Genomic DNA, 71,675 nt, shown 5'->3' on the forward strand with positions numbered 1-71,675 from the left:
TTAATCCTAAATACGCCAAAAATAATTTATTCGAATTTGATCTAGTTTTTTGGCGATCTTGAATTTCACGATCTCTAAATGACCTGAAATTTGGTAGGATCATCGAAAATGATCAGTTAAGAAGACCTCACTGCTTTGCAGTGAATCACATCGTATTTTGACGATTCGGGATCGTTTAGATGAGTTTTCTTGGAGGCTTGGTGGATTAAAATGTGATTTACATACGAAAAGTCATTCTTTCTGTCATTTTATATATGTCTAATATGGAACATGATAACACATGTTGATTTGATATATATTGGTATATGATAGGAATGTAAGTCATATTTTAAATTCTTAAAAAAATGCTTAAAATGGTAATTTTCCAAATTTGGTTGCAGTTTTGGAGATTATGATTTTAACGGTCTCCGATTGATTTGAAATTTGGTAGGTCTATCAAAACCAGCCCAGTGATCAATACTCAATGCGATGCAGTGAAAAAGGTTAATTTTAGCGTTTTAAGACTGTTTAAATGGGGTTTTGAGCATTTTTGTTTTAATTATGGAACTTAATCCTCATAGAAAAGTTTGTGGTTGTGATCAAGTGGTGATAGGAATTAACCCCTATGGTCTCCATTTTTTATTTATAGTAAGATAATAAATTTACGCGTTGACTTTAGGTCTTCCTCCATATCGGATAAATTTATTATGAGCTCACTGGGTATATTTACTAGTTATTGATAACCTGTAGTAACTCTCTATCTGAGTTTAAGGGTTGAATCAATTTTATAATTAAAATACAATCATGATTAAGTAGTGATAGAAATATATTTCTATGGTCTTCAACTATTAATTTCAAGTGAGTAATAAATTTACGCATTGACATTAGGTCTTCCTCCATATCAGATAAATTTATTGTAAGTTCACTAGGTGAAATACTAGTAATTGATATCGTGTACTTACTCTCCATCTGAGTATACATGTTGGATCAATGGAACTAGAGCTATTAATTATGATGTTCACTTGACTTAAATTAATAGTATACTCTCCATTTGAGTTAGGTGTGTTTTAATTTATTTGAGTGAATAATCTGGAATTACATATGTATGTTCCATGAGTAGTTCTTTTCCCATCAAAATTTTCTATTCAAGATGCATGAATACATATATGTGTAGTGTGTTTGAATTTTTAGTATTAAATGATTATATACAATTGTCTGAAAATAACAGTATGCTCTCCATCTGAGCTGGTTCTGTTTCTTTCTGGATTGTATAATTTTTTGTATTATATAATATACTTTGCATGAATGATTCTTTTCCCATCAAAATTTGTTATTCAAGATGCATGTATAAAAAAAATTTGAATGCAGTTTGAATTTTTTTATTAAGTGTTTTGACTTATTATGATTTATTTAATGTTTTATCTCAACTCCACAATGACTTCATACAATTTGTTGTATTACTTATTATTATTTTATTTTTTTATAGTGATAAGACATTAATTTAAAGGATGCAATATATGTACCTTTTGTTAGGAGTTTAATTCCGATTTCTGGGCAAAATAAGAGATGGATATTTATTTTATTTTTGAATAACTCTTGAGTTATTGAGCTTGATAAACATTTTATCTCTTGTGGTACATGAATGCATGACCTTGTTATTGTATATTAATGTCTCTCCTGAACAGAATAATATTAATCTACCTCATAAGAGAATATGTTCTTCAAAATTGAGTAAAACTTATCTGTGCACTTTTGTCTAAGTCATATTAATCTGGATAGGATTTCAAGTTGATCAAGGATGGACCTTAAGGTTCATTGAAAGTAGAGGCACTACTAACTTGTGGATCCTGTTTGGAAGGAAATTTGACTAAAGGATGTTTTCCTTCAAAAGGAAATAAAGCTAGTGATAAGCTAGAATGAATCCCTTCTGATTTGTATAGTTAATTAAACATACTGGTAAGAGATAGTTTTGAGTATTTTTGTGACGTTCATAAATGATTACTCAAAATATTAATATATTTATTTGATGCACCGTAAGTCTTAATGATTTAAGTAATTCAAGGTTTTTAAGACTTGAAATGGAGAAGCACCAAAGAAATATATTAAGTAACTGCAATTTGATTGTAGTGGGAGCACCTCTCTAAAGAGTTCTTTTGTTACTTATCAGAATAAGGGATTATATCTCAATTGTCTACACCGTAAACTCCATAATAGAGTGGTGTGGTAGAAAGAAGAAATAAGTCTCTTTTGGACATGGATAGATTAATGAAGTGTTTTTCAGATTTGCCTTATTCGTATTAGAATATTTCCTAAAACTACAAATTACATTCTGAATTTAGTTTCTTTTAAGTTAGTACCTGTGACATCTATAGAACTGTGGACTAAATATAAGCTCAGTCTGCGGCATGTTATATATAGAATTGTCGAGCATATGTGTTGAGAGGGAAAGCAGATATATAATTTAGAACTAAGAATGGATAGGTGCATGTTTATTGAATATCCAAGAAAACGAAGGGATGTTTATTTTATTGTCCTAAAGAAAATAAGGCAATTGTTAAACAAATGCAGTTTTCTAGATAAGGTGTGATGACCCAAAATATCATCTTTAAATTTAATAATTAATTCTGTGTTCTAAGAACTCAAAAAGAATTATTTATTATTCTTCGACTTACGTGCGCAGTCCGTAAAATTTTTCAAAAAGTTTTTATGTGAAAAATAGATTAAAATGTGAATTAGAGCTTTAAAATTCAACTGAGTTGACTTTGGTCAACATTTTGAGAAAACGAACCCGGGTCAGTGTTTTGACAGTTTCAGTAGGTCTGTATTGTGATTTTGGACTTAGGAGCGTGATCGAAATTTTATTTGGAAGTCCGTAGTGAAATTAGGCTTGAAATTGTTAAAATAAGAATTTAAGTTTGGAAGTTTAACCGGGGAGTTGACTTTTTGATACCAGAGTCGGAATACAATTTCAAAACTTTTCATAGCTCCGTTATGTCATTTATGACTTGTGTGCAAAGTTTGAGGTCAATCGAACTTGATTTGATAGGTTTCGACATCGAATGTAGAAGTTAAAAATTTAAGTTTTATTAAGCTTGAATTGGAGCATAATTCGTAGTTTTAGCGTTGTTTTATGTGATTTGAGGTTTCAAATAAGTTTGTATGATATTTTAGGACTTGTTGGTATATTTGGTTGAGGTCCCGAAGGTCTCGGGTGAGTTTCAGATGGTTAACGGATCAAAAGTTGGACTTAAAAAGTTGCTGCAATTTTTCCTCTTCTGTTGGATATTCTGGGCTGTGATCGACCCCAGGTATCGAGCCCAGGTATCGATCCCAGGGTTGACGAGGCTCAGGTTCGAGCTTGTGATCGAAGCCACGATCGAAGGTCCAGCTCGAGGGCTATGATCGAAGGCAAGGCTCGAAGGCCAGGATCGAGATCCAAGATCGAGGGTCACAATCGAAGGCACATGCTCGATGCCATTATCGAGCCCATGACCGAGTCCCAGGCTCGAGGTCATGATCGAGGACATGACCGAAGCCCAGGCTCGAGGGCCACGATCGAAGTCACGATCGAGGCCCAATTTCGAAGGCTGTCTAGGCAAATTTATAAAAGAGGGCATTCGTCCCATTTGCCATTTTTGACAAACTTGAGCTTGAGCAAAGATGACTTTTGGCAGATTTTCAAACAAATACATTTGGATAAGTGATTCTAACTCGGATTTGGTCTATATACATAAATATATCATTGTTTTCACCATTTAATTAGTGTTTTGAGATTGAAATTTGGGAAATTTTTAGAAATCTCATAGAAATGAATTTTTGAGATTTCGGTATCGATTCGGAGTTGAATTTGAGTGAAACTGGTATGGTTGAACTCGTAATTGAATGGGTTATCGGATTTCGTAACTTTCGCCGGATTCCGAGATGTGGGTCCCACAGACAAATTTTTAGTTAATTTCGGGATTTTTATCGAAAATGTAGTATTTCCTTATAGAATGGATTCCTATAAATTTTAGTGATTGTATCGAATTATTTTTTGGTTAGATTCGAGCCAATTGAGGTTTGATAATCGAGGAAAAGGCCTACTAGTGGATTAAATTGGAGCAAGACGAGGTAAGTCTCTTATCTAATCTTGTGAGAGGAAAATTACCTCATAGGTGATTACAATTAAATAATTATTGCTAATTGTGGGGGCCACGAGGTGATGAGAGTCCGTGCGTAGCTACTATAAATAATATATATATATATATATATACTGTGAATTGTTAGATAGAAATATTAAAGGATGGAAATCTCATATACTTGATTTTCTGTTTAAATTAATTAATTGTTAAGAGAAATTGTTCTTCCTCCTGAATTTATCTTATAATAAATATACTCTCAATCCAGAGGTACATAAGAAAATATCCCCCTTCTTGTGGAGCGGGCCGAACGCCTCGGCAGGATAGATACACCTATGGATCGTGTCGCACGTCCCTCGGCAGTGTACACGAAACTCTGGATCGGGCCGTACGACCTCGGCAGAAATTGTACTGGATAATAATAATTACACGATACTTGGACAGTTTATTGTAGCTTGTAAAGCTATTTGATAAATTATAAATTTATTGAAATTGAATTGCGTCTTGCATAGCTATTTGATAAATTGAAAAATTTATTGAAATGGAAGGATTTAATTAATAGATTGGAAATTGTTGCATTTGAAGGATTTTTATTATTTCTGCTAATTGAATAAAATTATTGTTAACTCTATGAATTATGCTGATTTGAATAATTATAATGTATTCCATTTATTTTTGTTGACCCTTAGTGAGTGTCAAAGTCGGCCATCTCGTCTCTACCACTTTGAGATTAGGCTTGATACTTACTGGGTACACGTTGTTTACGTACTCATGCTACACTTGCTGCACTTTTTGTGTAGGATCTGAGATAGATACTAGTGGAGGATCTATCATCGCACATCCTCGTTATCCAGGGGCGTAGTGGTGAGCTGCCTTTCTGAGCCGTCCTGCAGCTACCAGTGCCTCTTCTTGTATTTTTAATTCTGTCTATTTTCATTTCAGACAGTATTTGGAGTTTTGTATAATCTACTAGATACTCATACACTTGTGACACCAGGTCTTAGCACACACATTGGTAGAATTTGGTGTCTTATTATTTTTCTTGGATTTAAATATTATCGATATATGTTTAATATATTGGTTGGCTTGCCTAGCTGTAGTGTTTGGGTGCCATCACGACCTATAGGTAAATTTGGGTCGTGACAACATGGTATCAGAGCACTAGGTTCACGTAGGTCTCACAAGTTATGAGCAGACCTAATAGAGTCTTGCGGATCGGTACGGAGACGTCTGTACTTATCTTCGAGAGGCTATAGGGTGTTAGGAAATTACCTTTCTTCATATTCCATTGTGCAATTAATGTAGTACTAAATATCCTTCTCTTATCCTCTCACAGATGGTGAGAATGCCCTCTAATGAGGTTTCAGACCAGGGAAAAGCTACTCCCCCAGTTGCTAGAGGCCGAGGCAGAGGCCGAGGGAGGGCTCCAGCCCGTGGTAGAGGGCGAGGACGTCCTAGGACTATTCCAGTTATGCCTCCAATGGGTCCAGCAGAGAATCCCATTATTGAGGAGCAGGGTGAGGTGCCTGTGGTAGAGCCAGCTCCGGTGGATTTCACATCTGCACCGGGATTTCAGGATGTCATTGGTCGTATGTTGCGGTTCATGGACAATATGACTCAGGCCGATTTATTTTCGGCAGACCCAGCCATATCTCAGGCGGGCGGGGGGAGCACAGACCCCTACCGCACAGGCTCATAGACAGGCAGCTACTGTATATCAGACCCAGGGTGCACTACCCGTGGGTGGAGCCCAGCCAATAGCAGCAGCTACACCTGAGCCCAGGCCAGCTGTAGCCGCTGATCCTCATAAACTATTGGACAAATGGACTAGACTACATCCTCCTGTCTTTGGAGGTGAGCGACATGAGGATCCCCAGGATTTCATTGATCGATGTAAGGATAGACTGTACAACATGGGGATATTTGAGTCTTATGAGGTAGACTTTACTACTTTTCAGCTAGAGGGCAGAGCCCGTAGATGATGGCAGTCTTATGTTCTTAGCAGACCAGCAGATTCTCCTCCCATGACTTGGGACAGGTTCACCCGTATCTTCCTGGACAGGTATATTCCACCCTCTCAAAGGGAAGAGTTGCGGTTCCAGTTTGAGCAGCTCCAACAGGGTCAGATGTCAGTGACCAATTATGAGGCGAGGTTCTCTGAATTATCTCGCCATGCACTTATGATACTCCCTACTGAGGCGGAGAAAGTGCGGAGGTTTGTTGCTAGTTTACATACTGGCATTCAGGAAACTATGGCTCGAGAGGTTGAGATGGGTACTTCTTATGAGCTAGTCGTGGAGATAGCCCAGAGGATTGAGGGTGTACGTCAGCGTAGTCGAGAGCAGGTTACTAGAGATAAGTAGTTTAGGTATTCTAGAGAGTTCAGAGGTGCTCCGTCTAGGGGCAGAGGTCAGTTCGTGAGAGGGCAGTCCAGCAGGCCCCCATATCCAGCACCACCGCCTCCTCGAGGTGCTCAAGTGCGACCCTATCTCAGTGCTATATCAAAGAGTTCTTATCGCCCACCAGCTATTCAAGGTTCTTCTAGTGGGTATTCAGGTCACTAGGGCCAGACTTCTAGTCAGCAGCTTATTGTACCGAAAAGTTATTACGAGTGCGGGGATCCCAGTCATATACGGAGATTCTGCCCCAGACTGCGAGGTAGACCAGTGCAGCAGGGTCAGTAGCCTATGATTACCGCACCAATTGCTCCACCAGTAGTCCGACCACTAAGAGGTGGAGGACAGGAGGGTAGGGGTCGTCCTAGAGGTGGAGGTCAGCCAGTCGGAGGCCAGCCAGTTGGCGCTCCAGCTCAGTTCTATGCTTTTTCGGCCAGACCAGATACAGAGACCTCAAATGCTGTGATTACATGTATTATTTCTATTTGTGGCAAATATGCCTCAGTATTATTTGATCCAGGATCTACGTATTCATATGTGTCATCTATTTGCTCCATTCCTGGGTGTTTCTCATGAGTCCTTGAGTACTCCTGTTTATGTGTCCACTCCTGTGGGCGATTATGTCATTGTGAACCGTATTTACCGGTCCTATTGCTTGAGATGACCGATTTTGAAATTATTCTAGGCATGGACTGGTTATCTCCATATCATGCTATTCTAGATTGTTATGCCAAGACTGTTACCTTGGCTATTCGAGCATTGCCTAAGCTGGAGTGGAAGGGTTCGTCTGTTAGTTCATTAATCGAGTTATTTATTTTATATAGGCTCAACACATGGTTGAGAAGGGTTGTTTGGCTTATCTAGCCTATGTTCGGGATACTACTGCAGAGACTCCGACTATTGATTCAGTGCCTGTAGTTCGGGAGTTCTCCGATGTATTTCCTTCAGATCTTTCAGGTATGCCACCTGATCGTGATATTGATTTCTGTATTGACTTGGCTCTAGATACCTAGCCTATATCTATCCCACCGTATTGCATGGCTCCGAAAGAATTGAATGAATTGAAAGAACAGCTCGAAGAGTTACTAGCCAAAGGGTTCGTCAGACCGAGTGTATCGCCTTGGGGTGCACCGGTATTATTTTTGAAAAAGAAGGATGGAACAATGCGGATGTGTATTGATTATCGCCAATTGAACAAAGTCACTATTAAGAACAAGTACCCGTTGCCGCGTATTGATGATCTATTTGACCAGTTGCAGGGTGCTAGGGTATTCTCTAAGATCGACATGAGGTCGGGGTACCATCAGTTAAAGATTCGGGATCCGGATGTTCCGAAGACTGCTTTTCGGACTAGATATGGTCATTATGAGTTTCTGGTGATGTCCTTAGGTTTAACTAACGCCCCGGCAGCGTTTATAGATTTGATGAACAGGGTATTCAGGCCATATATTGATTCGTTTGTCATTGTCTTCATTGATGACATTTTGATCTACTCGCGCAGTAAGGAGGAGCATGAGCAGCATATGAGAGTAGTGCTTCAAACGTTGCGGGAACAAAAGCTATATGCTAAGTTCTCTAATTATGAGTTCTGGCTTGAGTCTGTAGCATTTTGGGGGCATATTGTATCGGGCGAGGGCATTAAAGTTGATCCCAAAAGATTGAGGCAGTTCAAAATTGCCATCGTCCCACTTCGGCGACTGAGATCAGGAGTTTTCTAGGTTTAGCAGGTTATTATCGTCGGTTCGTGGAGGGTTTTTTGTCTATTGCATCACCCTTGACCAAATTAACCCAGAAGGTTGCTCCATTCTGATGGTCCGATGATTGTGAGATGAGATTTCAGAAGCTCAAGACAGTATTGACTACAGCACCAGTGATAGTGTTGCCTTCTGGTTCGGGGATGTATACAGTGTATTGTGACGCTTCACGCGTTGGCTTGGGTTGTGTATTGATGCAGGAAGGGCGAGTTATTGCATATGCTTCACGTCAACTGAAGCCCCACAAGAAGAATTATCCAGTACATGATTTGGAGTTAGCTGCGATTGTTCACGCTCTTAAGATTTAGAGGCATTATCTTTATGGGGTGTCTTGTGAAGTTTACACTGATCATCGCAGTTTGCAACATTTTTTCAAGAAAATTGACGTAAATTTGAGACAACGCAGATGGCATAAGTTACTAAAAGATTATGATATTACTATCCTGTATCATCCGGGCAAAGCAAATGTGGTTGCAAACGCCTTTAGTAGAAAGGCGAAAAGTATGGGTAGTTTGGATTTCATTTCAGCAGAGGAGAGGCTATTGGCTTCAGATATTCAGTCCTTGGCCAACAGACTTATGCGGCTGGATATTTCAGAGCCCAGTCGAGTTCTTGTATGTGTTGTAGCTCAGTCTTCACTATTTGAACAGATCAAGGCTCGCCAGTATGATGATCCACACTTAATGGTTCTTCGAGAAATGGTACTACAGGGTGGTGCCAAGGAAGTTACTATTGGAGCGGATGGCGTTATGCGACTCCAGGATCGTCTATGTGTCTCTAATGTGGATGGACTGAGGAAAAAGATCCTAGAGGAGGCACACAGTTCTCGGTATTCTATTCATCCAGGTAGTACCAAGATGTATCGTGACCTGAGGCAGCATTATTGGTGGCGACGAATGAAAAAGGACATTGTTGAGCATGTAGCTAGGTGCCTAAATTGTCAGCAAGTTAAATATGAGCACCAGAGGCCAGGTGGCCTACTTCAGCAGATGACTATACCGGAGTGGAAATGGGAATGCATCACTATGGACTTTGTAGTTGGGTTGTCGTGGACCTTGCGGAAGTTTGATGCAGTTTGGGTCATTGTTGACAGGTTGACCAAGTCGGCACATTTCATTCTAGTTGTGACTACGTATACTTCAGAGAGGTTGGCCCAAATTTATATTCAAGAGATAGTTCGGTTGCACGGTGTGCCAATTTCAATCATATCAGATAGAGGTCCTCAGTTTACTTCACATTTATGGAGAGCAGTACAGAGTGAGTTGGGGACCCGTGTAGAGCCCAACACAACCTTTTATCCGCAGACCGACGGGCAGTCAGAGCGGACAATTCAGATTTTAGAGGATATGCTCAGGGCATATGTGATTGACTTTGGAGGTCAGTGGGATCATTTCTTGACTTTAGCCGAGTTCGCTTATAATAACAGTTACCAATCCAGCATCGAGATGGCTCCATTTGAGGCTTTATATGGCCGGCGATGCCGTTCGCCCATCGGATGGTTTGGGCCCGGTGAGGCTAAATTATATGGTACTGATTTGGTGAAAGATGCCTTGAAAAAGGTAAAGTTGATTCAGGAGCAACTTCGTACAGCACAGTCCAGACAGAAGAGTTACGCAGATTAGAAAGCGCGAGATTTATCATTTATGATGAGTGAAAAAGTTCTCTTGAAGATTTCACCGATGAAGGGAATAATGAGATTCAGGAAGAAGGGCAAGTTGAGCCCAAGGTTTATAGGCCCATTTGAGGTGTTGAGACGAGTTGGGAAGGTTGCTTATGAGCTTGCATTGCCACCCAGTCTATCAGGAGTTCATCCGGTTTTCCATGTATCTATGCTCCGGAAGTATCATGCCGACCTATCACATGTGTTAGACTTCAGCACAATTCAGCTAGATAATAACTTAGGTTATGAAGAGGAGCTAGTTGCCATTGTTGATAAACATGTTCGCCAGTTGAGGTCCAAGAGGATTTCTGCAGTAAACGTCCAGTGGAGGGGCCAACCAGTCGAGGAAGCGACTTGGGAGGCTGAGAAAAACATGCAGAGTAGATATCCACACTTATTCAGCACTTCAGGTATAATTCTAAACTCGTTCGAGGACGAACGTTTGTTTTAAAGGTGGAGAATGTGATGACCCAAAATATCATCTTTAAATTTAATAATTAATTCTGTGTTCTAAGACCTCGAAAAGCACTATTTATTATTTTTCGATTTACGTGCGCAGTCCGTAAAATTTTATGAAAAGTTTTTATGTGGAAAATAGATTAAAATGTGAATTAGAGCTTTAAAACTCAACTGAGTTGACTTTGGTCAACATTTTGAGCAAACGGACTCGGATCAGTATTTTGACAGTTCCAGTAGGTCCATATTGTGATTTTGGATTTAGGAGTGTGATCGAAATTTTATTTGGAAGTTCGTAGTGAAATTATGCTTGAAATGGCTAAAATAAGAATTTAAGTTTGGAAGTTTGACCGGGGAGTTGACTTTTTGATACCGGAGTCAGAATACAGTTCCAAAAATTTTCATAGCTCCGTTATATTATTTATGACTTGTGTGCAAAATTTGAAGTCAATCGAACTTGATTTGATAGGTTTTGACATCGAATGTAGAAGTTGGAAATTTTAAGTTTTATTAAGCTTGAATTGGAGCATAATTCGTGGTTTTAGCGTCGTTTTATGTGATTTGAAGTTTCAAATAAGTTTGTATGATGTTTTAGGACTTATTGGTATATTTGGTTGAGGTCCCGAGGGTCTCATGTGAGTTTCGGATGGTTAACGGATCAAAAGTTGGACTTAAAAAGCTGCTGCAATTTTTCCTCTTCTGTTGGATATTCTGGGCTGTGATCGAGCCTAGGTATCGAGCCCAGGTATCGAGCCCAGGGTTGACGAGGCTCAAGCTCGAGCTTGTGATCGAAGCCACGATCGAAGTTCCAGCTCGAGGGCTATGATCGAAGGCAAGGCTCGAAGGTCAAGATCGAGATCCAAGATCGAGGGTCACAATCGAAGGCACATGCTCGATGCCATGATCGAGCCCATGACCGAGTCCCAGGCTCGAGGTCATGATCGAGGACATGACCGAAGCCCAGGCTCGAGGGCCACGATCGAAGTCACGATCGAGGCCCAATTTCGAAGGCTGTCTAGGCAAATTTATAAAAGAGGGCATTCGTCCTATTTGCCATTTTTGACGAACTTGAGCTTGAGCAAAGATGACTTTTGGCAGATTTTCAAACAAATACATTTGGGTAAGTGATTCTAACTCGGATTTGGTCTATATACATAAATATATCATTATTTTCACCATTTAATTAGTGTTTTGAGATTGAAATTTGGGAAATTTTTAGAAATCTCATAGAAATGAATTTTTGAGATTTCGGTATCGATTCGGAGTTGAATTTGAGTGAAACTGGTATGGTTGAACTCGTAATTGAATGGGTTATCGGATTTCGTAACTTTCGCCGGATTCCGAGATGTGGGTCCCACAGACAAATTTTTAGTTAATTTCGGGATTTTTATCGAAAATGTAGTATTTCCTTATAGAATGGATTCCTATAAATTTTAGTGATTGTATCGAATTATTTTTTGGTTAGATTCGAGCCAATTGAGGTTTGATAATCGAGGAAAAGGCCTACTAGTGGATTAAATTGGAGCAAGACGAGGTAAGTCTCTTATCTAATCTTGTGAGAGGAAGATTACCTCATAGGTGATTACAATTAAATAATTATTGCTAATTGTGGGGGCCACGAGGTGATGAGAGTCCGTGCGTAGCTACTATAAATAATATATATATATATATATATACTGTGAATTGTTAGATAGAAATATTAAAGGATGGAAATCTCATATACTTGATTTTCTGTTTAAATTAATTAATTGTTAAGAGAAATTGTTCTTCCTCCTGAATTTATCTTATAATAAATATACTCTCAATCCAGAGGTACATAAGAAAATATCCCCCTTCTTGTGGAGCGGGCCGAACACCTCGGCAGGATAGATACACCTATGGATCGTGTCGCACGTCCCTCGGCAGTGTACACGAAACTCTGGATCGGGCCGTACGACCTCGGCAGAAATTGTACTGGATAATAATAATTACACGATACTTGGACAGTTTATTGTAGCTTGTAAAGCTATTTGATAAATTATAAATTTATTGAAATTGAATTGCGTCTTGCATAGCTATTTGATAAATTGAAAAATTTATTGAAATGGAAGGATTTAATTAATAGATTGGAAATTGTTGCATTTGAAGGATTTTTATTATTTCTGCTAATTGAATAAAATTATTGTTAACTCTATGAATTATGCTGATTTGAATAATTATAATGTATTCCATTTATTTTTGTTGACCCTTAGTGAGTGTCAAAGTCGGCCATCTCGTCTCTACCACTTTGAGATTAGGCTTGATACTTACTGGGTACACGTTGTTTACGTACTCATGCTACACTTGCTGCACTTTTTGTGTAGGATCTGAGATAGATACTAGTGGAGGATCTATCATCGCACATCCTCGTTATCCAGGGGCGTAGTGGTGAGCTGCCTTTCTGAGCCGTCCTGCAGCTACCAGTGCCTCTTCTTGTATTTTTAATTCTGTCTATTTTCATTTCAGACAGTATTTGGAGTTTTGTATAATCTACTAGATACTCATACACTTGTGACACCAGGTCTTAGCACACACATTGGTAGAATTTGGTGTCTTATTATTTTTCTTGGATTTAAATATTATCGATATATGTTTAATTTATTGGTTGGCTTGCCTAGCTATAGTGTTGGGAGACATCACGACCTATAAATGAAATTGGGTCGTGACAACATGGTATCAGAGCACTAGGTTCACGTAGGTCTCACAAGTTATGAGCAGACCTAATAGAGTCTTGCGGATCGGTACGGAGACGTCTGTACTTATCTTCGAGAGGCTATAGGGTGTTAGGAAACTACCTTTCTTCATATTCCATTGTGCAATTAATGTAGTACTAAATATCCTTCTCTTATCCTCTCACAGATGGTGAGAATGCCCTCTAATGAGGTTTCAGACCAGGGAAAAGCTACTCCCCCAGTTGCTAGAGGCCGAGGCAGAGGCCGAGGGAGGGCTCCAGCCCGTGGTAGAGGGCGAGGACGTCCTAGGACTATTCCAGTTATGCCTCCAATGGGTCCAGCAGAGAATCCCATTATTGAGGAGCAGGGTGAGGTGCCTGTGGTAGAGCCAGCTCCGGTGGATTTCACATCTGCACCGGGATTTCAGGATGTCATTGGTCGTATGTTGCGGTTCATGGACAATATGACTCAGGCCGGTTTATTTTCGGCAGACCCAGCCATATCTCAGGCGGGCGGGGGGAGCACAGACCCCTACCGCACAGGCTCATAGACAGGCAGCTACTGTATATCAGACCCAGGGTGCACTACCCGTGGGTGGAGCCCAGCCAATGGCAGCAGCTACACCTGAGCCCAGGCCAGCTGTAGCCGCTGATCCTCAGAAACTATTGGACAAATGGACTAGACTACATCCTCCTGTCTTTGGAGGTGAGCGACATGAGGATCCCCAGGATTTCATTGATCGATGTAAGGATAGACTGTACAACATGGGGATATTTGAGTCTTATGAGGTAGACTTTACTACTTTTCAGCTAGAGGGCAGAGCCCGTAGATGATGGCAGTCTTATGTTCTTAGCAGACCAGCAGATTCTCCTCCCATGACTTGGGACAGGTTCACCCGTATCTTCCTGGACAGGTATATTCCACCCTCTCAAAGGGAAGAGTTGCGGTTCCAGTTTGAGCAGCTCCAACAGGGTCAGATGTCAGTGACCAATTATGAGGCGAGGTTCTCTGAATTATCTCGCCATGCACTTATGATACTCCCTACTGAGGCGGAGAAAGTGCGGAGGTTTGTTGCTGGTTTACATACTGGCATTCAGGAAACTATGGCTCGAGAGGTTGAGATGGGTACTTCTTATGAGCTAGTCGTGGAGATAGCCCGGAGGATTGAGGGTGTACGTCAGCGTAGTCGAGAGCAGGTTACTAGAGATATGTAGTTTAGGTATTCTAGAGAGTTCAGAGGTGCTCCGTCTAGGGGCAGAGGTCAGTTCGTGAGAGGGCAGTCCAGCAGGCCCCCATATCCAGCACCACCGCCTCCTCGAGGTGCTCAAGTGCGACCCTATCTCAGTGCTATATCAAAGAGTTCTTATCGCCCACCAGCTATTCAAGGTTCTTCTAGTGGGTATTCAGGTCACTAGGGCCAGACTTCTAGTCAGCAGCTTATTGTACCGAAAAGTTATTACGAGTGCGGGGATCCCAGTCACATACGGAGATTCTGCCCCAGACTGCGAGGTAGACCAGTGCAGCAGGGTCAGTAGCCTATGATTACCGCACCAATTGCTCCACCAGTAGTCCGACCACTAAGAGGTGGAGGACAGGAGGGTAGGGGTCATCCTAGAGGTGGAGGTCAGCCAGTCGGAGGCCAGCCAGTTGGCGCTCCAGCTCAGTTCTATGCTTTTTCGGCCAGACCAGATACAGAGACCTCAAATGCTGTGATTACATGTATTATTTCTATTTGTGGCAAATATGCCTCAGTATTATTTGATCCAGGATCTACGTATTCATATGTGTCATCTATTTGCTCCATTCCTGGGTGTTTCTCATGAGTCCTTGAGTACTCCTGTTTATGTGTCCACTCCTGTGGGCGATTATGTCATTGTGAACTGTATTTACCGGTCCTATTGCTTGAGATGACCGATTTTGAAATTATTCTAGGCATGGACTGGTTATCTCCATATCATGCTATTCTAGATTGTTATGCCAAGACTGTTACCTTGGCTATTCGAGCATTGCCTAAGCTGGAGTGGAAGGGTTCGTATGTTAGTTCATTAATCGAGTTATTTATTTTATATAGGCTGAACACATGGTTGAGAAGGGTTGTTTGGCTTATCTAGCCTATGTTCGGGATACTACTGCAGAGACTCCGACTATTGATTCAGTGCCTGTAGTTCGGGAGTTCTCCGATGTATTTCCTTCAGATCTTTCAGGTATGCCACCTGATCGTGATATTGATTTCTGTATTGACTTGGCTCTAGATACCTAGCCTATATCTATCCCACCGTATTGCATGGCTCCGAAAGAATTGAATTTATTGAAAGAACAGCTCGAAGAGTTACTAGCCAAAGGGTTCGTCAGACCGAGTGTAACGCCTTGGGGTGCACCGGTATTATTTTTGAAAAAGAAGGATGGAACAATGCGGATGTGTATTGATTATCGCCAATTGAACAAAGTCACTATTAAGAACAAGTACCCGTTGCCGCGTATTGATGATCTATTTGACCAGTTGCAGGGTGCTAGGGTATTCTCTAAGATCGACATGAGGTCGGGGTACCATCAGTTAAAGATTCGGGATCCGGATGTTCCGAAGACTGCTTTTCGGACTAGATATGGTCATTATGAGTTTCTGGTGATGTCCTTAGGTTTAACTAACGCCCCGGCAGCGTTTATAGATTTGATGAACAGGGTATTCAGGCCATATATTGATTCGTTTGTCATTGTCTTCATTGATGACATTTTGATCTACTCGCGCAGTAAGGAGGAGCATGAGCAGCATATGAGAGTAGTGCTTCAAACGTTGCGGGAACAAAAGCTATATGCTAAGTTCTCTAATTATGAGTTCTGGCTTGAGTCTGTAGCATTTTGGGGGCATATTGTATCGGGCGAGGGCATTAAAGTTGATCCCAAAAGATTGAGGCAGTTCAAAATTGCCATCGTCCCACTTCGGCGACTGAGATCAGGAGTTTTCTGGGTTTAGCAGGTTATTATCGTCGGTTCGTGGAGGGTTTTTTGTCTATTGCATCACCCTTGACCAAATTAACCCAGAAGGTTGCTCCGTTCTGATGGTCCGATGATTGTGAGATGAGATTTCAGAAGCTCAAGACAGTATTGACTACAGCACCAGTGATAGTGTTGCCTTCTGGTTCGGGGATGTATACAGTGTATTGTGACGCTTCACGCGTTGGCTTGGGTTGTGTATTGATGCAGGAAGGGCGAGTTATTGCATATGCTTCACGTCAACTGAAGCCCCACAAGAAGAATTATCCAGTACATGATTTGGAGTTAGCTGCGATTGTTCACGCTCTTAAGATTTAGAGGCATTATCTTTATGGGGTGTCTTGTGAAGTTTACACTGATCATCGCAGTTTGCAACATTTTTTCAAGAAAATTGACGTAAATTTGAGACAACGCAGATGGCATAAGTTACTAAAAGATTATGATATTACTATCCTGTATCATCCGGGCAAAGCAAATGTGGTTGCAAACGCCTTTAGTAGAAAGGCGAAAAGTATGGGTAGTTTGGATTTCATTTCAGCAGAGGAGAGGCCATTGGCTTCAGATATTCAGTCCTTGGCCAACAGACTTATGCGGCTGGATATTTCAGAGCCCAGTCGAGTTCTTGTATGTGTTGTAGCTCAGTCTTCACTATTTGAACAGATCAAGGCTCGCCAGTATGATGATCCACACTTAATGGTTCTTCGAGAAACGGTACTACAGGGTGGTGCCAAGGAAGTTACTATTGGAGCGGATGGCGTTATGCGACTCCAGGATCGTCTATGTGTCTCTAATGTGGATGGACTGAGGAAAAAGATCCTAGAGGAGGCACACAGTTCTCGGTATTCTATTCATCCAGGTAGTACCAAGATGTATCGTGACCTGAGGCAGCATTATTGGTGGCGACGAATGAAAAAGGACATTGTTGAGCATGTAGCTAGGTGCCTAAATTGTCAGCAAGTTAAATATGAGCACCAGAGGCCAGGTGGCCTACTTCAGCATATGACTATACCGGAGTGGAAATGGGAATGCATCACTATGGACTTTGTAGTTGGGTTGTCGTGGACCTTGCGGAAGTTTGATGCAGTTTGGGTCATTGTTGACAGGTTGACCAAGTCGGCACATTTCATTCTAGTTGTGACTACGTATACTTCAGAGAGGTTGGCCCAAATTTATATTCAAGAGATAGTTTGGTTGCACGGTGTGCCAATTTCAATCATATCAGATAGAGGTCCTCAGTTTACTTCACATTTATGGAGAGCAGTACAGAGTGAGTTGGGGACCCGTGTAGAGCCCAACACAACCTTTTATCCGCAGACCGACGGGCAGTCAGAGCGGACAATTCAGATTTTAGAGGATATGCTCAGGGCATATGTGATTGACTTTGGAGGTCAGTGGGATCATTTCTTGACTTTAGCCGAGTTCGCTTATAATAACAGTTACCAATCCAGCATCGAGATGGCTCCATTTGAGGCTTTATATGGCCGGCGATGCCGTTCGCCCATCGGATGGTTTGGGCCCGGTGAGGCTAAATTATATGGTACTGATTTGGTGAAAGATGCCTTGAAAAAGGTAAAGTTGATTCAGGAGCAACTTCGTACAGCACAGTCCAGACAGAAGAGTTACGCAGATTAGAAAGCGCGAGATTTATCATTTATGATGAGTGAAAAAGTTCTCTTGAAGATTTCACCGATGAAGGGAATAATGAGATTCAGGAAGAAGGGCAAGTTGAGCCCAAGGTTTATAGGCCCATTTGAGGTGTTGAGACGAGTTGGGAAGGTTGCTTATGAGCTTGCATTGCCACCCAGTCTATCAGGAGTTCATCCGGTTTTCCATGTATCTATGCTCCGGAAGTATCATGCCGACCTATCACATGTGTTAGACTTCAGCACAATTCAGCTAGATAATAACTTGGGTTATGAAGAGGAGCTAGTTGCCATTGTTGATAAACATGTTCGCCAGTTGAGGTCCAAGAGGATTTCTGCAGTAAAAGTCCAGTGGAGGGGCCAACCAGTCAAGGAAGCGACTTGGGAGGCTGAGAAAAACATGCAGAGTAGATATCCACACTTATTCAGCACTTCAGGTATAATTCTAAACTCGTTCGAGGACGAACGTTTGTTTTAAAGGTGGAGAATGTGATGACCCAAAATATCATCTTTAAATTTAATAATTAATTCTGTGTTCTAAGACCTCGAAAAGCACTATTTATTATTTCTCGATTTACGTGCGCAGTCCGTAAAATTTTATGAAAAGTTTTTATGTGGAAAATAGATTAAAATGTGAATTAGAGCTTTAAAACTCAACTGAGTTGACTTTGGTCAACATTTTGAGCAAACGGACTCGGATCAGTGTTTTGACAGTTCCAGTAGGTCCATATTGTGATTTTGGATTTAGGAGTGTGATCGAAATTTTATTTGGAAGTCCGTAGTGAAATTATGCTTGAAATGGCTAAAATAAGAATTTAAGTTTGGAAGTTTGACCGGGGAGTTGACTTTTTGATACCGGAGTCAGAATACAGTTCCAAAAATTTTCATAGCTCCGTTATATTATTTATGACTTGTGTGCAAAATTTGAAGTCAATCAAACTTGATTTGATAGGTTTTGACATCGAATGTAGAAGTTGGAAATTTTAAGTTTTATTAAGCTTGAATTGGAGCATAATTCGTGGTTTTAGCGTCGTTTTATGTGATTTGAAGTTTCAAATAAGTTTGTATGATGTTTTAGGACTTATTGGTATATTTGGTTGAGGTCCCGAGGGTCTCACGTGAGTTTCGGATGGTTAACGGATCAAAAGTTGGACTTAAAAAGCTGCTGCAATTTTTCCTCTTCTGTTGGATATTCTGGGCTGTGATCGAGCCTAGGTATCGAGCCCAGGTATCGAGCCCAGGGTTGACGAGGCTCAAGCTCGAGCTTGTGATCGAAGCCACGATCGAAGTTCCAGCTCGAGGGCTATGATCGAAGGCAAGGCTCGAAGGTCAAGATCGAGATCCAAGATCGAGGGTCACAATCGAAGGCACATGCTCGATGCCATGATCGAGCCCATGACCGAGTCCCAGGCTCGAGGTCATGATCGAGGACATGACCCAAGCCCAGGCTCGAGGGCCACGATCGAGGCCCAATTCCGAAGGCTGTTTAGGCAGATTTATAAAAGAGGGCATTCGTCCCATTTGTCATTTTTGAAAACTTGAGCTTGAGCAGAGGCGACTTTTGGCAGATTTTCAAGGAAATACATTGGGGTAAGTGATTATAACTTGGATTTGGTCTATATACACAAATATATCATTATTTTCACCATTTAATTAGTGTTTTGAGATTGAAATTTGGGAAATTTTTAGAAATCTCATAGAAATGAATTTTTGAGATTTCGGTATCGATTCGGAGTCGAATTTGAGTGAAACTGGTATGGTTGGACTCGTAATTGAATGTGGTCCCCACGGACGAATATAATTAATTTCAGGATTTTTATCGAAAATGTAGTATTTCCTTAAAGAATTGATTCCTATAAATTTTAGTGATTGTATCGAATTATTTGTTGGTTAGATTCGAGCCAATCGAGGTTGGATAATCGAGGAAAAGGCCTACTAGTGGATTAAATTGGAGCAAGACGAGGTAAGTCTTTTGTCTAATCTTGTGAGGGGAAAATTACCTCATAGGTGATTAAAATTAAATAATTATTGCTAATTGTGGGGGCTACGTACGCACGAGGTGATGAGAGTCCGTGCGTAGCTACTATTAATGCTAAAGTCCGGGTAGTTTAGAACTCAAAGCATGAATTACTTGTGCAAATTGTATTCTTTGTTTAATTAATATTATTTGATATATATATATATATATATATATATATATATATATATATATATATATATATTGCGAATTGTTAGATAAAAATATTAAAAGATGAAAATCCCATATACTTAATTTTCTATTTAAATTAATTAATTGTTAAGAGAAATTATTTTTCCTCCTGAATTTATCTTATAATAAATATACTCTCATTCCGGAGGTACATAAGAAAATATCCTCCTTTCTTATGGAGCGGGCCAAACGCCTCGGCAGGATAGATGTACCTATGGATCGTGTCGCACATCCCTCGATAGTGTACACGAAACTCTGGATCGGACCGTACGACCTCGGCAGAAATCGTGCTCGATAATAATAATTACACGATACTTGGACAGTTTATTGTAGCTTGTAAAAATATTTGATAAATTAAAAATTTATTGAAATTGAATTGTAGCTTGCATAGCTATTTGATAAATTAAAATTTTTATTGAAATGGAAGGATTTAATTAATAGATTAAAAATTATTTCATTTGAAGGATTTTTATTATTTCTGCTAATTGAATAAAATTATTGTTAACTCTGTGAATCATGCTGATTTGAATAATTAATATTTATTTTATTTATTTTTGTTGACCCTTAATGAGTATCAAAGTCGGCCATTTCGTCTCTACCACTTCGAGATTAGGCTTGATACTTACTGGGTATACGTTGTTTACGTACTCATGCTACACTTGCTGCACTTTTTGTGCAGGATCTAAGATAGATACTAGTGGAGGATCTATCATCGCACATCCTCGTTATCCAGGGGCGTAGTGGTGAGCTGCCTTTCTGAGTCGTCCTGCGGCTACCAATGCCTCTTTTTGTATTTTTAATTCTGTCTATTTTTATTTCAGACAGTATTTGGAGTTTTGTATAATCTACTAGATGCTTATGCACTTGTGACACCAGATCTTGGCACACACATTGGTAGAATTTGGTATCTTATTATTTTTTTTGGATTTAAATTTTATCGATATATGTTTAATTTATTAGTTGGCTTGCCTAGCTGTAGTGTTGAGTGCCATCAAGACCTTTAGGTGAAATTGGGTCGTGACATAAGGACTGCTTAATAAACCAAGTTCCTAGAAGTAAACTTGTTTTACAGGAACTAGGCAAAGAAATAACTAGATGTTCATAAACATCAAAATCCAAACGTTGGAATTGACGATCCTTTACATTTAAGTAGTGGAAAAACGTTAATAGGCAGAATATGCCTTTATCGAGTAGGAGTGATGTTTGAACAGTGAACACTATTGCAAGAAGTCGCTAATATTTCAATACCATAAGGTAATGAAGGTAATATTAGTAGTACTTCGCCGTAGTGGGAGAATACTAAGGAAAATCATAGTTCGGTGTACACTCTTGGGATAGATTTGGTAACAGGATCCCTGGAGAGTTTAATATCAAACTAGATAGTGATGACAAAGAAATACTAGACAAAGTTTGCATCAGAAAATAACTTGGCAAGATTTTTTAACATAACCTTATTTGGTGAAGACTTTCAATAGTCATGTAAAAAGAATGCCTGAGAAAGTTGTAGATGCATGGTTATAAGTCTAAGTGGGAGATTGTTGGGGCATATACTATTAACCATGTATTTGGATATAGTATATTCTAACAATTGTCATGGTTAAAAGTCTAAGTGAGAGATTATTGGGATATATACTATTAACCATGGTTTTGGTTTAAATATAATATTTATTATGAAATCATTATTTATTCAATTTTAATAAAGTTTTAAATAGATCATATATTAGTCTGTGTCCTTTGCTTATATAGTAGATCATTTAGTGTACAAAGTTTAGCTTATACACGGAAGATTAAATCATCAGTTCTTATAAGTATAAAGTTTGAGTTCACAATCTAATAATGGAATTGGACAAACCATCATGGATAATTGTAGCACAAGATTAAATATAATTTATCTTGATTATGAGAATGGTTTAATTCCAACTTCTTGTGCTAGAACATTTTGTATGTATTGAACGAACCAAGTAGGAATAAGTATTTTATACCTACTTAATAAAATAAACTCTCTAGCCATTAAATGTACTTATACTCTTAATCTTGATATAATTATTATTAGCTGTGTATATTATTATTGTTTTGATTTATTAAAAGGCGAGATTCTTTCGTGTGTCAATATGCCTGGTAAATTAGATAATAATAATGTACATTAGCGAAGTAATAGTTAGTTGATGGAATTCATGTCTCGGTTTAGAGATTGATGATATACCTTTATGAAAGCTTATAAGTTTTCATGGATAAACCCGGCCGCTGGATTTTGTATCTGACACATGAAATAAGTTAAGCGAAAGTCTAAAGGAAATAATTAATAAATTAAATCGTCAGTAATTTAATTTAATTGATTAGTATCTGAATCTTAATATGAGGAGTTAAATAAGATTTAATGGATGAACTTAGAAATTGAATAAGGAGTGCAATTACGATTTTTTAGTGGAATAATTCATAATTAATTATGGTGGATATTAATTTTGAAAATTAGAAATTAATTCCATAATTGAAGCCTTGTTAATTAAATTATGTGGTCTCTGATGTGCCTAAATAATAGGAAATAAAGAAATTTTTTTTCTGGTATAAAAGAAAACCAAACAGGTTATGGAAAAAGGGTTTTATCCCTTAAAATCTATGTTATAAATACATAAGGTTTTCTACCAAAAAGAAGAAAGAGAAGGTGGCCGAATTTTTCAGCCTTTTTTCCTAGAAAATTTTGCTCACACGTAATTACTATTTTCGGATATTATTTGTGTAATACAGTAGAAGACCGTGGAACGTTCGGAGATCATGATTGTGTGGGTGGTGGAGATTTCATTGAGTTGTTATAGAATTGGAGGCTCACGTGATAGATGAGCTTTGTTCACGCTTCAAGAGGTAACCCGTGAAATTCCATATATACTAGTTGTCTAAATTAGATGTGATTTTGATATTGAGATTGTTTCCTATGCTTATAATAATCCATCAGCCTCCTCCCTCGTCATCAAACGAAAAGTAGAATTTCTGCTTCTCGAAAAAAAACTTTCAACTCTTTAGACAAAGGGGGGAATATTTTTCTTAATTAAGTAGCCGAACATTAATTAAGTAAATTAAATATGGCTATCAATTGATGGAAATAATTCAGACCTGTCTTCTTATTGGATGAGACACATGTTACTAGTAGTCTATAATCATAGTACTTAGAAAATTTATTACTCTTCCGATCATTTTAAGTAATTTTTTAAGGATTTTGCACCCTCATTAAGAAAATCACATTTTAATAGCAATAATTAAGTGAGTTATTTTACTAAAAGATCTTTTATTTCTTCTCAAATACTTCTTATAAATTTGTTCTATCGTTTATTAGATAAGGGTAATTTTCAAGAAAAATAACTACTACTTTCTTGGTTTCTTAAAAAATTACTAATGTTGGACCACAATAAAAAGTTTAGAAAACCACTTAAAAGGGGCAGGACGGAATATAAAATACTACTTAAGATGCTATATTATCTGCACACATTATGAGCTAAACTAAATTAAATATGGCTTTCAATGATGAAAATAATTTTTGAGCAGTCTTCGATCTAATTCGATGAGACAAATGTTATTAGTATATAAACATAGTACTTAGAAAATTAATTGGTGCACTACTTAGATGCTATATTATCCGCACACATTATTAGCTAATCTAATTATTTATTCTTCAACAATTTCTCTTTTTTTTAATCCTTAGTTTAATCATCAATAACAGAAGATGCGGATCAATCTTTGGATTATGATTCATTGTTCTTGCCTACAATATATAATCTTTGGGCAGATATTTTTTTTTTATCGCATTAAAGTAAATACATATTTGAAACAAGCGATGACATAAGTCCTATTTCATGAAGTAATAATTGAACTTTTTTTAATCACAATATTCCCCCCTTTGCGCAATGATGTATGCGAATCAGCTGAGTAAAACTTGGTCATTATTGTTTCACCTACTCCCCTACGTTTATAATTCTACGCCACATAAATTATGCTATTGTTATCTCTAACAGGAAACAAAACTAATTAAGTTATATATACTGCTGTTCTTGTACATAAAATAATGCAAATAGATAAATATATTAGTACTATTTTTTGTGCATTTTAAGTAAAGTGGAGTCTTTTGGTTAATGACATAAAGGATAATAATTTCGAATAAAATGTAAATTATTTAGTTTTTTGTTTGGTTGGATTTTTTTTCGTTATAAGCAGTTTCAGAATGCAAGATGTGTGTTTGGATTTATTTTAGATAAATTTTTATTTCCCATTTTAATCTTGATCTTTCTCAAAGGACATTAGAAGAAAAGCTTTGGAGAAGAGCACGTTTATCATTTAATTGTTTCATTTCGGGAGATTATTGTAACAAGCATATTGCATTACGTTATCAATTAGTGGATTTTTCCATGTTAATCATCACAAAGCTTAACAATATTAACTACACATAGAAGATAGAATTGGTTCAAAAAAAGTATAACAACACGTTATTTCTCTAAGGATTATTATAATAAAGAGTCAACATTTGCGTCCCTTCAAATGCTTGAAAGTGCCTTTGTTTTTCGTGTTTATTTATGTGCAAGTGAATTATACATATATTATATTACCAATTACTCCCTCGGTTCACTTTTACTCGACACATTTTGACTTTTCACGCTCATTAACAAATAATAAATGAAGTGCATAATTTATCATGATACTCATATTAATTGATACATATTTTATTGAATTTGAGAAAATGATTTGAAATGAGTAATAAATACTGTGGGTATAACCGAATTTTTTTTTTTGTTTTTTCTTAGTATGCGTAAAGTGACAAGTAAAAATAAAAATCTATTTTTAGTATACATGTTAAGTAAAAGTGAACGGTGGGAGTACCAGTCTTCTCTCTCACTCACTCACACAGAGTAATAAATACACCTTGCGCCACACAGTGCCTCAGAAAGATATTGGGTATAAATATATAAAAAAAATAACATCTCTTCTTGTCGTTACAGTGATTTGCTTAATTCTCCAAATATTAAATTCGCTTACGAAAGGTCCTGCTTATGCCACTGCTCACCCACTCAAATGTATGTTGGGACTACACTAAAGTTTCTCTATACAGTTTTCTTTTTATACGATTTATTTGTGTATATTATTAATTTATTAAGACATGCTCATAATTTTATAGATTGCTCGAGAATTGGAGCCATTTTATATATATATTATATATGAAAGAAGGTGGTTTCTGACTTTTTCTTCAAATTATAGGAGAGGTGGAGAGGAAGGGCAAGGAGCATGTGAGATAAGCATAAGTTCGTTAATGATTGACATGCATGCATGTATATAAAGATATGTACAAAGACTCCAACAACCTCAATTATATATTTTTTGTGTGTTCCCAACATGTACTTTAAGAGACAACGAAGCCAACCTTTTGAAGGGCAGAAAAGGTTTGGGATTCTGAATCTACCTGGAATTTGAGGTGCGATTTGTCTCAAACTCGCACACCCGAAAATAACGGGAAAATTTCTTAAAACGGGAACAAAACTGATGTAAGATTTGAATACGCACTACCCTCCACAGACCCCATTTATAAGATTTTATTGAGTTGTTATTATTGTTGTTGTAATATTTGATGACATATATCAATAATCACGCTTTAATAGAAATAAGTTGAGGTTGACTATTCAAATGTTAATTTGTTCATATCGCCCAAACTCGTTTTAGTTCAATATTATAAGAGTTAGAGAGTGGGTAGGTAAATTTACAAGAAGGATGAAATCACTTTATTCTCTAGATACTTTATGTAACAAGCTCGTATAATTCTCCATATCTAAATATCATAAATTCAATTCATCATGAACCCAATATAAAGAAATGTATGAACTAAATATAAAGAAATTTCAAGCAAATGATGAACTTAAAAAAAAGGAAATTCAAACAAGTGAGAGACAAGTGGAGGAAATTGAAACACGAAAGCAAAAAGGAAATATGCAGTCTACCATTGGACAAATCTTATCTCTTCATTCAATTTCCTTGTGCTTATTGGAAAGTGAAGTAGATCTGGGGATTTCTCTATTTAATTTTTCGTCTCTTTTTGCCTCCTTTTTGTTAGTTTCCTCATCCTATCATATCTCATAACATTAATTATATAACCAGGAAAGGCCAAATGTCAATGATATTGCTGTCATGCACATGGCAAAATTTACCACTAGTATTCCAATTTTTCATCCTTGATAAAATTTGCAGAATTTCTTTTTTACCCTTTTACATGTTAGTATTTTGTTTTTCTTTCTTTATCTAATTTTGAAATCACTGAGCAAGTGGTACTTTATTTTTGCAGGAAATAGCAAAATTCTTTTCTGTAAGTAGATCTACTGAAAAAAAAAACATACAAGTTGTTGCTTTATGATTGACGCGTGTATTTTTGAATCAGTCTTATGATTATTTATGGCATATATGACAGCATCATCTTTCTTGAAGTTCTCCTACTTTTGTTTGCTAATAAGTCATCCTACTAAGAAAAGGGCATTTTGGAATCTACCTGCCCAAGTAAGTTTATTCACTCAAGTAAAGCATTTTTTTATAATGGTGAATGGGCTATGAGTATATATAGAAGAAATGGTAAATCACATTGAAATGGGAATTAGTGAATTGTGCACAACTTATTCTACAACATTACATGTTTTATTTATGGAACATGGTTCCACAACTAGTACTAAGTATAGTTATGCAATCCTTTAAAACATCAAATGCAAACACAATAATATGAAGCCCGAAAACTTGGAATGATTACAGAGTGGTCCATTGAGTAAGCAGGGAAAGTAAGTTCAATTCTCACTGCTCTACTCTCTTTCCCAATCCACTATATATGTAATGGAAAAATTTAAAAAAAGAACACACACACACACACACACACACACAACAACATCAGGAGGCCCCCTCTGCTTCAGAGTATGCCCCTGGCCTTGCCCTGCCGTTGGATAATAGTGGGATTTTGGTACAGTGTCAGCTGGCTGTCCCTACCCACTTCCCTCATCTGTTTGTTTGGTTTAAAGAACAAAGCCTTATGCCAGCCAGCAAATACAGGAACATGGTCCTGTTTCTTTGCCAAACAATTCACTCTCATCTAGATCTTTGTATTTGGAACGGGAGTCTCGACGTAACTAATAAAATTGATGTCGCGTGATCAGGAGGTCACAGGTACAAGCCGTGCTTACAGAATGTAGGGTGATGATGTGTACAATAGACCCGTGTGGTCCGGCCCTTCCTCGGATCCCGTACATAACAAGAGCTTAGTGCATCGGGTTGCTCTTTTCTATCTTTGCATTTCACTATTTTTACCTGCGTTATGCTAACTCTCCAAAATACTTACATTAGTATCAGATTTTGACTGGGCACGAAGTTTAAGAAAAGATAAAAGACTTTTGGACTCGTGTAAAATGAGTCATATATATTTTGTGTGACTATGAATCATTGAATAAAAGTAAATTGTTTTCAAATAGGAAAATGAGTCATTTTTTTTGGCACAGACTAAAAAGGAAATAGGTTCACATAAATTAAAACGAAAGTAATAATACTTTTAAAAAATTTAACACGCACCTAATAATATTTTCAGAGAATCCGAACAACATAAATTTATACCGCTGCTAAAAGAATCTTAAATCTCATATGCATAAAGATACATGTTTTGCCAATTCCAATGCCACTGGAAAAATGTATAGTAATAATAATGTCATAATGTCATATACTCGAATCATCAGTTGGGTTCACGTAGAACTTAAAAGAAATATATCTACTATATTTTTATTTTCATAATCAAATGGTATGATACTATCTAAGAGTGAACCTGTAATTTTCACCAAACTATGCATCTAAGAGAGTGAACCTATAATTTTCACCTTGTTGTGTATGTATCATGGACCAAGCACATGAAAATAAATTTTGATCCTAAGATATTTTCTGTTTTTATATCATATTAAAGTGTATGACTATCTTATTGAACAATTTATACGGTTAGAAATAACACTGTTCAAATTACTTAATTATATTTTCATATGTATTTAACAATGTTTTTGTACTTGCAGAACAGTAAATAGGTCTGAATACGAATGATTGATTTTTCTTATCAGGCAAATACCTTAAACAAACGTACCGTTGTACTTGCATCTCTCTCTCATTTTCATCTTTGTTAAATTAATTTCTTGCCACTTCAAATAGTTCCCACGGGTTCCACACCTAAAAACCATAATCACACACCCTCTGTTCAAATACAGCCCTCCTACCTGCTCCTTCCACGTTCCTACATCACTGCATAGGTAATTTATAAGTATTTAAGTTATATGTTATAAGTAAGTGTTATTTATAATTACTATCTTTTAAGGGATCGTTTGGTTTGAAAGCAAGTTATGGTGGGATTAGTTATATTAGTGTATTAATTATACTGAGATTAGTTTTGCTGAAATTAGTTATTCTAACTGTTTGTTAATTTTAAATTGTCAATTTTACTGTTTTATCCTGTAATTATTATTCCACATTTTACATGTATAAGTTATCCGAATACTATATTCGTAATCTTGGGATAACTTATTCATGATTAGTAATCAAACAAAGAGTAAAGCGGTATTAAAATTTTATCACAGAATTATTTTTACCTATCGATCGTACCAAATTAATCCAAAGTAATTTAATTGTATAAATAGTTTTAAACCGTCAGAGCAGATATTTGAAGCTCCATTTATAACCCATTGCTCTCTCTTTCCCTATCTCTCTTCTCATGTGAGAGATGTCCATAAACCATTGTTCTTCACAACTTACAGAACCATTCTGGTGTACAACAAAACAACACTATATCATGGAATCAACAAGAAAATCCTCATCTCCAACTTACAAAAACCAAACTACACCTACTTCTCTCTGTCCTAATAGCAACCGATTAGAAGAAAATGAAATCCCAAAAGAACGTTTGTTTGAGAAACCATTAACACCAAGCGATGTAGGGAAGCTCAATAGATTAGTCATCCCAAAACAACACGCCGAAAAACACTTCCCTCTTAACGGGACACAAAATGACTCGGGCGAAAAGGGATTTTTACTGAATTTCGAGGACGAGTTAGGGAAATTATGGACTTTTAGATATTCATATTGGAATAGTAGTCAAAGTTATGTATTAACAAAAGGATGGAGCCGTTTCGTGAAGGAGAAAAAATTAGATGCTGGTGATTTCGTTTTGTTCGAGCGCCACCGGTTAGACGGCGACCGGACATTTATTGGGTGGAGGAGGAGGAACGCCGCCGCTGGAGCCACCGTTTTGGAGCAAGAAAGTGGTATTGCTCCGCCGGGAGGCGGTGGTGGTGGGTGGGGCCAGGTGTACTACGGTGGGTCTGGGCATCCTTATCCGTCGGCAGGTGTTCCATACCAACCTGACTGTCTTCATGCAGGTATTATTTTCTTTTTTCTTTTTTTTTTTCTTCTTCATTTTCGATGTAGTACTGTACCTACATGCAGACAAATACTACACGTTTCTATCTTTTCCGTATTGCTGGTATAGTTATATTATTTTCCAGTATGTATATATTTAATTTCTCTGTGTAAAGAAATACTTTACAATACATAAATGAGAAAATTTAACAACCACCAAAAATAATACTAGTAACAATAATAATAATAATACTTTTTTAGAGTAGACGATTTTATCGAATTGTAAGGAGTAAAGTTAGTAAATCAAGAATTTTCATCAAAATTTAACTTGTCTTAGGGGTTGGAAACATTTCTTTTCTTTCTTTATTTTTGCAGCCTTGTTGGGAAGAGTTGTACATTTTTGACACATTGCATAAATAATCTATGCAAGTGGCAGAGGCATGATTTCCGCGAAGGGGGTTTGGAAAAAATAAATTGTAGTCAATGGGAATTGAACTTATAACATTTCAAGGATTTTGAACCCCCTTGACCACTAAGCTACACTTTTGAGTTATGTCAAGAGGGTTCAAAACTTAATATATAGAGGTAAACAACAGATTTTGCCTTATATATACAGTATAATTTTTCGACGAAGGGGGTTCGAAACCCCCTTCCGCCCTTCCGCCCCCTAAATCCGCCCCTGATCCATGCAAGTTTTTTATTACATGTAGTTTAGTTAATAGTTAATACTAACAACAAGCGGCATGCTACTTGCTTATGTTTTTTCTCCCATCTGATTCAACCAAGTCCCCTTCACCCGAAAATTACACTACGTATATAAAGTCATTTTAATTTTTTCATATATATATATATATATATATATATATATATATATATATATATATATATATATTAGGTGTTAATTTGTTTAATTTCTTTGCGTGTTTACTGTTTTTATTTTTTAAATTCTCTTAGTAAAAATTCTGCCTCTAATACATCTCTTAGTTATATATATATATATATATATATATATATATATATATATATATATGCAACTTGAGAGCAGCATAATAAACAAATACTGCTGTTGTGTTATTTTATAATGGGTATAGGCTCTTTGAAATAGTGTGTGTGCATGATATATATATATATATATACCAACCAACAACCAATTAGGTCTATTTGATCTTAACACACTTAACTTTTCTTCAACGAATAACTTGGGCACAGAATATTTGATCTTAACACACTAACCGTATATAGCTTTGATGATACGGTTTACATTTAGGCACAGAATTCATATAATGTCTATATACAATCTGCAAATTCACATTTGAAAAATGGTTGTTTGTTTTTATTTATTATTTATTCATTTTTTTCGTGACAAATTAAATATATAGTAAGAAGAACAATGCACAACCAAACAGCAGCAAATGGGAACAACACACGGAGACAAGTAAGATTGTTTGGGGTGAACCTAGCAGAGTGCGAAGTAGACGAGTCTTTGTGGTCCGAACCATCGACCTCAGATGGTTCGTCGACACCGAGCCACCACCAACAGAGTCATGAGTATCAGGGTCAAGCTGGCCAGCTACATTACCAATATCAAGTCCATTGTTCCAATCCTTCTGCGCCTGCCTCTTCCCATGCTAAAAATAACCATCACAATAACATGGTACGCTACGCTCTTTATTTTATTAATTAAAACTTTAATTACTTTCTTATGCACTACTAAAAATTACAGGAATTAGCAACAAACGCTAAATAAAAAAATTCGTTGCTAATTCTATTTAGTGATAGGTTAGTGATAGATTATCAAAAAATTCTGTTAATAATTTAGCGACAAATCAACGACGAAATTCATAAGTAATTTCAGTTTTTTTTAATAGTGATGGGAATTATAGATATGACTAGTCCGATTTCCAACTTTGATTTTCTTGTTTCCTTTGGTGAGACAGATGTATACACAACTCTACAGTCGCCCTACATAATATTTAATTCTGAAAATACAATGCACCTAGCTAACATGTGTATTGTAGTTAAATCGGAAATAGGTCATAGTAAAGGACTAAAGGCCAAGAAACATATAAATATCTCACGATTTTTAAGTAGTCTATTTGAACAAGTAATTTCTTTTGTCGTAGAAATCAAATTTGCTACTATTTGAAATCATGTAAGCTGTTTTGGAACTTGTAGTGAACTATTTTCTCCTCCCTACTTTTAGTTCCACACCTCTAGAAATATTATTCCTGTATTTCATTTGATGTGACAATTTTTTCTTGGTTTATTTTTTAAAAAAATAACATTTGTTAATACTTTCACTCCCCTGTTTGGTTTAAGGTGAAATTCGAATAATACTCTCCTTCCCTCTATCTCAATTTCTTTCCTTTCGTTTTAGCAGAAATAACAGGGAAATTATCTTTTCTTCTTCCAAATTTTCTCTACTTTTTCTTTGTCTTCTTACCATCTACTTTATGTTTTCCACATGTCTGGAATCGTGTAAAAGGAGAACACCTTGGGAATAACATCAATAAAATGATTGCTAAGAGTGTCATATCTTTAAAAATAGTGTGTTAACACAACACATCAACCCTCGCAGTTGCAGATGACCGACTTGGGTCTGCTCTGTGGACCCGACCCAAAAGATATTTAGAAAGATGAGTCAAACGAATTAGCTTTGGCCAGCTACTGGTCGACTTCTATAATCAAACTATATGCTTCCTCAACAATAAATAAAAATCACACCTAACATATGCTAGTTTACTGTGTACTATCTTTGTTGTTTTCTGTGACACTATTTCTTTTTAATTTATTTCTAAGAGAATAATATATTTTTATAACTAAAAATAGTTTAAATTTAAAATTCTTATTTTACTTTTAATGACATAATTTTTATAGTTATACAAATATTATGATATGATATGTTTAAGACTTATTTTAAAATTTTCCCTTTTCAAGCATATTCATATAAAAGAAAATGAAACTGAGGAAGTACTATTTTAGCTTTGGGAAGTGAGCAAACAACTTTTTGTAAGAGAAATAGTCAATTCTTAATTACCCTTAGAAATCCTGTATATAGTCGTAGTATTCTTTTCATGCCTAGCTAGGTATTAAAAGAAAGATTTGATGGGGCCATTTACGTTCATTTTGACTAAAGATCAATAACAGTAGGAGTAGGATTAAGAGGTCCAAGGATTGTCATATAGTTTCATAATCAATAGGAAACACACGTATTGCTTGAGATAAATATGTGTAGTATACCATTTAATGATGCATAAGTAAAGTCAAGTGCATGACGTTGTCAACCCTTTAACATGAAGCAACTATGCTACAATTTTTTACTCTTCGAAGTAGCAATTAAGTGGGATATGTATCCATTTCGATACTTGAAAAGTAAAAGTTTAGCTGTCTCTAAACAACAATAATAAACCCCGTCTAATCTGACGAACGGAGTTTAGAGAAGTTAATATGTATATAGCCTTACGACAATTTTAGCTATCTCTATCGCCAAATAACCAGTGGTCCATGGCAGGGATGGTCACATGCACACACTACAATCATTACTTCTATTTTCCTTTTTTATTCTTTTTGAAATATCAAACCTTTATGATGGAATTGCTAATAATTATGTTGTATGGTTGTAACAGGATGTGGATTACTCGAGTGATATGAACCATATGAGATATCACCAGGGATAAGATCTGAGATGTGACATAAGTATTGACTTTTATGGGCCACTTGGAATGTCAAAAACAAGCAAAGAAAACTTGAAAAGGGGAAATCCCAGATTTTCTGGCAACTTGCTTTCCTGAGAAAAAGGTGGTGTATATCAACTTCCACACCTCCCAATTCCAATGTCCAGGAACTTTGAAAGAGACATCAGGGTGTTTGAACGGTGGGGCATTTGGGCAGTGGAGCAAAGGTGGATAGATTAAGATTGTAGGTGCGTCACCCAAGTACAGATTGACGTAAGTAAAGACCCAATTGAAAGAATATGAGTTGTTTGTTTTCAAGAATCTAAAAACTGACAGGTAACATCCTTTTTTTTTTTACACATTTCGATGATAATTCAAGGGCAGAATTCTTTTTGTTCCACAGTACTGTGGTCAATGTACTGTATGTATTGATGATTCATATGAAAAACTGATGAAAAGACTCGTCAATATAACCTGTGAAACTGTGAGTTCAATTCTCAAGAAGTCAGTCAAAGTAAAAATGACAGAATGCAAGATCAACAAGACCTTTTGCATCAAACTTTACGCATCCTTCTCAAATTAGTTGGCTCGCACATGCATGGTTCAGATTTTCTGAGTACCTAACCAAAACTTTAAAGTAATGAATGAAGTAGTAAGGATCATTTAAAACCCTTTGAAAATTTTTAAACAACCGATAAGTACAAGTGTAATCTTCTAATATCCTTCCGCACGTGTAATCCAACTCCAGGATTTATGCATGGATTTGAATTTATTTTCTTCTTTTTTAAAAAAAAAAATAAAGAAAGCTCAACAGGAGCGCACCTGGAAATAAAGGAGAAAGATTAGGCTCAACAGACTAATGAAATGTTAGTCATATGAAGAGAGAAAGTGGGCGTGCAAACGAGCTCACTAAATTTGACTTGGATACTATGTGAAAGAGTCTTTAACATCCCACCCAAAACTTCAAGGCAAAAGGGTGGCTCAGGACCATTTATACATTTTTGGAAACTTGATATTACTAAGGAGTGACAAGTGCAGCATTCTAACAATTCTGTTAAGCAAAATCTTTGTTTGTTATTGAGATTATACTAGTTAATAACAAACTATTACTGAGTGAAAGTAATTACTTTTAATAAATAATGTTATACTATTATTAGTTTTGATAGTCAAACACACTTGTATTGATTTATGATTCAAACCAAGCAAAGCACTTTTTGAGATGCATTGGGCGATCCTCACTGGACAATGGTGGAAAAGGTTGATGGAAATAAGAGCATGCTTAACAAGGTCGGGGCTCAAAATTTGAAAGCGGTAAACTTTAATTCACAGACCTAAAAATGCATCAGCATATAAAAAATGAAAACAACTACTGAAGCATATCAATTACTCCTACTTAGGGGTATGATACAGGCTATATCCTAGTCATCCTGGTTACATGTTCCGAGTCCAACACAAGTTGACAACGGTTTATAGAGTTCAACAGTATGACTAACTACTAAAGATGCAAAGCAAGGTAGCATTATTACCTGTCAAAGTCAACCATTAATTAAGAAATGAAGACTGGAAGATTACCATCATTGACTTTTGTTAGGAATCTCACGAAATTCTAGTGCTCCTGCAAGTGGGAGGTCACCAGACGCATATTAGAATTTAGAACCAGCGACCAGTTACAAAATTGACTCCTCTGGTAATGATAAGTCAATCATCAAACCAAGTACAAGAATAAATCTAAGAGAAGCAAAGTGTTTCCTTCAGCTTTATGCTTTTATAGCAACTTCCTTGCATTTTACGCCTGTGAGGGAAGCAAATGGTGTATTTCCATTAAGACAAATTAATGGTAAAAGTCATGTTGATAACTCTGGGCAGGAACCTTTAATCTTGGAAAGGAATAAGGATAGCGATATTCACATAAAGATGCAGTATACGTTCCAAACAAAGTACTCTCAATTGTTATGAACAAAATAACGATTGAAAAAAGTAGAGCATTGGTTGGAGAACGAGAACTATTAGAAGAATTCTTGATGTCTGCCTATGAAGGACCAATGACAAAGATAGAATTATGATTTCTAGGACATTGTCAGAAATTTTTATTAGAATGTGCTAAAATAAAAACCAATGCACTTGATGGATTTCAACCAAGCAGCCACCCATGACCCAGGCAACAATTACTTAATAAGGATTCCCACAGACAGTGACAAATAGGCCAAGTTACAGAGACCTATCTTAATGGACAAAGTGATAGCCGCTCCCCAAGGAGGCATGAAGTTTTTAAAATGTACATGCTTCATGAAGGGAGTTTCTGCAGCTTGGAGAAATGCACATTGGTGGATTTATTCAATCTGATGTCTCCCCTTTCCCCTCTTCTGATAGACCCTTAATGTCAAGCCCAGATCCTGGTTGAGCTTACTAAGTGTTGGGCCTTTTCTTATTGGGCCATCTTTCATTTTTACACTTCAGGGAACCAGCCCTTATCCGGATATTTTCAATTTTAGCCACATTCATTTGTACATATAAATAGAGCTAGTTGACTCTATTTTTAATTAATGGATCAATTTCTATTTACCCTATCGTCTCTCAGTTCTTCTCTCTCACCGACTTAGGCGATTAGGGTTATCTACTTGATCCAATTCTCAAATTTCTCGTTGATTTCATAAGTTAACATGGTATCAGAGCATTGATCCGAGTTGTCCGCAACGCTCTTCATCACTTCATCGGTTTGGTTCCTTTGGTTTCGTCAATCACGGTCTTCCGTGACGATTTCGATGGTTCAGACAATGTTTGGGGCTTTCTACAAATTTTGCCTCTGCAAGATCAGGTTTCACTTTCCTTGTGCTCAATCAAGGAATTCCGGTAACATCCCTTTGATTCCCCACAGTGATTGATAGATTGTTCAAGTTTGTGCCCTAATTTTGAAAATTGTTCATATCTGTGTTTGGTCTTCTGTGTATTTGATATGAAACGTTGGGATTGAGACATTGTTGTATATGTGAAATAGTTTCAATCTCTATTTTCGACTTTGATTTGCACGCATGGCCCCAGATTCGACTTCTACCTCCTCACCTACGCATACTGTAATTCCCCCTAGTACCTCACTTGATCCTTCTCATCCGTTGTATGTGCATGCATCAGATAATTCGGGAGTTACACTGGTAACTGTCCCTTTCTCTGGTACTGGGTATGTATCTTGGAGAAAGAATGTTCTTATTGCTCTATCTGCGAAGAACAAGGTTGGGATGGTTAATGGGAGAATCACTCAGCTACCTCCTGACTCTCCTTTGTATGATCACTGGCTAAGATGCAATGACATGGTGTTTGCATGGTTGAGTAACTCAGTGTCTAGGGATATTGCTGATAGTGTACTTCACTGTGACACTGCAAGGGATCTTTGGAAGGATATAAAGGAGAGATATGGTCAATCTAATGATAGTAGATACTACCAAATTCAAAGAGAAATTGGTGGAGTTTCTCAGGGTTCTAGTGACATTGCTAGTTATTACACTAGGTTAAGAAAATTATGGGATGAGTTAAAAACTGCTTCATTTGGTCCAGCTTGTACCTGTGGAGCAGAACCACAGTGCAGTGAAGGACAAAAACTCATTCATTTTCTTACTGGGTTGAATGAAACATACTCCAATGTTAGAAGTAACATTCTTATGATGATTCCTATGCCTTCTTTGAGTAAAGCCTATTCAATGTTGCTACATGATGAGAGTCAAAGGGAAATTCAAACTTCAGGATCTTCATTTCTTTCTGAATCAATTTCCTTTCATGCCAAATCTACTCATGTTCAAAATAATTCAACAAACAAGTATTACTCTCAGAAAATCAGTTTTGAGAATAAAAGGACAAACATTGTGTGCAAATACTGTAGAAAACCTGGTCATTCTGTTGACAAGTGTTATAGGCTGCATGGGTTCCCTCCTGACTTCAAATTTACCAAAGGGCAGAAGGTTGTAGCCTGTGTTCAGCTTGATGACCCTAGAACTGATTCTCTTTCAGCTCCTGAAGCCCTGCCTGGAAGTCCAGTCCATGGGTTCATTAAAGAGCAGTATCAACATCTCATGAGCCTATTCCAACAGTCTCAAGTATCTGTTGCAACTCAGGATCCCAGCATTGCCTCTTCTGCTATGGGAGCATTTGATTACAGTGCTTGTACAACTACTTGCAATCATGTTTCTTCTATCAATAAAGCTGATCTTTTCTGGCATCAAAGACTAGTGCATATGCCATTTAATAAAATGAGATCTATTTCAGTTGTTTCTGATAAATTGTCTTCAAAAAAATCTTTTATTTGTTCCCTTAGCTAGGCAACAAAGACTCCCATTCCTTGATAGCACTATCAAGTCCACTCACTCCTTTCAACTTATACATATTGATCTATGGGGTCCTTATCATACAAGGACATATAATGGTTTTAGGTATTTCTTGACTATTGTTGATGACTTTTCAAGAGTGACCTGGACATACTTACTTTCCTGTAAGAGTAATGCTTTTTCTATTATCAAAGCTTTTGTTTCCATGGTCTAGAATCATTTTAACTCTAAAGTTCAAACAATTAGGGGTTTGATAATGCATTTGAGCTAGGCTCCAGTGCTCAAATCTCTTCCTATTTTGCCGATTCTGGTATTTTTCACCAAACCACAATTCCCCACACTCCTCAACAAAATGGGGTTTGTTGAGAGGAAACACAAACATCTCTTGGAAACATCAAGAGCACTTTTTATTTCAATCTAAACTACCTGTCAAATATTGAGGTGATTGTGTGCTTACTGCCACCTACTTGATCAATAGGTTTCCCTCTAGTGTTTTACACAACTTGTCACATTTTGAGAAACTTCATGGTCATCCTCCTACATATTCTCATCTAAGAACCTTTGGTTGTCTTTGCTTTGCTACCTTGCCAAAGGTGGGTAGGGATAAATTCTAACCTAGAGCATCTCCATGTATTTTTCTAGGTTATCCTTTAGGAAAGAAAGGGTATAAATTGCTCAATCTTACGTCTCATTCCATCTTATTCTTCAGGGATGTCATTTTTCATGAGCATATCTTCCCTTATCATTCATCATCTCCTCCTACTGCTTTCCTATTTCTCCTGATCCCTTTACAGACATTTCACCTACTGCTACAACTTCTGCACCTTCACCTGTTCAGGTTCCTCAACCTGCTTCACCAATGGCTTCTTCTCCTCAAGCTACTCATTCCTCTTCTCTTTCTATTGTTCCTTCTTCTATACCCCTTAGGAGATCCACTAGAGAATCTAACACACCTGTCTATCTTCAAGACTATGTTTGCTACACAACCATTCCCACTTTTCCTGTGAATTCCAAGGTTACCTCTATTGAGATTCACATGCATGAACCTCAGTTTTACCATCAAGCAGCACCTCATCATGCCTGGCAGGATGCTATGATTAAAGAATTTCAAGCCTTGGAGGCAAATCATACTTGGGACATTGTCCCTTTGCCTCCCGGGAAGAAGGCCATACCATGCAAATGGGTCTATAAAATCAAACAAAGTTCCGATGGTTCAATTGAGAGATACAAAGCTAGATTGGTGATTAGAGGTGATTCTTAGAAAGAGGGCATAGATTATTTTGAAACTTTCGGTCCAGTTGTCAAGATTACAATTGTCAAGTGCCTTCTCACCTTAGCAGTCAAGCATGGTTGGGCAGTCCACCAGTTGGATGTCAACAATGCTTTTCTACATGGAGATCTCCATGAAGAGGTGTACATGAAAATTCCTTTGGGTTTGAGTGTTGCTCCTTCTTCCTCTGATCCTTCTTTAGCTTGCAAATTGAAGAAATCTCTCTATGGTCTAAAACAGGCTTCTAGACAATGGTTTGCAAAGCTCTCACAGTCTCTCCTTTCCAGAGGTTACTCCCCTAGCAAGAACGGCTCTTCTTTGTTCACCAAAATCACTGCCTCCTCCATTGTCATTTTGGTAGTATATGTGGATGATATCCTTTTAGCTGGTGATAATAGTCAAGAAATTGCAAACTTGAAAGCCTTTTTAGATCAACAGTTCAGAATCAAAGATCTTAGTTCTGTTCATTATTTCCTTAGTCTTGAGGTCTCTCTGGTACAAGATGGTTATATAGCCCATCAACACAAGTACACAAAGGATTTCACTGTCAAGAGGCTAAGCCTGTTACTACTCCTCTTGATCCCCAGAACAAGCTTTATATTGATTCTGGTGGTTCCATTTCTGATCCTTCTATCTATAGAAGGTTGATTGGCAAACTGAATTTCTCACAGCACACCAGGCCTGACATCTCCTTCTTTGTTCAACATTTGAGCCAGTTTCTGGTGTTTCCTAAAGTTCCTCATATGTTGGTTGCACTACATGTTCTCAGATATCTTGCCAATGACCCTGCTCAGGGTGTCTTACTCAGCAACTCTTCTGATTTCACCCTCAAAGCTTACTCTGATTCTGACTGGGCTGCCTGCCCTATCTCAAGGAGATCTGTTATTGTATATTTTGTTCTTCTTGGTAATTCTCCTGTTTCTTGGAAGTACAAGAAGTAGCCTATTGTTTCCTTAAGCTCTGCTGAAGCAGAATATAGAGCTTTGAGACAGGTGGTTGCTGAGGTTTCCTGGCTGCTTAGGCTTCTTGCTGATATGGGTTTGTCTATTACTTCTCCTGTTTCTATTTTTTGTGACAGTCAAGCTGCTGTACACAGTGTTTAAAAAAGCGCTCGCTTCATCGCTTTAAGAGAGAAGAGAGGCGAAGCATGAAAGGCAGCGCTTCAGCTTGCTGAAGCGACCCAGGTCAGTAAAAGCGACCGCTTCTCTGTAAAAAGCGAGAAGCGGGGAAAGCGAAGCGAAGAGAAGAAGCGTCCGCTTCTCTGTATTAAAATACTCAACCCTATTTTATTAAAAACAAGTTTTTTTGATTAAACACTGATCTTCAACAACAGCGACTAGTATTCTTCAACTTCCAACAGCAACGACTTCTTCTTCATCTACTTCTGATTTCTGAAAGAATCTCAAATCATCAACTAGGGTTGTTCTTCTTCTTCTTCTTCAACTTCAAGTTCAAGACTTCAACAGGTATGTTCTGAACTTCTGATTTCCATTCTTCTTCTTCTTCTTCTTCTTATTCTTTTTCTTTCTAAACGTCCAAAAAGCAGCGAAATGCTGGCGAATTTTTTCCAGAATTTTACTGCCCAATTTTTCCAGAATTTTACTGCCCAATTTTTCCAGAATTTTACTGCCCAATTTTTCCAGTTATTATCAGATAATTCCTATGATTTTTTATATCCTTTATAGTTTATTCTTAGTTCTTATTGCCTTTCTTATGTGTTATGTAGTTGTTCTTTTAATGGCTCCAAAAGAAGATAGGAAAGATCCGGCTTGGGCTTACTCTGAAAGAGTTTGCGAGACCAACAAGATGGCAATTAGATGTCTTTTTTGTGACAAGATTTCAAATGGAGGAATCTATCGTCAAAAAGCGCATCTAATCGGCGGTGATCCAAATGTCGCATCTTGTCCTAAAGTTCCATCGCATGTGAAGGAAGATTTGAAAGCATTCCTTCATAAAAAGAAAGAGTTAAAGACTCAACTGATTCATGAATAAGAACTGTATAATCTTGATGACGATGATGAAACAGAAGAAGGTGACGATGCTTCGTCGCTTCCACCAAAATCACAAAAGCGGGGAAGGATGCAACCAATGTCTTCTAGTTGTGGATCTACTGGCAAGACCAAAGGTCCTATGGATTGTTACTTCTCGCAAAAATCTGGAGATAAGGAAGGAAAAAGTGGTAATCCTCAAATTGATGCCAAAACGATTTTGAGGGATCGTGCAATTACAATGTTTGCGCGGTGGATGTATGATGCAGGTCTTTCTTTTAATTGTGTTAATTATACTGACACTTTTTCTGCTTTTATTGAGGCCGTAGGTCAATATGGTCCAGGAATGAAGCCTCCAACATATCATGAAGTTAGAGGGCCATATCTAAAAAAAGAGGTAGCAGAGGTGAACAAAATCGTGGAGGAGCACAAAGTAGAATGGAACAAGTTTGGTTGTTCCATTATGATGGATAAGTGGACGGCGAGAAATGAAAAAATGATCATCAATATCTTGGTGAATTCTCCTAAGGGAAGCCTGTTTCTTGAGTCCGTTGATGCAAGCGACTCTTCGACTGATTCAACCAAAATGTACTCTTTGTTCAAGAGTACAATAGACTCTATTGGAGCAGAAAATGTTGTTCAAGTTGTCACGGACAACGCCAGTGAAAATGTTAAAGCTGGAGATTTGATGTCTGCTGGGTACCCACATATTTATTGGACTCCGTGTGCAGCACATTCCATTAATTTGATCTTTAGTGACTTTTTCAAGGAAAGACCCTTTAGTTCAATCTTTAATCAGGCAATTAGAGTGCATTCCTATATTGTTCAAAGGCCTTTGTTATTGAATATGATGAAGAGATTCACTAAACAAAGAAGCTTGGTGAAACCCGCAAAGACAAGATTTGCTACTGCTTTCTTGACTTTGCATAGGATGTATGAGCAAAAAAGCAAATTGAAGAAGTTGTTTGTTTCAGATGAGTACACTAACAATGCCTATGGAAGGGAAGCTTGAGGGAGAGAATCTGCAGATATTATACTTTCTCCTTCATTCTGGAACAATGTGGTTCATGCATTGAAGATTGGTGGTCCTTTAGTTAAAGTGCTTCGTTTGGTGGATGGGGAGAAAAGGCCACCAATGGGCTACTTGTACGAAGCAATGGATAGGGCAAAGGAGGCTATTCAAGTCTCGTTTAGTGATCAAAGAAAATACAAAAGAGTCTTTGAGATCATAGATAAAAGGTGGGATAGTAAGCTTCATAGCCCTTTGCATGCAGCTGGACTTGTTTTGAACCCGGAACTGTTTTATGACAATGAAGAAAGGATTCTAGGAGATGAACCTTTGTGGAATGGATACTATGAATGTATTGAGAAGTTGATACCTGAAGAATCCGTGCAAGATAAAATAACAGAGCAATTTAGTATTTATAGGAACGCTGAGCAACTTTTTGGAAAAAACATGGCGATTAGACAAAGAAAGACGAAGTCACCAGGTGAGCGAGTGCTTATATGTTGTTTTATAGTTAATAAGTTATTTCTTTATCAATATTATGTTTTGAAAATTTGTTCTACTTCTACAGTTGAATAGTGGAAGCAATATGGCCATTCCACTCCGGATTTACAAAAGTTTTCCATCAAGGTTCTAAGTCTAACATGTAGCTCATCCGGGTGTGAAAGGAATTGGAGCGTGTTTGAACATGTAAAAACTAAGAAGAAAGATTTAGTATATTGAGATAATTAAATTATATCTCAATTGTCCTAAACTTACTAATTACTTATTATTTGCAGATTCATACCAAAAAAAGGAACAAACTAACCTTGAAGCGTCTCAATGATCTAGTATTCATTAAGTACAATAGAACATTGAGGCGTCGTTACAACGCTCGCAATGTAATTGATCCAATTAGTTTGGACAGCATCGATCATGCTAATGAATGGCTAACTGGAGTCCCGGAAGATCATGCAGATGAAGAAGTATTTGAGGAAACTTCTGATTTCACTTGGGGTGATGTTGCGGAGGCGCGTAGAATTGGGGAGAGGATTTATGGTTTGAGAGGGAGTACCTCAACTTCAAGTTCACAGAGGAAGGGAAAAGAGGCAGCTACTTTGTCCCTAGTTGATGAAGAAGAAGAAGTTGAAGAAGATGACGAGCAATATAATAATGATAGTGGAATACAAGAATTTGACAATCTTGTAGAAGAATAGGATGCTCATTTTGTGCTTTAATTGATACTACTATTTAGTTTTTATATTGAAGTATTGAACATTTGCTTACAATTACATGTGTTGTCTATGCAATATATTTTATTTTTAAAAAAAAATTCGCTTCACTTCAAAAAAGCGAGCGCTTCGCTTCTCGCTTCTCGCTTTAAGCGAAATGGGGTTTGTCACTTTTTCTCGCTTCATGCTCTTCACAACACTGGCCGTACATATTGCCAGAAATCCAGTTTTCCATGAGCACACCAAACACATTGAAGTGGATTGTCATTATGTTAGGGATGTTCTTTCTTCTGGGGTGATCTCTCTTTAGCATGTGCATACTTCTGCCCAACTAGCTGATATGCATACCAAGGCCTTAACTAGTGTTCCTCATCACAGACTTTTATGCAAGCTTGGTGTTCAATCACCCTCAATCTGATGTCTCCCCTTTCCCCTCTTCTGATAGACCCTTAATGTCAAGCCCAGATCCTGGTTGAGCTTACTAAATGTTGGGCCTTTTCTTATTGGGCCATCTTTCATTTTTACACTTCAGGGAACCGGCCCTTGTCCGGATATTTTCAATTCTAGCCACATTCATTTGTACATATAAATAGAGCTAGTTGACTCTATTTTTAAATAATGGATCAATTTCTATTTACCCTATCGACTCTGAGTTCTTCTCTCTCACCGACTTAGGCGATTAGGGTTATCTACTTGATCCAATTCTCAAATTTCTAGTTGATTTCATAGGTTAACATCTTCCCTGTTGAATTCCGAACCATACACCCTCAATGAATTTAAACATAAACAATGCTGTCAAGCATAGAGGTGGTGTTCCCTTATGGTTTCAAGTAATACATCAACAAGACTGTTAGAATAAGCAATGCATCTACATATAGCCACCAGCTAATACCTAAGAAATTTCAGGCATGAGACAGTCAGAACGTTGCCAAACTAACTTCCAACAACAGTACAATGAATATAGCAAAATAAAGTAGTGCCCAGAAACTGGTAGCATACCCGAGTATTATCATTTAATATCATCCCTTCTATTGAAACCATTATAGTTATGTACAAAAAGAGAATTGGTGATACTTATTAACATGATTGTCGCAAACAAGGGAAGACATAATACAAGTTCTTGCAGCGGTATTGCAAAAGATAACTCACGAATTGTCCATTAGAACTCAAGTTGGTCCTATGGAATTGGATGCATCAGTGTCTTTGGAAGACTTCGAGTCTTTATTTTTCTCCATGGTTTGTTGAATACCTTCTTGATATCCTTGTATGAAACTTTTAAGTGCATCTTTATATGCAGAAGCTCTTGTCATGTAAACTCGTTGCAATGCTGGTCGTAGTGTCTCCATTCCACCTCGTGCAGCCACAGCTAGGAAAAAAAGAGCAAAGGTTTCATAACTCAATTTAGAAATGATTTCGACACGACTGAAAGGACTTATCTACTAATTGAAGAGACCACAAGAAATATACAACGATATAATTGAAAGTGTTAGGCAATCGCTATGCAGTTAAAAAATTTAGATGGAGAGCAATAAATTATCGCAAAGTTTTTGTGAAAATAAGATATCCAGCATCTTGCAGCATGTTATACTTGCGAGGTGGCTTACGGCCAAAAAAGTAGAGAATGTCAAACAGTAAAAACAAATACTTTCCATAAAACAAGCATGGGTAATTGAGAATTTTAAGATGGATAGATGATAAAGTAGTGAGAAATGCCACAAATAATTAACAAAAATAGATACTCCTATAATGTTAAAAATCAACTGGAAATTAGATTATAATGTTAACATGCAACTGTACTATCATTATTAATTAGAATTACGAGACCAATATTTGATAAGGAAAGAGGTAATCAAAGAGAAAATGAAACAACAGAACTAAATGGATGAAACGGACTCTTAGAAAATTGTCGAAACCTGACAAAATTATGGTTGCATCAAGTCACCATTAGGTGCTTGAACATCAAAAGGTCATCAGAGCATCAAAAAGTATGCAAGAAATCTTCTAGTTACTTTTCCCACGATCTAATTTACCAAAAAGCTTCAATCCTCCATTTTACAAATACTTACCAATATGAGTCAGACAATGATAATTCAATACTTCCAACCTATGTTGCTCAGACCCTTCATAAATCCTATTGCACCCATGTAGATCACGATTTGGGTGTGGGTGTTGGATCCACAACGGATTTGGTCAACATACCTCAGGGTTTTAACGACATCTATGACCAATATGTATAGATTGTTTGATTTGATTTTGGGTTTATGTCATTCATATAAAGTATGATAACGCTTTGCTATTGCACGAGATATCTTATGAATAAACTATTAGGTGTTTATAAGGATTAAATTTTATTAGATTTAGTTCAATAACTTTAATTAATTGTAATACATAGTTATAGTCGTCATGCTACACATCTATTGACTGTGTCCCAGCACCCGTATCCGCACTCGGATCCATATCCCCGAATACTAAAATTTACGTGATAAAGAATTCAACCTCTAGATTTGCACCCGTATCGGGTGCCCACACCTGAGTCCGAGCAATATAGCATCCAACCAGTTTTAACATCAAAAGGTCATCAATCAAAAAAGTATGACAAGAGATCTCCTCTGAACCTACTTTCCCTTATATGATCTAATTTTCTCCTTGTATGATCTAATTTTGAGAAAAGTATCACTCCTATCATTCATATAGAGATACCATTTGTACCAGAAAGAAGCAGAGGGGCAGTCCTGGAATGTATACATGGACATATCTTTTATAATAACTTGGGTAAAAAGTATTGCCATTGATCTAGCATATATCTGGTAAAGCATCCGCGTATAAAAATGTAAGAAAAACAATCATATATGAAAGATAACTGGTCAGGTATTTTACCTAGATCCTCTATTGTTGAGGGTTCCTTCTCCTTTCTGCTACCATTTTCTTCATCCGACTCGTCTTCAATCTCACTCTTCTTTTTGTGATCATTGGGCCGAAGTTCAGGACCAATGTCCCTCACCCAGCTTGCAGCATAAAGCCTAGACGCTTCCTTCAGCACCTGAATCAAAATTACCAAGAACAAACAATAATCACTGGTAAATGCATCACCATAATTCATTATCAAAAGATTTCACCAGAAAGAAAATAAAAAGAACACTCACAAGATAGCGCTCCTTCAAAGTTAGTTTCCTACGTTTTTTGATGTGGGGAGGGTCCGGTAAAGATGAAGGAAAAGCAATCTCCTTCAGATCATATCGAACATAATCAGATACTTTCCTCCAAACTATCTTCAGCTTCATTTTGAATCTTGAATTACCTTTACATATAATGCATAAACTCCAAGTTAGTTCATGATCAAACAATATAAATACCTACATACACGTATGCATGCATATATATGTACTAAAACTAGAGGAATTATTTTCTATTATAATGGTCAAATAACTGTTCACGGAATGGAATGTGAGAAATAAAAGGTCTTCAGAAACTGGTCCTCTCTCTGACCCAAGAACTACTTACTTTCCTTAAAAAATATATATAACTGACGAAAAGGTGCAAGGCAGAGAAACTCATTTTCACTGTTGAATCAACTTATAGCAACAATCATGATGGATCAAAATTATGTCTCCTTGATTAAAGCCTCCTTTTTATGTTTATTGCGAAAATAAGTTCTAATTAACATCCTAAAGTCATGTATGAGACTTATTAATCCATTGTTAGATGTTTACAGTCTACTAACGAAGAAATCATTACATGTTTGTGTGTTTATGCACGCGCTACCATTAAAAAGATTGTAAATGGAACGACAACAAGAGTGCCACGTTGCCAGTTCAATTCATATGTTTTCTTTACCCCAGATACCTTCATCAGCAAAAGAGACAACTACTGCTTGAAGAGTTCAACCTCTTTCGGGCAATTTATCAAACACTTTGTAATCACAATAAAATCTACAGAATATGAATTCCTACATGCACTATTACCGCCGATTGTGGTTTGTCATTGGAAATTGGAATGAAATGAAACGGAAGAAGGAGATGCGCGAGATAACTCACCAATAGAAAGCGGCTCCGCAAAAGGAGATTTGCGCACTTTATATTTGTCAGAAATTTAAACTAACAAACTTTGGAATTTTAGTTTCTTTTACTGCCAGCGTAAAGTGTAAAAACTTTTAATATATTCCAAATAAGGCCTCATACCTGGGGGCTGGGGGATCACAATTTGATTTTGCTCTATGCTCGACCTTTTTCTTCAAAATAAAGGCAACGCAACAACGTTTAATTACTTATAACTCGTTCTATACTTGATATTCCTTCTTTTTCTTTTTTGTTAAAATTGGTCGCACTAATTATAGTCCACGCACCAGGTAGGCATAGGTTTAAGGAGTAAAATGTTCGCTACAAAAGATGTTCATTCTCAAGCTAAACCAAAAATATTTAATATTATTACAAAGGTGTTTTAAGGAGTAAAATGCTCACTACTAAAAGATTTTCATTCCGGAGATTCAAACCCAAAAAATTTAACATTATTACAAAGGGGCGAAGCACACAATAAAAGTTTTAGAATACTACGAAAAAGTTCAATAAAGTTAGATTGCTCGCATGCCATCACCAGTTGAAATAAAAATATTTTACAAAATTCCTTCCGATTTCTAATTTTTCAGATAATAAATAAAAGTTGATAAAAAGAACTAGAACAGAGTCAAATCCAAAGGAAATTTTATGCAATTGAATCTAGATTGTTTTTACGTCATGAGATTTAGTAGTTTCATTGTACCAATATTCAAAATCGATCTAATGCCCATTGAATTTCTCATATATATATATATATATATATATACACACACATACATAATTTCTCAAGGATCTTGCTCTCCCTTCAGAACGACGACTTATTCACCTAGCAAACTTAAAGAAATCAGCACTCTTAGCGGATAAAAATCGTTAAAGTACTGGACAAACAAACTATTAAAATAAATAGAAACATGGCTACTAGAGAAATACTTATAAATTAATTCAACCATTTCATTTATTAGAATATAATTAAGAAGTATAAGTAAAAAAGTTTTCACCTGAACTAACTTACAACTGTTGCCTTATATGAGATAAGGTGCAGATCCAGATGAAAATATTCAGGTGCTATGGTAGATTGTAGATCAAACTGACTAGTTTAACTGCCAGTTTTCTTTTCCTCCTTCACTCATCGCCACTTTTTACTTTACTCATTACGCGCACATAGAAAACAAACCAGCGCAACCTGCAAGCACCATCACTAAAATTATTTCTATATGAAGCTTTCCAAGAAAATAATGAAAGCGATTTATATTATTAAGAAGTATGACAAGTTTTCTGGAATATCACCCTTCACTCTGGATGTGATATTAAGAACAAAATAAGAATAAACCTGCGAGTTCACTAATTAAAATGGCTTCTAAATACATTGTCATCTACCTGCTATTTTCTTTTTCTTCATATTTCATATCTTATCAACTTTAATTTTTATTTGTGGGGTCTAAATTTTCAACAGATTACTAATCAGACAGAGAAGACAAAAAATTTTAATAAGTTTGAGTAGCCTTCAATCTACTAAGGAAAATAACAACTCTTTCAACCCCTCGATCTGCATTGTGATGACCCAAAATGTCATCTTTAAATTTAATAATGAATTCTGTATTCTAAGACCTCGTAAAGCACTATTTATTATTACTCGACTTGGGTGCACAGTCCATAAAATTTTTCGGAAAGTTTTTATGTGAAAAATAGATTAAAATGTGAATTGGAGCTTTAAAACTCAACTGAGTTGACTTTGGTCAATATTTTGAGCAAACAGACTCGGATAAGTATTTTGACAGTTCCGGTAGGTCCGTATCATGATTTGGGACTTGGGCGTATGCCTATAATCAAATTCCGAGGTCCCTAGCCTAAGATATGAAATTTTGATGAAAAATTAAAAGTTTGAAAGCTTAAGGATTTTTAAGAATTTACTGATATTGAATTTATTGACACCGGGTCCGTATTTTGGTTCCGGAGTTCAGTATAGGTCCACTATAATATTTAAGACTTGTCTGCCGAATTTGGTGAGAAACGGAGTTGATTTGACGTGATTCGGACGCCCGGTTGTGAAAATATAAGTTTTAAAGTTTTCTTAAAAATTTCCTTTGATTTGGTGTCCGATTCGTAGTTTTAGGTGTTATTTGGAAAATTTGATCGCACGAGCAAGTTCGTATAATATTCTAGGATATGTTGGTGTATTTGATTAAGCTCCTGAGGGGCTCGGGTGAGTTTCGGATGGTTAACGGATCAAATTCAGACTTAGAAGAAAAATTTAAAATTTCAGCCTTCTAGTGTAATTGCATCTGCGGAACTTGACTCGCAGGTGCGACCACGCAAATCACAATGGACCTCACATATGCGCAAGGTTCGCAGAAGCGGACAGGAAACTCGCACAAGCGAGCTTGCAGGTGCGAGCCGAGATGCGCAGAAGCGGAGGCTGGGCTGGTGACTGTGGAGCACAGATGCGGAAGACATCTCGCAAGTGCTGACACGCACCTCCGCGTGGGTGATCGCAGAAGCGTAAATTTCGTAGAAGCGAGGGAAAAAATCAGCAGAAGCGGTTCAAATTCCGCAGGTGTGAGACTCCTGGACAGAATGTTAAAAACAGAGAAGTCCGAGATTTTGTCATTTTTGACATTTTCAAAAGCGGGTGAGGCGATTTTTGAGCGAGAAATCACGGAAAATTTTGAGGTAAGTCCCTTGTGAAACCTTTCTACTCCATAATATTGAATTATCAACGAATAATCCGACTAGATTATATGTTTTTGAGATGAAATTAGAAGTTTTGGGCCTAAGGATTTCAAAATGAGAATTTGAGATTTGGAGGTCAAGTTGATGTCGGATTTTAGTAAAAATGGTATGGTTGGACTCGTGGTTGAATGGGCGTTCATATTTCGTAACTTTTGCCTGATTCCAAGATGTGGGCCCCACAGGCCAATTTTGAGTTAATTTCTGATTTTATTGAAAAATGTAGTATTTTCTTATAGAACTGATTCTATAATTTTTGTTGATTGTATCGAATTAATTATGACTAGATACGAGTCGACCGAAATCGGAAAATCAAGGAAAAGGCGTACTACTTGGTTAAATTGGAGCAAGTCGAGGTAAGTGACTTGTCTAATCTTGTGGGGGGGGAAAGTTTCCCTAGGATTGGTATTAATTGTAATGTGGTAAAAGTCGTGTACACGAGCTAAATATGAAGGATTATGTTTTTAAATTGTATAGATCACTGTTGCATATTAATTAAATTATTAAATCTTGTTATATTCTCTATCATTGATTTGATTTATATACTTTAAATTTTCTTGACCTTTTTTCTGCTAATTGTTTTACCTGTTTAGTTGGAACTTGATTTTTTTTATTCTGTGCATTATTTGAAGGTTGATTTTATTTAAATTAAATATTATTAATATGAAGTATTTGATATTTTAAAATTTGGTATTGAAGCAACGTATTAAAAATTTTAAAATATTATTTTGCTGAATTATTTATTCCTGAATATTTTTGTAAGATTTTCGTACTCATTGTGATGGAGTCGTGAGCTCTTTATTGTAGAAAAATATTATTGATGATTTATTTTGGTATGAGCCGTGAGCTCTTTATTGTGAAAAAATATTATTGTTGAATTATTTTGGCAAGTTAAATTATTTGAGCACTTGAGGTGCATATTGCGATATATTGTGATATTGAAACGCTGCGGTGGTATAAGGTCTAGGTATTGAAACGTATGTGGTGAGATAAGGGTGACTTGATACGCGTGGCTAGTAGGGAAACTACTAGAAGTTATGCAGTGTGATAAGGATGGCTAAAACGCGGGATGCTATTTCGGGAAAGATGATTTCTTTAAAATAAATTGTGAAGGCTCCCGCGGTGAGATAAGAGAAATGAGATATTGTGAATTTATTATGATTTGGGACTACAAGGCGGTACCTCGGGAGTGCCCTTGTTGATATTGATTTATGACCATAGTTGCCTTTGATTTTGTTGTGATTTTTCTTAAAGTTGAAAAGAAATTATGTTTTGTTCCACGAGCTATTATTTGCCATTATTTGTGTAATTAAAAGGTGACCTACTACTTGATTCATTTTCATTATTATTTTATTTTATTATATTGTGAAATATTTTACCATGCCATTTATTATTATTTTTCAGTAGGGCCTGACCTGACCTCGTCACTACTCTACAGAGGTTAAGCTTGGCACTTACTGGGTACTGCTGTGGTGTACTTATACTATGCTTCTGCACATCTTTTTGTGCAGATCCAGGTATTTCTTACCAGCCTAGACATTAGTGAGTACCTGTGCACGAAGACTTTGAGGTATATCTACCAGCGTCCGCAGACTCTGGAGTCCCCTTCTATTATTGTTATGTTGCTTCCTTATTTTCTTAGACTCTGTTATATAGAGACATTGAAGATAAATCCTTAGAAGCTTGTGACTTATTTATACCAGGTTTTGGGAGTTGTAATTATATAAAGTTTTAGATTTCTATTTTTATTCCGCATTTATAGGCTTACCTAGTGTTAGAGACTAGGTGCCATCACGACATCCTATGGAGGAAATTTGAGGTCGTGACAAGTTGGTATCAGAACACCAGGTTCATAGGTGTTGTCACACCCCTTTTTTGCCCCACAAAAGATATATGTGTTATGGTTTATTGTGGGTTAAAGAGTTTTTCCAATTAAAGTGACAAATTTGAATAGGGATTATTTTATTTACAGAGTCGCCACTTGGAATTAATTTTTTGGGTGTTCCAAGTCACCTTTTATTTGAATCCCTAATCAAAGGAAGGTTTGACTCTATTATTATTGGTCTGCAAAAATAAAGTCTGGATAAGGAATTCTGTTGACCGGGGAGAAGGTGTATGGCATTTTCCGAGTCCCGTGGTTCTAGCACGGTCGCTTTATTGACTACAACTTGGCTTGAATTAACTTTAGATAAACTGTGATTTGTTGGTTTTCATGTTTTATCTGTCCGCTTTTATATTAAAATATGGAATTATCTTTGAAACGAATCACGTCTGTGCATCTGTTTTGTTTATTGTGCCAAAATCATGTCACGTGTACGTGCACGCAATTAATGGTATTTTTATTATATTTAAGGTTGTTCCGCCTAAAGTTGTGCGAACGCATACCTTGATTTTAGTTTTGGGAATCATAATTATGTCACGCGAACGAACATAATCACGAAGATTCAATTAATTATGAGTACGCCTAAAGCATTCTAGCGCATTCATGATTTGTTTTTTTCCTAAGTTTGAGATTATTGTGAAGACCATGAATTATAGAATTACTTGTGGAAGAAGTGTATGATTTTAGATATTTGAATAAATAAACCATCATATACCAATATCCTACAACCCAACAATTGAAGCCCAAACTCATTAGGGTCCAAATCTTCCCAACTTTAAAGCAAGTTTGAATACCATATTTTCAAAAAATATGATTAAGCATATAACATTTAAGGACTAACTTACATTATTATTTATAAAGTTTAAAGGCAAATAAATAAAATCACATAAAATAAGATAAAAAGAACAGAGGGAAGAATAAACCTTTAATGCAAAATTTCCAATTAAATAAGTCTCCAAGAACAGGTACAATAACTTAGACGAACGTCGAACAAGCATAAGCGACGAATAACATCAAACCTAGTGAACAGAGCTCCAGCGGAATCCTCGACCTCGACTATTGACTTCACTTTTTGGCGTGTAAAAAAGGATATTATGAAATATTTTTGTTGGATTTTGGGTGATGACTTGCTGGATTGTTTGAAAGAAAGACGAAGAAAGAATGACACGAGTAGAAATTCCCTTAGCGTAGAAGAAGAAAAAATAATTTGTCTCAATTCTCTCCTTCCTTCTTTTTTTTCTCCTTCTCCCTCCCCCTCTCTCCTCACATTTCTCTTCTATTTATAAAAAAAATTCGGAATTGTTTCAGATTTTTTATTTTATTTTTTAATTAAAAAGAATTCTCACTTCCCATTTTTCTTCTTTTTAAAAAAAAAAAATAATTCCTCACTTTCCTTTACTTTTCTTTTTTTAATTTCCCACTTTTTACTTTTCTTTTTTTTTATTTTTCACTTATTTTACTTTTTTTTTTTTTAATTTCCACTTATCTTACTTTTTTTTTTTTTTTTAATTTCTACTTTCTTTTACTTTTTTAAAAAAAAATTTCAGCTACCTTTACTTTTATTTTTTAATTCCAACTTCTTTTACTTTTCATTTTTTAAATTTCCATATTCTTTTACTTTTATTATTTTAATTTTTCACTTACTTTTACTTTTTAAAAAAAATAATTTCCACCTACTTTTACTTTTACTTTTTTTATTCCATACTTTTAATTTTCCTATTATTTTATTCCCATCCGAAAATTAAAAAAAAATATTTAATTTTTTCGGGTATTTTTTTGAAATTTATTTTATTTAAAAATAAAGATAAAAAATAAAAATAATATTAATACTAATAATTTGACCTTTTAATTTTTTTTAATTCTTACCCTATATAAAAAAAATATAAAAAATCTAAAAATATATATATTAATTTCTAAAAGTAATTACATAATAGAAGGTGGTAAAAATTTAAATATAGTCAAAAATTAGGTGCTCACAGCTGCCCCTCTTTACTTGGAAACATGAAGAGTTTTCAAGAAAAGACTAGGTGAGCCATGTGACTAATGTTTGACCAAATCGTTATTTAAAAGGAAAAGAAATAAAAGATAGGGTGCAATCGAGTCCTGGTTTTGGACAGCCTACATATCCCGGGTTATAAGGGAATCGGGTCACATGTAGTTCAAGGAGAATGGTGGAATGATTAGTTGAGGAGTCGAGTAAGGTTCTGTCGAGGCTCCAGTCTGCGGTCCTGCTATTATATCAAAATAAAAAAAAGAAACTCAACAAGCCTATCAGCTATGAGTTACGAGATTCCTATATATGAGTCTTCTGAACTTGATCTTGAGTCTTGACTAGTTCTTCATGCAGACTCTCATCTAAACCTTGATGATCGCTAGCTGTAAGTGCTAGTTCATTGTTCTATATCTTCTTCTAATCAAAACGGGACTCCAATGCTCGTGGCTTCAGTCATGTCTTGAGCATTCCACATCTTTTTAACTACTTTTGCATTTTGGATTCACCTATTTTTTTTTCTTTTATTCTGAATTGAGACTTCTTCTTTTGGCCATCTCAAACCCTGTGCCTCGAGGTAAAACCTACTCAGACACTAAAACAAACAAACGAGCGAAATTTTTCTGCCCCAGTTTGTACTAGGAAAATTTCGTGAGTTATTGTAACAAAATTCAAAACTAGTTCTTTATTGAAAGAAATAAAAGGTTGCGAATGGTGTATCCCGAAAATAAATCAGAGACTAGGGAATGAAGACCCTATATCTAAAATGAAAGAAACTAGGGAGTGAAAACCCTATATTTGAAAAGCGACTAGGGATTGGTGTACTGATAGAGTTAAGGAAATGTAACCAGGGGATGGCACCCTGTATTACGGAAAAGAAATGTAACCAGGGATTGGTGCCCTGTATTACTGAAATAAAAATGAATCCCCTGGGCGAAAAGGTTCTACCTGGGTTAAACTGCGAAAAGCGAGCCTGACGAAGAGTACTTCTACCCGGAATATGAGCTGAATCCCCCTAGGCGAAAAGTTTCTACCTGGGTTAAGCTACGTAAAATAACCTGAGCGAAGAGTACTTCTACCCGAAACTATAAGCTGGATCCCCCTAGGCGAAAAGGTTCTACCTAGGTTAAGCTACATAAAATAATCCTGGGCGAAGAGTACTTCTACCCGGAACTATGAGCTGGATCCCCCTAGGCGAAAAAGTTCTACCTAGGTTAAGCTACGAAAAACAACCTGAGCGAAGAGTACTTCTATTCGGAACTATGAGCTGGATCCCCCTAGGCGAAAAGGTTCTACCTGGGTTAAGCTACGAAAAACAACATGAGCGAAGAGTACTTATACCCGGAACTATGAGCTGGATCCCCCTAGGCGAAAAGGTTCTACCTGGGTTAAGCTACATAAAATAACCTGAACGAATAGTACTTCTATCCGGAACTATGAACTGGATCCCCCTAGGCGAAAAGGTTCTACCTGGGTTAAGCTACGTAAAACAACCTGAGCGAAGAGTACTTCTACCCGGAACTATGAGCTGGATCCCCCTAGGCGAAAAGGTTCTACCTGGGTTAAGCTATGTAAAATATCCTGAGCGAAGAGTTATACTCGGAACTATGAGTTGGATCCCCCTAGGCGAAAAGGTTCTACCTGGGTTAAGCTATGAAAATGAGAGGTATGAACAATAGTGATGCATGCTAAAAATAAAAGAAAGTGGAGATTTTGAGGAAACTTACCTTTGGTGACATTCGTCTTTTAGGAGTTGCCATTCTGCACTGCTTTGTTCCTGTGCAAACAAAGAAACATTGTGAGTTTTAAAAGTGGTGGTCGGTTTGTGGCCTTGATGTCTTTGGTAGCTTGGCTTTGTGCCCATCTTCTTTTGATGATGATTTAAACCTGCCACTAGATATTTCGTGAATACCACTTGCATTTCTGGCCCCAGAGAGCCTTTGACTTTTCAAACTTTTACATGACGGTTGGTCGCGTGTAACTTAACCTTTTCAACTTTATTTTGCCTTTGTGGCATTTCACTTTCGACTTCTTTCCTTCAAAACTTTCAATTCCAGAGCATTGGGGAACCTTTGGCTTTTCAAACTTTGCCAAAACAGTTAGCCATTTGGGACTTAACCTATTCAAGTTCATTTTGCCTTGTAGGCACTTTCAATTTGATTTCCTCCTTTCGAGAGTTTTTGATTTCAAAGTATCAGCCACCATGGCCAATCGGGGTTGACTTGATGCCCCTTCCAAGGCTGGGTGCCTATTGAATATTAGCTTGTATCAAACGAAAACCCTGTAAATCAGTCTTGTTATCCCTTCTTTGCCTTAGTTTTGGAACAGAGTTAGACCAAAAGGGATTCAAAGAACAACAAACAAAGAAATGGACAATGAATTTAGACAAGAGATATCCCTTTCGGGGGAAGGAAAGAAGGACTTATCTGGAGTATATGCGGATTTCAATGAACATGCCATGCCTTTTGGATTGGATGCCCGATCTATGTCCAATGTACGACTCTCAGAAATTCATCACAACTTTTGCCTTGAAACCGAGGAACCTTGCCTAGGACTGTGTCAATGCCAATGGGTGTGAGGATCCTCTTTTCGATCGGTGGCGCCCTTTGCGGGTTTTCACCAACTGACCTCTCTGATTTCTTATCTCGCCATCGCCTTATAGTGCTCTTTGCGAGTTTTCACTAACAAGACTCTCATTTTGGTTTCTTTACTCACCATCGCCTTGCAGTGCCCGTGAGGGTTTTCACTAATAAGACTTTCTCATTTTACTTCTCTCATTTTGTGGTATCAGATCCAAGTGACTGTATCCTCCAATTCTTGAACATTCTCGTTGATTGATCGGGAGGACTTGAAAAGGATTTGGGTAAAAAGATTTGGATTGAGTTACAACTTTGGAACCTTTCAGGCGAAACCATCGCCAAACCATTGTAACATCTGCCCCAGTTTCAACTTTTGGGAAAATGTGGTTTTTTGTTTCGGTGTGACTGAACCCCAGAGAGAGACTGCCTACGTATCCTTTCGGAATCAAGTCAAACGTAGTTCAATATAACAAGAACTGTTTTTTTTGTTTTTCTGTCTGTTTTGTTTTCTTTCTCTTTCCTTTTCCTTTTTTCTTCTTCTTTTTTTCTTGTTTTTTTCTTTTCAATAACTCCTTCAGGTTCCAAAGAGGGTAATCAAAGAAAGGTAACTGGCTCAAAGGGTTGGCAAAAAGGGTTAATGGTGTTTGGGTAGCGAGAATAAAAGCCTTCGTCATTTCAATAAAAGAGCATTAAAGGTGCGTGAAGGGTCAAACATAGTACCTTTTTGACTGCATCAATTTGGAGCCAATTTCCTTTAGCTTCTTCATGATGCGGGAGGATACATCTCAGAACGAGTTGCTCCACTTCAAATTTTCTGGGCTGCACTTTCTTATTGTAGGCACTAGCCATTCTTTGTTGGTACAACTGCTCGTGACAAACTGCGACAAATTTTTTTTCATCAATCAGTGTCAATTGTTCCAATCAATTCTTGACCCAATCTTTATCCTCAATCTCGGCTTCAACAATGACTCGAAGAGAGGGAATTTCAACTTCTTCTGATTTCATTCGGACTTGGTCTGGCCTACTGTTCCAATGCTTTGTTTATTTTCTTACAAGCCTTATCTTCAACACATTCTGCTTCTTGATTCATTATTTCGAGGACTGGCAGCATTTTAGGATCTAGACATGAAGTCCGAAAGCATGTCATGTCATTAAAATCTGCATTAACAGAACTGAAAAGAGAATAAGAAAGGTGACAAGATTAATAAAAGAGACATTCAATGAAATATTAATTTCATTTGATTTGATTGTTTTTGTTTTTTTTTTTTAAAAAAATTTAAAGATAGAAGGGTTTACATCACAAAGTAAGACAATAAAAGTAAAACGTCCGCATTACACTCTGAAATAATCCGGACACAGAAAAGATAGCAAGACCGGCTACCGAGACTCCCATCTGATAGAGAACTTTTCAAGTTTGGCGCCCATTTTTAGGTTTCTCTTCTACCGCAGAAATGGCTACTGTGGCTTTTAGTGCTGGATCAAATTCCTCATCTTCATAGATCATTCCGACTACTGACCCATTGGTGTGAGTAGGCAGAGGATTGTTCATCATATTAGAGGCCTCTTCATTCCTAAGCACTATTGCCTTGACCTCGATGAGGTCTTCCACTGCTCTCTTAAGAACCCAACAGTCTTCTGTATCATGTCCCACTGCTCCAGAGTGGTATTCACATCTAGCATTAGTCTGGTGCGCCGATTCGGGGCTACTGAATGCAGTAGACCTAGCCTGACTAGCTTTTTGGAACAAGCTCGAGTATGATTCACCAACAGGGATGAACTGATTCCTTCTCGGGAGGCTCTCCTTTTTTTCTATTTTTTTTTTTTTGAATTTTTTTTTTTCATACCTTGATTTCTTTTTTCTTTCTCTTTTTGTTGTTTTTCGCTCTTTGTTTTTCTTTGTTATTTTTTTTGTCACTCTTTTCTTTCTTTTTCACTCAATTTTTTACTTCTTTTTTTTTCGGTTTATTTTTTCACTCAATTTGTTTATGGCTATGATCGAATTCGATGGGGATTGCCTACGTATCATGACGCCGCATGAATAAGATCATTACGTAGTTCAGGGAGATCAGAAATAAAATAGATAAACTAACTCTTTTTTTATCTCATACAAATAATCCGACAAAATCTCCTAGCAACGAAAACATTTTCAATTTTGTTTTCCAACTTCGAATTTTTGTTTTGTTTTTGAGAATTGGTGTAAGAAAGACTACTAAAGAAGAAAGAAAATATTTTTGGATTTTGAATTTTGTTTTTTTTTTGGTAAAATTTCAAAAGAAAGAAAATATGTTTTTGGATTTTGATTTATTTTTTGAATTTTGGGAGAAAGACTTTTTTTTTTAAAAAGGAAGAAAATATTTTTGGACTTTTGGATTTGATGTCACAAAGAAAAACTTCTAAAGAAAGAATTAAAGGAAAATATCTTTTTGGATTTTTGAAAATTGGGGGCCGGAACCGATGAGGTTTGCCTACGTATCTCACATCCGGTGAGAATCAGACCCGCGTAGTTCGGTTAGTTTTGACACAACAGTGAAAACATGATTTTTTTGACTCATTTTGAAATGACTTTTATTTTTCTCTTTTATTTTCAAAATATTCGGCAGAGTTTTTAGATTTTTCAAATACCGAAATTTTTGGAAACCGGATGAATTTTCTCTCTCCTACTTCTCACTTCTACTTTTTTTCAATTTTCTGTATTTATTCTAGCAGTCGGTCAACATGCAAATCATATCAAACAAAATGCACTAATATCACGTAGGTTGCATCATGATGGTCTTTTATTTTTGGGTACACGTGTCATAGACGGACCCAACCCCTATGTTGAGTCTCCAAAGTTAAATGCACGTGATACAAACAAACGTTCCTACTAGGGATCCGACATGGGGCTATGTTATTCTAGGTTTAAAATCCTGGGGGTTATTTTAGACCTGGCTTACCCAAGCGGACAACTCGAGCCGAGGTGGGGGCAATGTACCGGGAGCACGAAAGTCTACCCAGCCTAGTTACTGATCCAGCCTCGTTCTATTTGGTATGACCTCTAACAGAATAGTAGGCCACGCGCACGTGTGCACTATAAATTCAGAAGACTCGGAAGGGAGGCGTAAGAAGGCAGTTTATATAGTTCAAATAATATCAAAGCGGTAAATGAGCGGCAATTAGCACATTAGGCCCCAATAAATCACAATATATAAAAAATTAATAAAGCCAAATAAAAGTCAATATGTACAAGCTCGAATTCTAGTTGAGATTCCCCAGCGGAGTCGCCAGAGCTGTCACACCCCTTTTTGCCCCACAAAAAATATATGTGTTGTGGATTATTGTGGGTTAAAGAATCTTTTCAATTAAAGTGACAAATTTGAATAGGGATTATTTTATTTACAGAGTCGCCACTTGGAATTAATTTTTTGGGTGTTCCAAGTCACCTTTTATTTGAATCCCTAATCAAAGGAAGGTTTGACTCTATTATTATTGGTCTGCAAAAATAAAGTCTGGATAAGGAATTCTGTTGACCGGGGAGAAGGTGTATGGCATTTTCCGAGTCCCGTGGTTCTAGCACGGTCGCTTTATTGACTACAACTTGGCTTGAATTAACTTTAGATAAACTGTGATTTGTTGGTTTTCATGTTTTATCTGTCCGCTTTTATATTAAAATATGGAATTATCTTTGAAACGAATCACGTCTGTGCATCTGTTTTGTTTATTGTGCCAAAATCATGTCACGTGTACGTGCACGCAATTAATAGCATTTTCATTATATTTAAGGTTGTTCCGCCCAAAGTTGCGTGAATGCATACTTTGATTTTAGTTTTGGGAATCGTAATTATATCACGCGAACGTATACATAATCACGATGATTTAATTAATTGTGAGTACGCCTAAAGCATTCTAGCGCATTCATGATTTGTTTCTTTCCTAAGTTTGAGATTATTGTGAAGGCCATGAATTATAGAATTACTTGTGGAAGAAGTGTATGATTTTAGATATTTGAATAAATAAACCATCATATACCAATACCCTACAACCCAACAATTGAAGCCCAAACTCATTAGGGTCCAAATCTTTCCAACTTTAAAGCAAGTTTGAATACCATATTTTCAAAAAACATGATTAAGCATATAATATTTAAGGACTAACTTACATTATTATTTATAAAGTTTAAAGGCAAATAAATAAAATCACATGAAATAAGATAAAAAGAACAGAGGGAAGAATAAACCTTTAATGCAAAATTTCTAATTAAATGAGTCTCCAAGAACAGGTACAATAACTTAGACGAACGTCGAACAAGCATAAGCGACGAATAACATCAAACCTGGTGAACGGAGCTCCAACGGAATCCTCGACCTCGACTATTGACTCCACTTTTTGGCGTGTAAAAAATGATGTTATGAAGTATTTTTGTTGGGTTTTGGGTGATGACTTGCTGGATTGTTTGAATGAAAGACGAAGAAAGAATGACACGAGTAGAAATTCCCTTAGCGTAGAAGAAGAAAAAATAATTTATCTAATTCTCTCCTCCCTTCTTTTTTTCTCCTTCTCCCTCCCCCTCTCTCCTCACATTTCTCTTCTATTTATAGAAAATGAATTTGGAATTTTTTCAGATTTTTTCTTTTATTTTATTATTTTATTATTGTTTTAATTTAAAAGAATTCTCACTTCCCATTTTTCTTCTTTTTTCTAAAAACAAATAATTCTCCACTTTCCTTTAATTTTCTTTTTTTTATTTTTCACTTATTTTACTTTTCTTTTTTTTTTTAATTTTCACTTATCTTACTTTTGGTTTTTTAATTTCTACTTTCTTTTACTTTTTTTAAAATGAATTTCAGCTACCTTTACTTTTATTTTTTAATTCCAACTTCTTTATTTTTCATTTTTTAAATTTTCACATTCTTTTACTTTATTTTTTTAATTTTCTATATTTTTTTACTTTTTTTAAAAAATAATTTCCACCTACTTTTACTTTTACTTTTTTTATTCCATACTTTTAATTTTCCTATCATTTTATTCCCATCCGAAAATTAAAAAAAAAATTTAATTTTTTCGTTTTTTTAATTTATTTTATTTAAAAATAAAGATAAAAAATAAAAATAATACTAATAGTAATAATTTGAACTTTTAAATTATTTTTAATTCTTACCCTATATAAAAGAATATAACAAAGCTATATATATATATATATATATATTAAATCTCTAAAAGTAATTACATAGTAGAAGGTGGTAAAAATTTAAATATGGTCAAAAATTAGGTGCTCACAGGTGTTATGAGTCACAAGCAGGTTTAGTAGAGTCTTGCGGATCGGTACGAAGACGTCTGTACTTATCTTCAGGAGGCTATGGAACTGTTAGGAAAACATTCACTTCTTTGATTCCTTATCGTGCGCAATTGTTGAATTCAAAGTTCTAAGCCATTATATTTCTATTCTCTCACAGATGGTGAGGACACGCACAACTGGATCCGATGATCAGACACTTGCACCCCATGTTGGAGCCGCAAGAGGCCGGGGTCGGGGCAGAGACCGAGGAAGACCATATAGTGCAGCCAGAGCACCTGCACGAGCTGTTGTACTAGAGCCACCAGTAGCTCCAGTTGGAGAGCAGGCACCTGAGACGCATGTTACTACATTTGCACTTTAGGAGACTCTTGCCCAGTGTTTGAGCATGTTTGGCACTCTAGCTCGGGCAGGGTTAATTCCACTTGCTCCTGCCACATCTCAGGCCGGAGAAGGAGCACAGACTCCTGTCGCCCGTACTCCAGAGCCACGGGCCTAAGTTGACCATGCCCTAGAGGTTATACCAGTGCAACCAGTTGTCCCAGTTCAGCATGAGATTAGGACAACAATTTCAGAGGGGGAGCAGCTTAGGCTCGAGAGGTACAAGAAGTACCACCCTACCACTTTCAGCGGTTTAGCTTCAGAGGATGCTCAGGGTTTTCTGGAGGAATGTCACCGTATCCTTCGTACTATGGGTATTGTGGATTCCAGTGGGGTTTCTTTCACGACATTCCAGTTTAGAGGAGTAGCCTACCAATGGTGGCGGGGATATGAGTTGGATAGTCCCGCCGAGGCATCTTCACTCACTTGGACTCAATTTTCAGATATGTTCTTAAGGGAGTATGTTCCTCTGAGTCTTAGAGATGCATGACGCGCAAAGTTTGAGCAGTTGCGCCAGGGTTCTATGACCGTGTCAGAATATGCAGTCCGATTTAGTGATTTGGCTAGGCATGTACCAGCCTTAGTTGCTACTGTTCGAGAGCGGGTTCGCAGATTTATTGAGGGTCTCCACCCTAGTATCAGATACAATATGGCCCGAGAGCTAGAGGTGGACATCACATACCAACAAGTGGTGTCAATTGCTGGGAGATTGGAAGGTATGCGGCTCGGGAGAGGGAAGAAAGGGAAGCTAAGAGACCCTGAGATTCTGGCACATATAATAATTCTCGTGCCCCAGTTGCAGCCCATCATGGTAGAGGTTATGTGAGCCATCCTATTCATTCAGCATTTCCAGCTTCTAGTGGTATTTCTGCTATTCCCAGACCTCAGGTTCCATATTATGCACCGCCACTGTCTACTATATGTCCTATACGGGGTGTTTTCAGCGGACAATCTAGTCGATCTGGCCTGAGCCAGTCCCAGCAGCCACGACCTCTGAGGGCTTGTTTTGAGTGTGGTGAAACTCGTCATATTATGAAAGATTGCCCCAGATTTAGGATGGGTGCACCTCCACAGATTTCTCAGGCCCCACCTATTCCACAGAGCCCTCAGGCTTCTCAGGTCATGATTACTGCACCAGTTGCCACTCCACCTGCACAGCGAGCTAGAGGTGGAGGTCGGACAAGTAGAGGTCGCCTGAGAGGGGGAGGCCAGGCCAGATATTATGCCCTTCCTTCTAGGACAGATGCTGTTGCATATGATTATGTTATCACGGGTATTATTCCGATCTGTCATAGAGATGCATCAGTCTTATTTGATCCGGTCTCCACTTATTCTTATGTGTCATCTTATTTTGCCCCGTATTTGGGCATATCACGTGATTCCTTGAGTTCTTCTGTTTATGTATCTACACCCGTGGGTGAATCTACTATTGTGGACCGTGTGTATCGATCGTGTTTAATTGTTATTAGTGGTTTTGAGACTAGAGCTAATTTAATATTGCTCAGTATGGTGGATTTTGATATTATTTTGGGCATGCACTGGTTGTCGCCCTATCATGCTATTCTTGATTGTTACGCCAAGATGGTGACGTTGGCTATGCCAGGTCTACCGCGGCTAGAGTGGAGAGGTACCTCGGATCATGTTCCTAGCAAGTTGTTTCATTTCTTAAAGCTCAACGAATGGTTGAGAAGGGGTGTGATGTGTATCTGGCCTATGTGAGAGATGTTGGTATTGATACTCCTATTGTGGAGTCAGTTCCTATAGTAAGGGATTTTCCTGATGTATTTCCAGCAGATCTTCTGGGTATGCCACCCGACAGGGATATTGATTTTGGCATTGATTTATTACCGGGATCTCAATCCATTTCTATTCTACCATACCATATGGCCCTAGCAGAGTTGAAAGAATTAAAAGAACAGTTACAGGAGTTGCTTGATAAGGGTTTCATTCGGCCCAGTGTATCGCCTTGGGGTGCTTCTGTCTTATTTGTGAAGAAGAATGATGGTTCTATGCGGATGTATATTGATTACCGCCAGCTGAACAAGGTTATAGTGAAGAACAAGTATCCATTTCTACGTATTGATGACCTATTTGATCAGCTTCAGGCTGCCAGAGTGGCTGCCAGAGTATTTTCTAAGATCGACTTGCATTCAAGCTATCACCAGTTGAAGATTCGGGAGTCAGCTATCCCGAAGACTTCTTTTAGGACGCAGTATGGTCATTATGAGTTCCTTGTAATGTCATTTGGGCTAACTAACGCCCCGACAGTATTTATGCACTTAATGAATAATGTATTCCAGCCCTATCTTGATTCTTTCGTCATTGTGTTTATTGACGACATTCTAGTGTATTTCCGGAGTCGGGAAGATCATGAATAACACCTGAGGACTGTGCTTCAGACTTTGAGAGAAAAGAAGTTATATGCAAAATTTTCAAAGTGTGAATTCTGGCTTGATTCAGTGGGATTTTTGGGTCATATAGTTTCGTGCAAGGGGATCAAGGTAGATCCGAAGAAGATTGAGGCAGTGCAGAGTTGGTCCAGACCATCCTCCGCTACGGAGATCCGGAGTTTCCTTGGTTTGGCAGGGTATTATCGCCGATTTGTAGATGGTTTCTCTTCTATTGCTGCATCTATGACCAAATTGAACCAAAAGGGTGCTCCGTTCAGATGGACCGAGGAATGTGAGGAGAGCTTCCAAAAGCTCAAGACAGCTTTGACTATAGCCCAGTATTGGTATTACCTACAGGTTCAGGGTCTTATACAGTGTATTGTGACGAGTCGCGTATTGGTCTCGGCGTAGTGTTGATACAAGACGGTAGGGTGATTGCCTACGCGTCCAGACAATTAAAGGTACATGAGAAGAATTATCCGGTCCACGACCTTGAGTTAGCAACCATTGTTCATGCCTTAAAGATTTGGCGGCATTATTTATACGGTGTCCATTGTGAGGTCTACACCGATCACTGGAGTCTACAACTTCTGTTTAAACAGAAGGATCTTAATTTACGGCAGCGGAGATGGTTAAAGTTACTTAAGGATTATGATATCACCATTCTCTATCATCCCGGGAAGGCCAATTTAGTAGCCGATGCCTTGAGTCGTAAGGCGGAGAGTTTGGGCATCTTAGCATATTTACCGATAGCAGAGAGACCTTTAGCCTTTGATATTCAGGCCTTGGCTAACCAGTTTGTCAGGTTGGATATTTTCGAGCCGAATTTTGGCTTGTGTGGTTTCTCAGTCTTCTCTTTATGATCGTATCAGAGAGTGTCAGTACGATGACCCCCATATACTTGTCCTTAAGGATACAGTTCAACATGGTGATGCCAAGGAAGTCACTATTGGAGATGACGATGTATTACGGATGCAGGGCAGGCTATGTGTGCCTAATGTAGATGGTTTGCGTGAGTTGATTCTCCAGGAGGCTCACAGTTCGCAGTACTCCATTCATCCGGGTGCTGCAAAGATATATCAGGACTTGAGACAACACTATTGGTGGAGGCGGATGAAGAAAGACATAGTGGGGTATGTAGCTCGGTGTCTAAATTGTCAACAGGTAAAATATGAGCATCAACGACCGGGTGGATTTCTTCAAAAGTTAGAGATTCCAAAATGGAAATGGGAGCGGATCACTATGGATTTCGTTGTTGGGCTCCCACGGACTTAGAGGAAGTTCGATACAGTTTGGGTGATTGTGGATAGATTGACCAAGTCAGCTCATTTCATTCCTGTGATTACTACTTACTCTTCAGAGCAGCTGGCTCAGGTATATATTTGCGAGATTGTCAGACTTCACGGTGTACCGGTATCTATCATCTCTGACCGGGGTACACAGTTTACATCACGGTTCTGGAGGGCAGTACAACGTGAGTTGGGTACTCGGGTAGAGTTGAGTACAACATTGCACCCTCAGACGGACGGGCAGTCCGAACGCACTATTCAAATACTGGAGGATATGCTTCGTGCGCGTGTGATAGATTTTGGGGATGCTTGGGATCAGTTCTTACCACTTGCAGAGTTTGCTTACAACAACAGTTATCAGTCGAGCATTCAAATGGCTTTGTATGAGGCCTTGTATGGTAGGCAGTGCCAGTCTCCAGTGGGTTGGTTCGAACCAGGCAAGGCTAGTCTATTAGGTACAGACTTGGTTCAGGATGCCTTGGAAAATGTTAAGTTGATTCAGGATCGACATCGTACAGCCTAATCTAGACAGAAGAGTTATACGGATCGGAAGGTTCGTGATATTGCATTCATGGTTGGTTAGCGGGTATTGCTCCGGGTTTCGCCTATGAAGGGTGTGATGAGGTTCGGTAGAAGGGCAAGTTGAGCCCTAGGTATATTGGGCCTTTTGAGATTCTTGAAAGAGTTGGAGAGGTGGCTTACAGACTTGCACTACCACATAGTCTCTCTGCAGTTCATTCGGTATTCCATGTTTCTATGCTCCGGAAGTATCACGGCGATTCGTCTCATATGTTAGACTTCAGTTCAGTTCAGTTGGACAAGGATCTATCTTATGTTGAGGAATCAATGGCTATTTTGGATAGGCAGGTTTAAAAGCTGAGGTCTAAGAACATTGCTTCTGTGAAGGTTCGGTGGAGGGGTCATCCGGTCGAAGAGGCAACTTGGGAGATCGAGCATGATATGCGCAACTGTTATCCACACTTATTCACCAGCTCAGGTACTTTTTCTAACTCCGTTCGAGGACGAACGTTTGTTTTAGAGGTGGAGAATATGATGACCCAAAATGTCATATTTAAATTTAATAATGAATTCTGTGTTCTAAGACCTCGTAAAACACTATTTATCATTCCTCGACTTACGTGCACAATCCGTAAAATTTTCTAGAAAGTTTTTATGTGAAAAATGGATTAAAATGTGAATTGGAGCTTTAAAACTCAACTGAGTTGACTTTGCTCAACATTTTGAGCAAACGAACTCGGATTAGTGTTTTGACAATTCCGATAGGTCCGTATCGTGATTTGGGCGTATGCCTAGAATCAGATTTCGAGGTCCCTAGCCTGAGATATGGAATTTTGATGAAAAATTGAAAGTTTGAAAGCTTAAGGATTTTTAAGAATTTACTGATGTTGGATTTATTGACACCGGGTCTGTATTTTGGTTCCGGAGCCCGGTATAGGTACACTATAATATTTAAGACTTATCTGCCAAATTTGGTGAGAAACAGAGTTGATTTGACGTGATTCAGACGTCCGATTGTGAAAATATAAGTTTTAAAATTTTCTTGAAAATTTCCTTCAATTTGGTGTCTGATTCGTAGTTTTAGGTGTTATTTGGGAAATTTGACCGCGCGAGTAAGTTCATATAATGTTTTAGGACATGTTGGTGTATTTGATTAAGGTCCCGAGGGGCTCGGTTGAGTTTCGGATGGTTAACTGATCAAATTCGGACTTAGAAGAAAAATCTGAAATTTCCGCCTTCTGATGTAATCGCACCTGCGGAACTTGACTCGTAGGTGCGACCACGCAGAAGCGCAATGTACCTCGCAGATGCACAAGGTTCGCAGAAGCAGACAGGAAACTCGCACAAGCGAGCTCCCAGGTGCGAGCCGAGATGCGCAGAAGGGGAGGCTGGGCTGGTGACTGTGGAGCGCACATGCGGAAGATATCTTGCAAGTGCGGACACGCACCTGCGCGTGGGTGATTGCAGAAGCAAAAATTTCCGCAAAAGCGGATGCGCAGAAGCAATTCAAATTCCACAGGTGCGAGACTCTTGGACAGAATGTTAAAAATAGAGGAGTCCGAGATTTTGTCATTTTTGACATTTCCAAAAGCGGGTGAGGCGATGTTTGAGCGAGAAATCACGAGAAAGTTTGAGGTAAGTCCTTTGTGAGCCTTTCTACTCCATAATATTGAATTATTATCGAATAATCCGACTAGATTACATGTTTTTAGGTGAAATTAGAGGATTTGGGCCTAGGGATTTCAAAATGAGAATTTGAGATTTAGAGGTCAAGTTGATGTCGGATTTTAGTAAAAATGGTATGGTTGGACTCGTGGTTGAATGGGCGTTCATATTTCGTAACTTTCGCCGGATTCCAAGACGTGGGCCCCATATGCCAATTTTGAGTTAATTTCAGATTTTATTGAAAAATATAGTATTTTCTTATAGAATTGATTCTGTAATTTTTGTTGATTGCATCGAATTAATTATGACTAGATACAAGTCGACCGAAATCAAAAAATCGAGGAAAAGGCGTACTACTTGGTTAAATTGGAGCAAGTCGAAGTAAGTGACTTGTCTAACCTTGTGTGGGGAAAATTTTCCCTAAGATTGGTATTAATTGTAATGTGATGAAAGTCGTGTATACGAGGTGACGAGTGTGTACACGGGCTAAATGTGAAGGATTATGTTTTTAAATTGTGTAGATCACTGTTGCATATTAATTAAATTATTAAATCTTGTTATATTCTCCATCATTGATTTGATTTATATACTTTAAATTTGCTTGACCTTTTTTCTGCTAATTGTTTTACCTGTTTAGTTAGAACTTGGTTTCTTTTATTCTGTGCATTATTTGAAGGTTGATTTTCTTTAAATTAAATATTATTAATATGAAGTATTTGACATTTTTAAATTTGGTATTGAAGCAACGTATTAAAGATTTTGAAATATTATTTTGCTGAATTATTTATTCCTGAATATTTTTGTAAGATTTTCGCACTCATTGTGATGGAGCAGTGATCTCTTTATTGTGTAAAAATATTATTGATGATTTATTTTGGCATGAGCCCTGAGCTATTTATTGTGAAAAAATATTGTTGTTGAATTATTTTGGCAAGTTAAATTATTTGAGCACTTGAGGTGTATATTGTGATATTGATACGCATGCGGTGGTATAAGGTCTGGGTATTGAAACGCATGCGGTGAGATGAGGGTGGCTTAATACGCGTGGCTAGTAGGGGAACTACTAGAAGTCATGCGGTGTGATAAGGATGGCTAAAACGTGGGATGCTATTTCGGAAAAAATAATTTCTTTAAAATAAATTATGAAGGCTCCCGTGGTGAGATAGAGGAAATGAGATATTGTGAATTTATTATGATTTGGGACTAAGAGGCGGTGCCTCGGGAGTGCCCTTGTTGATATTGATTTATGGCCGTAGTTGCCTTTGATTTTGTTGTGATTTTTCTTAAAGTTGAAAAGAAATTTTGTTTTGTTCCACGAGGTATTATTTACCATTATTTGTGTAATTAAATGGTGACATACTACTTGATTCATTTACATTGTCATTTTATTTTATTATATTGTGAAATATTTTACCATGCCATTTATTATTATTTTTCAGTAGGGCCTGACCTGACCTCGTCACTACTATACCGAGGTTAGGCTTGGCAATTACTGGGTACTGCTGTGGTGTACTCATACTATATTTTTGCACATCTTTTTGTGCAAATTTAGGTACTTCTTACCAGCCCAGATATCATTGAGTACCTGTGCACGGAGACTTCGAGGTATATCTGCCAGCGTCCGCAGACTCCCGAGTTCCCTTCTATTATTGTTATGGTACTTCCTTATTTTCTTAGACTTTGTTATATAGAGACATTGAGGATAAATCCTTAGAAGCTTGTTGTAACGACCCGACCGGTCGTTTTGAGAGTTAGAGCCTCGAACCCCTATTAACTATTTTCCCCATATCTATTTCTGCTATTGTGACTTGCCGGGATGATTGGTTTTGAGTTTCGGAATGTTTTGGGACACTTAGTCCCTAAATAAGAGCTTAAGCCTTAGGATTTGGACCGTATCGGTTCCGTTAGCTCCGTTAGGTGCTTTTGGGTGTAGGGGCATGTCCGGATTGTGTTTTGGAGGTTCGTAGCTCATTTAGGCTTGAAATGGCGAAAGTCGAATTTTTGGAGTTTTGGGCCGGTAGTGGAATTTTTGATATCGGGGTTGTTTTCTGATTTCGGAATTTGGAGTAGGTCCGTAATATTGATTATAACTTGTGCACAAAATTTGAGGTCAATCAGATGTGATTTGTTAGGTTTCAGCATCAGTTATAGAATTTTGAAATTTCAAGTTCTTTAAGTTTGAATTAGAGGGTGATTCATAATTTTAGCGTTGTTTGATGTGATTTGAGAGATTGACTAAGTTCGTATGGTGTTTTAGGATTGGTTGGTATGTTTTGTCGAGGTCCCGGGGGGCTCGGGTGTGTTTCAGATGCTCAACGAGTCATCTTTGGACTTAGAGAAGTTGCAGATTTCTGGTGTTTTATTGCAGAAAAATCCTTCATCGCGTTTGTGAGAGGTGCCTCGCGATCGCTTAGAGCATCTGGGAAAGGCAGCAAAGTTGTTCTTCGCGTTTGCGATGTTGTTCCCGCATTCGCGAAGGTGTGGGACTTTAAGCCTATGCGTTCGTGATATGGTCCTCGCGTTCGCGTAGAGGAACGGGGCAGGGGAAGCTTCGGGCATTAAGCCTACGCGTTCGCGAAGAGGTTTCCGCGTTCGCGAAAGGTCCGTCAGTGGAAGGTACGCGTTCGCGAGAGTCCCCTCTCATTCGCAAAGGAGGAATTTTGGGCCAGTGGAAGATTGTTCATCGCGTTCGTGATCGTGATGTCGCGTTTGCGAAGAAGAACGCACGTGGGCAGAATTTAAGGTTCAAAAATGAGGGTTGAGTTCATAACACAAAAAATTGATTGAGAGCTCGGTAGAAGGCAAAATTTGGAGAGATTTTCGGAGGAATTTTTTGGGTAATGATTCCTAACTCCTTTATGGTTATATTCCACTAATCTATGGCTGATTTCATCATTTAATTTCAGATTTTAGGGTTAAAATTGGAAAAACATTTGGAAGAACTTCTCCAACAAAGATTTCGAGTTTTGAAAGGGGATTTGTGGTCGGATTTGGGAAATTTTTATATGGTTAGACTCGTGAGTGAATGGGTGTTCGTATTTTGTAATTTTTACCCGATTCCGAGATGTGGGCCTGAGGAGACGTTTTGGGCGTTTTTCCTAATTTCACGCTTTAGCTTCGAATTAGTTAGCTAAATTAATTACTTGTAGTTATATTTACATTATGCAATTAATTTGAATAGATTCGGGCCATTTGGAGTCGGATACTCGTGGCAAGAACGTGATATCGAGTTGATTTGGGCGGTTCGAGGTAAGTGGCTTGCCTAATCTTGTGTTGGGGACTTTTCCTTTGGATGTTTGACATTAATTGATGTGTGGGCGCCGTGTACGTGAGGTGACGAGTACGTACACAAGCTATTATTGCAAAAATCCCGTTTTTCCTTTCTAAATCATAAACTGTTTTTCCTTATTAAATTGCACTGATACGTTTAATTATTAAACTTAGATTAGAGAAGCATGCTTACGTGTTTTAACTGCCTAATTGACATTCTGTGTGCCATGCTTAGTTAAGTCCCTATTTCCCTTATCTGTGTCCAGTATAAACTGTATAACTCGATGCCTTACCTGCTATTTCATCTTGCGTTGCATATTTAAATTGAGACTACGGATGTATTTCGAGAGATCCCCCTGTACTGCATATTTACTTTGGGACTACAGACGTATTCCGGGAGATCCCCCAGCACTGCATATTTACTTTGGGACTACGGACGTATTTCGGAAGATCCCCCAACACTGTATATTTACTTTGGGACTACGGACGTATTTCGGGAGATCCCCCTGTACTGCATATTCATTTGGAACTACGGGACGGTATCTCGGGAGTTTTCCCATTGTGTTTACCTTGTTCTGAGCCGAGGGCTCCCTTAACTGTTAAATTTTCAAAAATTTCTTTAACTATGTTACCATAAACCTTACTTATATCTTTTACTGTTTAATTTATTATATTTACCCCGGTAGGGCCTTGACCTGACCTCATCACTACTCGACCGAGGTTAGGCTTGGCACTTACTGGGTACCATTATGGTGTACTCATGCCCTTTCCTACACTTGTTTTCGTGTGCAGATCCAGGTGCGAGCTATCAGCCTTGGGGTTAGTGCGTGTTGCTGATTTTAGGAGATTTCAAGGTACTACTGCTTGTGTCCGCAGATCTTCGGAGTTCCCTTCTACTCCCTCGCCTGGAGACT

The 71,675-nt window shown here is 37.5% G+C and overlaps 5 protein-coding genes across 12 annotated transcripts; 4 read left to right on the forward strand and 1 right to left on the reverse strand.

The window, feature by feature from the left end:
• Window positions 1-28,550: 28,550 nt before the first annotated feature.
• Window positions 28,551-33,442, forward strand: LOC104085734 (B3 domain-containing protein At2g36080-like). The gene is made up of 3 exons (XM_009589847.4): window positions 28,551-29,306; window positions 30,666-30,940; window positions 32,913-33,442. The coding sequence occupies exons 1-3, from the start codon at window positions 28,652-28,654 to the stop codon at window positions 32,961-32,963; spliced, it is 981 nt and encodes a 326-aa protein (XP_009588142.1). The 5' UTR covers window positions 28,551-28,651; the 3' UTR covers window positions 32,964-33,442.
• A 137-nt stretch (window positions 33,443-33,579) lies between these two features.
• Window positions 33,580-48,188, reverse strand: LOC104098245 (uncharacterized). Of its 8 annotated transcripts, XR_011413702.1 has the most exons (7): window positions 48,088-48,188; window positions 47,799-47,983; window positions 45,892-46,046; window positions 45,626-45,788; window positions 43,898-44,114; window positions 34,487-34,575; window positions 33,580-33,782 (listed from the first exon to the last, which is right to left on the reverse strand). XR_011413702.1 is itself a non-coding variant. In XM_070195019.1 (6 exons), exons 3-5 carry the CDS (start codon window positions 46,027-46,029, stop codon window positions 43,915-43,917), a joined length of 501 nt encoding a protein of 166 aa, XP_070051120.1. In that variant the 5' UTR covers window positions 46,030-46,046; window positions 47,799-47,983; window positions 48,088-48,188; the 3' UTR covers window positions 34,311-34,575; window positions 43,898-43,914. The 8 variants fall into 8 exon arrangements, 7 of the variants coding, with proteins under 7 accessions (XP_070051120.1, XP_018627000.1, XP_009603213.1 ...); XM_070195019.1 differs by lacking the exon at window positions 33,580-33,782 and having other exon boundaries at window positions 34,311-34,575; XM_018771484.3 differs by lacking the exons at window positions 33,580-33,782; window positions 34,487-34,575 and having other exon boundaries at window positions 43,755-44,114; window positions 47,813-47,983.
• Window positions 35,990-40,535, forward strand: LOC104085735 (uncharacterized). The gene is made up of 7 exons (XM_009589848.3): window positions 35,990-37,112; window positions 38,068-38,523; window positions 38,572-39,038; window positions 39,131-39,449; window positions 39,516-39,631; window positions 39,877-40,009; window positions 40,270-40,535. Exons 1-7 carry the CDS (start codon window positions 35,990-35,992, stop codon window positions 40,533-40,535), a joined length of 2,880 nt encoding a protein of 959 aa, XP_009588143.2.
• LOC138891366 (uncharacterized) lies at window positions 40,307-42,802 on the forward strand. Its single transcript, XM_070195018.1, has 3 exons — window positions 40,307-42,021; window positions 42,109-42,227; window positions 42,317-42,802. Exon 1 carries the CDS (start codon window positions 40,623-40,625, stop codon window positions 41,541-41,543), a length of 921 nt encoding a protein of 306 aa, XP_070051119.1. The 5' UTR covers window positions 40,307-40,622; the 3' UTR covers window positions 41,544-42,021; window positions 42,109-42,227; window positions 42,317-42,802.
• On the forward strand, window positions 41,688-42,733 carry LOC138904386 (uncharacterized). Its single transcript, XM_070192888.1, has 2 exons — window positions 41,688-42,029; window positions 42,317-42,733. Exons 1-2 carry the CDS (start codon window positions 41,688-41,690, stop codon window positions 42,731-42,733), a joined length of 759 nt encoding a protein of 252 aa, XP_070048989.1.
• Window positions 48,189-71,675: the final 23,487 nt, after the last annotated feature.

This window comes from Nicotiana tomentosiformis, chromosome 2 (genome assembly GCF_000390325.3).
Source record: "Nicotiana tomentosiformis chromosome 2, ASM39032v3, whole genome shotgun sequence".
Taxonomy (NCBI): Eukaryota; Viridiplantae; Streptophyta; class Magnoliopsida; order Solanales; family Solanaceae; genus Nicotiana; species Nicotiana tomentosiformis.

What these genes read in the sequence shown, in the direction of transcription:
- LOC138891366 (XM_070195018.1), top strand. Translation starts at nt 40,623, where the DNA reads ATGCAACCAATGTCTTCTAGTTGTGGATCTACTGGCAAGACCAAAGGT.
- LOC104085735 (XM_009589848.3), top strand. Translation starts at nt 35,990, where the DNA reads ATGGCCCCAGATTCGACTTCTACCTCCTCACCTACGCATACTGTAATT. An exon ending in AGCTAGATTGGTGATTAGAG is followed by an intron (nt 38,524 to 38,571) that starts GTGATTCTTAGA and finishes CTTTCGGTCCAG; the next exon opens with TTGTCAAGATTACAATTGTC. An exon ending in CAAGTTCAAGACTTCAACAG is followed by an intron (nt 40,010 to 40,269) that starts GTATGTTCTGAA and finishes TGTGTTATGTAG; the next exon opens with TTGTTCTTTTAATGGCTCCA.
- LOC104098245 (XM_070195019.1), bottom strand. Translation starts at nt 46,029, where the DNA reads ATGAAGCTGAAGATAGTTTGGAGGAAAGTATCTGATTATGTTCGATAT. An exon ending in CTTTGAAGGAGCGCTATCTT is followed by an intron (nt 45,789 to 45,891) that starts GTGAGTGTTCTT and finishes ATTTTGATTCAG; the next exon opens with GTGCTGAAGGAAGCGTCTAG. An exon ending in CTCAACAATAGAGGATCTAG is followed by an intron (nt 44,115 to 45,625) that starts GTAAAATACCTG and finishes TTTTTTTCCTAG; the next exon opens with CTGTGGCTGCACGAGGTGGA.
- LOC104085734 (XM_009589847.4), top strand. Translation starts at nt 28,652, where the DNA reads ATGTCCATAAACCATTGTTCTTCACAACTTACAGAACCATTCTGGTGT. An exon ending in ACCTGACTGTCTTCATGCAG is followed by an intron (nt 29,307 to 30,665) that starts GTATTATTTTCT and finishes TTAAATATATAG; the next exon opens with TAAGAAGAACAATGCACAAC. An exon ending in ATAACCATCACAATAACATG is followed by an intron (nt 30,941 to 32,912) that starts GTACGCTACGCT and finishes TGGTTGTAACAG; the next exon opens with GATGTGGATTACTCGAGTGA.
- LOC138904386 (XM_070192888.1), top strand. Translation starts at nt 41,688, where the DNA reads ATGGATAGGGCAAAGGAGGCTATTCAAGTCTCGTTTAGTGATCAAAGA. An exon ending in CGAAGTCACCAGGTGAGCGA is followed by an intron (nt 42,030 to 42,316) that starts GTGCTTATATGT and finishes TATTATTTGCAG; the next exon opens with ATTCATACCAAAAAAAGGAA.